Source organism: Seriola aureovittata, chromosome 19 (assembly GCF_021018895.1).
Source record: "Seriola aureovittata isolate HTS-2021-v1 ecotype China chromosome 19, ASM2101889v1, whole genome shotgun sequence".
NCBI classification, from domain to species: domain Eukaryota; kingdom Metazoa; phylum Chordata; class Actinopteri; order Carangiformes; family Carangidae; genus Seriola; species Seriola aureovittata.
Window position 1 is genome coordinate 1,519,492 of NC_079382.1, and position 72,089 is coordinate 1,591,580.

General features: G+C 40.5%; 2 protein-coding genes across 5 annotated transcripts; both read left to right on the forward strand.

The window, feature by feature from the left end:
* Positions 1-8,008: 8,008 nt before the first annotated feature.
* LOC130187205 (uncharacterized) lies at positions 8,009-14,791 on the forward strand. 2 transcript variants are annotated; one of them, XM_056404612.1, is made up of 4 exons: positions 8,009-8,086; positions 9,220-9,374; positions 11,153-11,428; positions 13,860-14,791. In XM_056404612.1, the coding sequence occupies exons 2-4, from the start codon at positions 9,245-9,247 to the stop codon at positions 14,573-14,575; spliced, it is 1,122 nt and encodes a 373-aa protein (XP_056260587.1). In that variant the 5' UTR covers positions 8,009-8,086; positions 9,220-9,244; the 3' UTR covers positions 14,576-14,791. The 2 variants fall into 2 exon arrangements, with proteins under 2 accessions (XP_056260587.1, XP_056260588.1); XM_056404613.1 differs by having other exon boundaries at positions 8,017-8,064.
* A 939-nt stretch (positions 14,792-15,730) lies between these two features.
* On the forward strand, positions 15,731-59,914 carry pex7 (peroxisomal biogenesis factor 7). 3 transcript variants are annotated; one of them, XM_056363567.1, is made up of 11 exons: positions 15,731-15,964; positions 17,084-17,255; positions 17,960-18,017; positions 18,179-18,329; positions 18,565-18,642; positions 18,740-18,848; positions 33,024-33,130; positions 33,658-33,771; positions 36,947-37,002; positions 48,151-48,250; positions 59,195-59,914. In XM_056363567.1, exons 2-11 carry the CDS (start codon positions 17,135-17,137, stop codon positions 59,276-59,278), a joined length of 978 nt encoding a protein of 325 aa, XP_056219542.1. In that variant the 5' UTR covers positions 15,731-15,964; positions 17,084-17,134; the 3' UTR covers positions 59,279-59,914. The 3 variants fall into 3 exon arrangements, with proteins under 3 accessions (XP_056219542.1, XP_056219540.1, XP_056219541.1); XM_056363565.1 differs by having other exon boundaries at positions 15,731-15,892; XM_056363566.1 differs by having other exon boundaries at positions 15,731-15,892; positions 17,087-17,255.
* Positions 59,915-72,089: the final 12,175 nt, after the last annotated feature.

A 72,089-nucleotide genomic window follows, 5' to 3' on the forward strand; every position in this document is an offset into this window, starting at 1 on the left:
GTATACGGCCGACTTTAAATACAACTCTGAGTCCTGCCACATCCAGAAATACTCGGATGATGCAGCTATTGTGGTGCGTATCAGGAATGGGCAGGAAGAGGAGTACAGGGATCTGATGATGGCCTGGACACCTCCAAGACCAAGGAGATGGTCATGGACTTTTGGAGGTCTAGCCCCACCCTTCAGCCAGTCAACATTCGAGGGAAAGACATTGAGGAGGTGCACACTTATAAATACCTAGGAGTGCACCTGGACAGTAAACTGGACTGGTCCCTGAACACAGATGCCATCTACCTGAAGGGGCAGAGCCGGTTCTTTTTCCTCAGGAGGCTCAGGTCCTTTGACGTCTGTAGTGAAATGCTGCACATGTTTTATCAGTCAGTGGTGGCCAGTGTAACTCTTTAATGCTGCAGTCTGCTGGGGCAGCAGCATGTCAGACATGAACACAAAGAGACTGGACAAGCTGGTCAAAAAGGCTGGGTCTGTGCTTGGCAGGAGTCTGGACTCACTCAGGACTGTTGTGGAGAGACGCATGCAATGTAAGATGGAGGCCATCTTGGACAATACCAACCATCCTCTCCACAGCATTCCTGCAGGACAGAGAAGCAGCTACAGCAGCAAACGTCTCAGCTCACTGCGCTGCAGAACAGAGAGGTTCAGGAGATCCTTTGTTCCCACTGCCATCAGACTGTAGAACACCTCAGCCAAAGCAAGTGGACTCATTTAATTGTTATTGTTTATTTATTATTAACTGTTATTATTATTACTGCTACCAATGAGCTACTGAACATATGAATTTACCCATATATATTTAATACAATTATATTTATTCTAACTTATTTTGTATTTTATGCCTATTGTATATTTGATTCTTCTTACTGTGTGCTGTAAGGTGTCCTTGAGTGCTTTGAAAGGTGCCTATAAATAAAATGTATTATTAGAATTAGTTAACATGAGCAAACCTTGCATCAAAAAACAATTAAAGGTACTAATTAGATATGAAATAGAATCCAGGAAGTCCAGACTGAAGTGTTTAAAGGTTTATCAGACACACTGTGCAGCGGTTTTAATATTGTGAGACTGAATTTTACAACTGTGGAAAGTAATCATGAGAAATCACTTTACCTTGAGTTGCGACAGGTGAACAGTAGAAACACAGTGTCGGCCATTTTTCAGTGTAATCTACCTGGAATTGGTCCTTGCATTACATATTTGACAGATCATCTCACATTTTAGCCAAAGCTTAGCCCGATTCAACCTTCACAGTGTTTTCATTAGAAACACTGATGTAAACAGAAACCTTCTTTACAACAAAGCTCCACAGGGAACCCTCAACTTATTGAGCAATTAATTAACTAATTGAGTAACTTAGCAACTTAGTCACTCCCAGCAAATCTGAAACTTTAAATGAAGCAGACAGGGTGAGAGGACTGGAAAAAAAACAATGGCGTTCCCTGTTGGCGTGAGTGAGAAGGAAGGATCAGACACACTGATGTCTTATCTTATAACACACACACACACACACACACACACACACACACACACAAGACAAGGGGTATGCAAGTCAGTGACATGCTGAAATGTTAACACAAACACATTCAACCTCCTATTCTATTTTGTCCCATTGGGGTTTCGATTTTCACTATAGAGCGTTTGTGTGTATGCGTTCAATATGCACACACACGCACGCACACACACACACACACACACACACACACACACACACACACACACACAAACTAAAAACATTACAACTACAATGGCCTTCGCTCTGAACCACTTCCCTCTGTTTTTGAAGGCGATCGGCACAACGATATGCGACCCCTACACACACACACACACACACACACACACACACACACACACACACACACACAGAGAGACAGATATGGCTCAAGCCCTCCACCCTTGTTAAGCAGTATCAAGATCAGGAAACATTGCTATGTTTCCCAACACACACACACACGCTCACACACATCCTCGACAGTCTGCATCCCCCCCCCCCACACACACACACACACACACACACACACACCCTTCCTTTCGTGCCTCTGTGGTGACTGAGGGGGAAAATCAGCCGAACTGAGTCACACACTGTTTTCATGGATCAATGTTGAGCTGACTGAACACACACATGCTCCAACACGTTCATACTGGGAACGGCCCAGTACAGCCACTGTCCTCAAGGAATTGGTCCTCAGAATTTACTGGGATTTTATTTTGAAGTCTTGAAATCTTGATAAAATCCTTATAAAGACATGTCACAGTAAAACACTCTGACTTGAATGAGGCTTGCTATTGGAAGACATATCTTATTTGTCAGGGTACGGTCCTGGGGTGCCAGTAGTCTGGGAATGTTGCTCAACAAAGTGCACTGCAGTGAAGCTCTTAACATTATTTTGAAAGTTACACCGCAGCAGGAAATTCCTGTTCCTGAAATTCCATTGCATGTAGCATTTAAAGATAGTTGTTCATAAGAATTTCGTATATCAAATACTTTCTTTCCTCATCGCTCATTTTTATTAGTTTTGTTTTTATTGTATTTCTTAGGGCAGGAATATTGTAAAGATATAATAATAAAATATGTTTTAAATCTGTGTTCAGTAAAAACAACACTAAAGATATTTCTTAAGCCATGCTATTGGAGTTGCTGTAGGGATAGTGATTCAGTCTGCTTTCCACTCTGGGTCAGACTGAAATATCTCATCATCTACTGGATGGACTGAGATGAAATGTTCTTCAGACATTCATGTTTCCAAAAGGATGAATCCTAATGACTTTGGTGATCCCCTTAATTTTCCTCTTGTACCACTGTGAGATTGACATTTGTAGTTTTGAGTGAAATAATTCATCAAGATGGACTGTGATGAAATTAGGTTCAGATGTTCATGTTCCCCTCAGGATGAACTGTAATAACCTTGAAATTAAAATTATAACGAAGCTCTGACACTTTAATTTATGACCAAATTCATGCAAAATCAATGACATTCCTAACATAGTGTGTGTTTATTGCTACTGCACAAATGTGCTAACTAATGTGCATGCTAACATGCTAAACTAAGCTATGTTAGCATCTCCCTTAAAGCCCCTCTGTGCCAAACTACAGCCTAACACAGCCGCTGACATGGCTTCAGACATTTTTTTAAAAAACGTTTTTCTGTTACTTTACACATTAGATGAAACATTTTTGTTGTTATTTTAGTTTGTGTCTGTGGCAATTTTCGTCTTTGTTTAAACCGACTAAAACATTGGCGGAGGACTGTTTGTGCTGGGAAGCTCCCAGGTGTGAACACTGAGGCGAGGGGCATTCGTGCCCTGGATAAATAAAATGTGGAGAAAAACAAGTTCAGCGCCAGTGAATGAGCAACCCTCCAGTTTATTCCCGAACAATGAGAGAGGAGGAGGACCATCTGAAACACCACAGAAGAAGGAGGGAAGTCGGAGAAAAGGAGGAAGAGAGTGAAGGACTTGCAGAAAGAAAGGCTGCCCGTCGTTTCGTGACTGCTGGTGATTTAGTGGTAATTAATCAAAGAGAGAGAGAGAGAGAGAGAGAGAGAGAGAGAGACCCATAGAGTGCCAGTGGCAGGGGGAAAGAGCTGTACGTGAGGGCAGTGTGAGGATGTTGAAGAAGCAGAAAGCGAGGAAGTGGTGCACGGTGGCTGGAGTGTGTTTGTGTGCGTCAGAGAGAGACAGAGAGAGAGAGAGAGTGTGTGAATGTGTGTGTGTGTGTGTGTGTGGTAGTCAATGGTGTTGATTCAGGCGACGCACGGCAAAACAGTGATTGTTTGGTCTCTGAAGTCAGATTCTCAGGCTCAGAGTCCTGAACAGCTTTAAATACACCCTGACCCACTGCTGGAAAGACTGGAAACTGGTTTACTGACTAGTTTACTGACTGGATTAAATGTCCTGGAAGAATATTAACAGCATATGCAGTCTAGTGCAAAAAACACAATTTTTGACTGGTTTATTTACTGGATTAATATATTCAGCTTTCAGAATAAAAACCAATAAACAAAAAATATTCCACAAAAATGCCATCACCTCCTTTGACCACCATGTTTGAGATATTGGTGTCGTCTTACTATATCAGCTGCTAAGCAAGCGATGCAGAGAGGCACCGCTCAGCTGGAACACACAGACTGAGAGTCTCACCTCTGCACAGCTGATCGGTCACATAATGAAGTGGGTGTAAATGCTGGATTGTCAGTTTCAGAAAGTGGTAGAAATGTTTGGATGCAGCGAGCCAGTTAATTTGTGGAGGGAGGTTGTTTAACCACCGGAAAGGCTGTTCTGATGGAGTACAGTATGTACTGCAGCTTAAAGAGGCTCTCAGACTGCGAGCGCTTATTGCTGCATCTGCCATGGCAGTGTTGGTGTTTTTGTGGGGTGTGTATTTTCAGCAGGCAGCAGGACATAACCCAATACAGCAGAGGTTAACATTGCATTTTTTAAAAAATATTCATATATTCATTTTTATTATGGAACCAGACCTACAGGCATTAACCAGAATATAGTAATATAATATAAAATGAAACAAATCAAATATCAAAATAATAAATCTCTTTGTTTGTTGCTTATCTTTTTCTGCAACCTGATTAGTGTCACCAACATACAGTTATGTAGTCACATGTATATACACACACACACACACACACAGTTTGACATATCCACTGTAAACTGTCATCTACCACATTCTCTGCGTTCCTCACGTTCCTTCCTGTTAATCTTTATGAGAGAGTTACACCAGACTGTGTGTATGAGTGTGTGTGTATCATGTGTGTATCATGTGCTCCTGAGTGTATGAATGTATTTGTGTGTGTGTGTGTGTGTGTGTGTAAAAATGTTATGTATGTGTATCCTGGCTTGTCTTTGTTGTACATTTTAATGTCTTTAATTAATACCTGTATTTCATAAGAAGATCTCACACTAGTGGACCCCCCCCCCCCACACACACACACACACACACACACACACACACACACACACACACACTGACGCTCCACCCTTTGTCTGTCCAGCCGATGTGAGATCAGTTTTACTGGTAGAAAATCAGATGGAGTCTTGTCCACTCAGCCTCTCTGATCTGTATCCGGATAAAAGTTTCCTGCCGTTCTCTCTGCTGGAGCGACATGGAGGCTTATTGCTATCATGTGAAATCTAACACAATTTAAAGCCCAATGGTGTGAATTTGTGACTTGAAAGGGGACCCCTGGAAAAAGACATGAAAAAGGCCCCGTCTGGACAGGAGAGCGACATCCAGACTGAAAATGTCTCAAAACAACAACAAACAACACTGCTGCATCACTTGTAGTGGTTCAGTGTCTCTAGGTGGTTGTTTTAGTCTCATTTTGTTTGTCTTGTGTCTCTTTGAGGTTGTTTTGTGTCTCTTTGAGGTTGTTTTGTGTCTCTTTGTGGTTGTCTTGTATCTCTTTTTGGTTGTTTTGTGTCTCTTTGTGGTTGTTTTGTGTCTCTTTGTGGTTGTTTTGTGTCTCTTTGTGGTTGTTTTGTGTCTCTTTGTGGTTGTTTTGTGTCTCTTTGAGGTTGTTTTGTGTCTCTTTGTGGTTGTTTTGTGTCTCTCTGAGGTCATCTTATGTCTCTTGTTGTTTGTTAATGACTCTTGTTGGAAAGTCGCTTACACAGATTTTAATATTAAGAAGTCAACTATCTATCACCTTCTTATTACAATACGGGGGGCCACCAGGGACCTGTGCCACCCCTCTGGCCCCACCCCGAAGTCAGGCTTGCTGTTTTCCCCAGTCTTTATGCTAAGCTAGGCTAAATGGCTACATGTATAGAAATGACAGTGGGGTCAATCGTCTTATCTAACGCGCCACCAGAAATTGAACAAGCGTTTTTCCCAAAAAGTTGAACTATTCCTTGAAGATAATTAGGAGTAAGTTGGAATCATTTTGTTTTCAGACAGTCCTCTGTTTATTCCTATTTAAATACAGCAGTAATCACTTTGGAAGAGATTGACTTCTAAAGTTTTGAGAAGATATACACTTTGCCTGTCACGAATAAATCACATTGTCACAATCATTTCATGGAAAGAGGTAAAAAATATTTTATTCCAACTTTATGAGCAACAGTGTATGATGAGAACTGTGTGTATGAGTGTGTGTCCAGACAGCAGAGAAGGGTGTGTGTAATTATATCTCTTCTGGCTAACTCTGACCCATTTCTCAGCCTTGTCTGCAACTGAGAGTGTGTCTGTGCGTACTGTATGTGTATGTGTGTGTGTGTGTGTGTGTGTGTGTAAGTCTGCTCCCACGTCCTGGTCACACCATTCCCAAGAACACCCTGGGGCGCTCACTTTACTGTCACACATACTCACACACACACACACACACACACACACACACACACACACACACACACACACACACAGAGCTGCAGCCGTCTGCTGACCACCCTCCACCACACTGTTGCATAACAAGAGAACAGAGGAAGAAAGAGGAGAGAAGAAACAAGAGATGGAGGAAAGAAGCAAAAGAAAGCGAGTCTGAGAAACAAAGAGAAAGAAATGTGATACGAACAAAGAGGAAACAGAGGAATAAAAAGACCATTTTCTGCTGATGTCATGCTTTAATCTGTGTTTGCATACTGTGCCTTTGCCACCTCAGCTCTCTTTTGTATAGTTGGTATGACAAACTTGAACTGGAAACACTGGTATTGTGCAGTAAACATAACAAAGCAGATTCTTTTCAGAATTCTTTCTCAGAAAAAAAGTTGAAATTTTTCAGTTCAAGTTTGTCACACTGACAAAAATGTACATCAGGCATTTTTTCAATAATAGAAATCACCTCTGCAGCCAGATGTTTGCTGCGGGAATGACAACTGCTGCGCTGACAGAAGGCCTTAAAGACATGTTTGACACTCTCAGCCTCTAACATGACGTCACCACCCCTTTGTCCACGTGTCTCTTCAGTCAGTGTGTCTGTGTGTTTTCAGGATTTCCTGCTGCTGCTCTGACCTCTGCAGGCTCTATTTTTAAAATTGGTTGACCTTTGACCCCTGCTGCTTTATTTAGGCTAGAAAACAGTCTGGGAAACTTAAAGGGATTTCCCGAACTTGCTGTGTGTCTGTGCATAAATTTAGACGTACATTTCAGCACTTTTCTGCCACTACAAAGTGTGAAATTCTCATGAGAACCTGCCTGAGTTTAAGATGCAAATACTGAAACTATAATACAGCTTCTGACGAGCGTCGTCTGTGTCTGTTTTAGAAAAGATGTTGAACTGGAGGAGAAGCTTTTAAACTTTTCAAAATTCAAGAATCATTTGGAAGTTTTCACAAATCTAGTCAAAAAATCAAAAATGTAAAAGTCTCTAATAAAACAGTTAAAATGTCTGTAATGCAGTATGCTGTACCACATATTTTTCTGGTAGTTTACTAGATGTTGACTGTGATTTTGAAAACCACAAACCAAACCATCGTGGGACTGATCTGCTAAGGGGAGCCGGGGGCTTAAATGAGGTGCTGGGCACCCATTTAACCCCCACTCTTGCCTCTCTCTCTGCAATTTGTACCCTTTTTCTGAGCTGAGATACTGAGAATTAAGGATATGGACGAAATTTACTAAATGAGGACTTTCTTAAAATGAGACTCTGACAAATGGGGGGCTTTCAAGACATGACTTCATCCCCCTTAAGGTTCCTAGAAGTGAACTTGCAAAATTTTATTTAAATTCACACAGTCTATTTGAGACACAGTAAACCTGGAGAGTTTTGGGGCGCTGGACTTAGAAGCAATAATCCAGCTCTGAAAGAAACCACCTGTGAGGAAGAATATAATATGATGTTAGCTGAAGACTTACACGAGCAGCATGGATCAGATTTTCTGTTTCTTTCTGTTTGAACATCTTGACACCTGATAGGTGAAGACAGAAGATACTTTCCCTGCATGGAAACCTCAAACATATTATTATTTAATCAGAGCTGAGTGCAGAGCTCAGGACTTTTTGGAGCAATGTCGCCTCCTAGAGGGAGCTTGTGAGACCTACAATAATCACTGTTCTTCGTGTTGACCATATGGAAAGCTGCTGCTAACACTGCACTGAGCAAGGTATTTACATATCCAGCTCCAGGTAGGTGACTGCCAAAGCTGCTGCCAACAGCTGTGTGTTTCATACACATTCCTATTGTTTAATCTAAGGTGTAACCAAACTAAAGTGTAGGACATTTGCATTAAGTTGAAGTTGTATGCTGCTTGTTGCCACTTTGCATCCTCATAGATGTAGTGCAGTTATTTCTGTTGAAAACGCATCCTGCTGCTTCTTGTGTCTTTGTAGCTGAGAGTATGGATAGGGGAGTTGCATGCAAATGTCCCTTGGCACTGGTCCACACCCAGAAGAAACAATACACAAACAAAAGCGCACAATTGCCCAACCGCCCAGTCAGCTGAATATGTAAATAATGCACTCAGTGGCTGAACGAAACGATCTGCCTCTTTGTTTCTGCTTTGTCTTCAAAGAATAAATCCATCATTTGAAGCGTTAATCCTGTCCATACTGAGCAGCAAAATCTGTATCACTGTAGATGAAGAAAGATATAACTTGAAAGAAAAGTACTACTGTAAATCAAAATTCAATTTTAAAGGAATAGTCAGACAATTTGGGTTAATAAGCTTATTTGCTGTCTTATGGAAAGTTAGAGAAAAGAGTTGATACCACGTTTTGCTGTTGTTTTGTTGGTCTTAGATTTTTGTTTTTGTACAGATTAACCAAATGAGACAAATATTTACATCAAAATTATGAGATTTGATCTGATTTTTTAGGTAAATAATCTTACTTGCTCAGCCAGTGTTATAAGATAGTAAGTTAGAATAATGAGAACTTAATATCTCTTTTACTCTCTTTTAATTATTGTCTCACTCATTTTTAACACTATGTTATTTATTTATTTATTTTATTTTTATCATTACTAACTTTGTTCTGTCTGTGTTACACTGAAACAAATGAGAATGCTTGAATAAAAGGTTGAGGGATTAATTAAATATTACTTACAAATATCACATGAAATAGTACTATGAAAAAATTATAAATAGGTAAAAACGAATTGAGGAAAAAACTGAAAAACATTGCGCACACTTTTATGCAAATGTGTTGTGACGCGCGGAACTGCAGCCAATAGGGTTTGTTTACATTCGCACCGGAAACGGAATCACACCGTTGTTGTTTTTTCCCCCCCCCCCCCTATTCCTCTCGCTCCGCTGCTTCAGGCAGGTACAGAAGTTTTGAACAAACATGGAGTACAAACTCATCATGGCGGTCTCCGGCTTCCCGAGTCTCTACGACACAAATTCACTGACCTACAGGGACCTGAACATGCGGAGCGACGCTTGGAGGCAGGTCGCGGAGATCGTCGGGGTTCCCGGTGAGTGGCTCAAGTTTTCCGCCGTTGAACATCAAACAGCAGCCGCTCGACGAACCGTGCGTTCACACAACTCACGTTAACGACACGGTGTTAATGTGACCGAGTGGCCAGGCTGAATTTAAACACTTTATCTATTGTTATTTCCATCAAATCCCTGTTGAAAAGATCAAAACAATAACTGTCCATGCCTAAATATGTTCCGACTGTCTGTGGCTTCCCAGCCCCGAGCTCATTGGTTCCTATTGAGGCGTATCTCAACAGTCATGTAATAAATGAAGGTTTCAATATTCACTTTGTGTTGACACTGTATTAAAGACGTGTTGATGGGGGATATAGTTGGTTTCTAATATTTTGTCTACCCCATTTATATCAGTGAGTGTAAGCTAAATATCAAAGAACAGATTTCAGTATAATGCAACACAACTTCAGCATCATAACAGCTCTGTAACACCGTTTTAATTAAAGAACTGAACATTATAACCAGGTCACTGGAGGTTTGTCAGGGACTGTTTTCAGGAAGCTTTGACCATTAATAGTGCTATGTATGAAATGTTTTTTTTCTAAACGTATTAATGATTATATGTTCAGATTCTATAATGTGTCATTTGAATTAAATTTTCACACTTCTAAAGGCAAATACTTTAACCTTGCAAACTTAACTACAGTATGAGTCAAATATTTCCGGATCTAAAAAAAATTAAACAAATCATTTGCAAACAAACAATAAAATGCAACAGAACTATGTAAAATAAACAAATGAATGTAATAAAAATATTTCAAATAGGTCAGGTAATAAACACTTAAAAACTAGATTAAAGGGGTTGAAGTTAAAATGTTTCTTTAAGGAATTTACAGACGTTGCATGTTGGATATTTCTGAGCAGGCTGTTCCACAGTTTTCGTTCATAATAAGAAAAGGCCTCTACACATTTCTTGGTCTTACCTGTTGATACTGTAGCGTTCAGTGACATAAGACAGCTGGTGGGTGTGTGTGTAGAGAGAGTCGACAAACTATGGAGGTGCAAAAATTCAGCACCTTGTACAACAGTAACAAAACTTTAAAATTTTATTCTAAAAGAGACGGAGCCGGATAAAAATCCAAGATAAATATTAAAAATACAATTTAAACATGGAACGAGTGAAAACTGTGTGAACACAAAGGCTTTTCACACTTCATTTGTTTGTAGGAGTAAAGAGAATTAGAGGATAGAGTGATAGCTGGCATCTCAATAAGAGAAAAAAAAATCTGTAAAATGTTGCATCTTTTCTTTGGCCTAGATAAAAATACATGTTCATGTAAATGCGACACAATCTATTGTTTTTATTTACAAGCAACAAAATTAAAGAAGACAATTTTTGAAATTGTTGGAAAATATTTATCGCACTCCAGTAAAGTTACACAAGAGATAATTATTTGAATAAAAATATCTTGGGTATGTGAGAAATGAAGTAGTTGAATTTGTGCCTTTACCTCAAACAAAGACACAGGCATTAAAAAGTCTAAAATAGTAGTTGTCACCTGCAGTAACTGTTATATACTGCTGCCTGTATGATATAAAATGTCATAATAACCATAGGCCATATCGTCTTATCCGGTTTTCATTGATGTCTTTCATACTTTAGCCAGTGTGACCATGAAAAGGAATTAATTATTGTTGAGATATGTTAGTAGGAAACATTTATTGCTGGTTTTCATTGGATCTGTTATAAAAAATATTGTCTGACAAAATGTGTTGTAGACTGTGTAGTCATGTAGATTGTGTTCTTCATGTTCTTCAGAGTCTGAATGCAGAAGGAAGTGGAAGACGCTGAGAGACCAACACAGGAGGGAAAGGCAGCGGGAGAAAGAGAGGCGCGAGAGTGGCATCGGCCTCTTTAACTACCGGCCGTGGAGATACTCATCCATTTTGTCCTTTTTGAACCCGTTCATCGATGCCAGAGCTGCAGGCACCAACGGCTGGGCTCTGGACCCGCAGCCCTCTCACTTCCATGCCTCCGAACTGGTGGGCTGCAGCACGACCACGGAGGTGCGGAGCGATGACGACGAGAATTATGGTTTGTAGAGGAGGATGTTTAATACATTTAAATAAGTTCTAAATCAAGCGTTGCCAAAGCAGGTTGTATAAAGATGAAGAATTATGAATAATAATCCTGATTATTTTAACGAAAACATTACAACACAGCTACTCAAAATTAAAACAAAAACGAACGGTTACGTTTATTTAGTTTCAGTCACATTCATAAAGGTCAAGGATTTCCAACAATTTATAATTTATGACTAATTTATAACTATACATATTCACATGAGTCCATCAACAGGAAACTAACTGGCAAAGTAATTTCATTCAGCAATAGTAATTAAGCAAAACCTTTAATGGTTTCAGCTTCTCACATGTGAATATCATCACATTTTTCTCTACGTTCTGACATTTGTATAGACTTCTGTTTTCTATAAGAACTTTATATAGAGGCAGTAATATGATTGATTCTGTGTTTTCAGTTTGAGTTTTTTCCCCAGAAAAAGTTAAATGCAGCTTTAAAAGCTGAGTAAATAACATCAACAGTTCATTATTTATCAGAATAATCACTAGTTTATTTTCTCACAAAATAAACTTATTGATGAATCACTTCAGAGTAAGAGTGAGAGCTTCACTTTCTCAGTAGTTTGTCAAACGATTATTACGTTTATTATGTTATTAAGAATTTATTAAGTTTATTAGAGGAGAAACATTGCATTGTTTCCTACAATGCAATGTTTATTCAGTCCCTCTGAACATTAAAAACTCAACATTACATCCTTGGTGATGAAGGGTTAAGACTGCATTAATAAAGAGGCAGCTGAGTTTTCAGTCATTGTTGATTTTTGCGCAAGCTTCACTTGGCTTTTCACTGTGTTTCGCTGTGGTGAGCTGTCGTTTTTGTGCAGCTCGACCGGAGGCACAATAGCTATTGTGCCTGTTTCTGTGCAAAGTAAAGAGACAGGACTTCACCGCTGCATCTGCAACAACAACAACAAACAAAAAAACGCCATTGTGTTCGACGCTCATTTCACACAGGGGGATTGGCTCTTAGGAATCAGACTGAATGTGAACCTGGGGCTAAAAACACTCAGAGATGTTTATGAGCTTCTTACGTGTCAAACAGGAAGGAGGGGGACGCCACTGTTTTACAAAACTCACACAGAGAATAAATTATGATGATGGTATTGTTTCTGTCAGCCGTGGCTTGAAATATCAAACAGTGGAAGAAATAGCAACATTGTTACATGGAGGATATCATGGTTAAAAAATCGTCATCTCTATTAGCCATGAGTTTTACTGGGAGAGCCAGGTGTAATTAATTAATAATTACCTCCAACATGTCTCTTAACCTCAGTGTCGTTAATGACGATCCCTCCTCAGATCGATGTTTAAAATGTGGCACTCATTCATACATGCCTTTTGGCAAAGACATGGCAACATTGAAAGGCAGATTTCTAGAACTTGTAATTATAAAGTGTCATTATCGCTAATGATCTGTCTCCTTCAAAATAAAACACTGGATTGGCAGCCTTTTTTTTCATTAGTCTTTAAGAAACTCATATTGCAAAAACAATAAGGAAGCACCTGCACTTCGAAAATGGAAAACATTGATGAAATAGTACTCGCATGTCTTGGTTGTCATCCGTGTGCATGTGGTGTATATACTGTATGTATCTGTATGAGGGGGGTGGAAATGGAGTATTACCTGTGCTAACAACCGTATGTGACGATAATTGAACTACTAAAACAGGATCAAATCAAAGATACAATTATGTAATATGTTGAAATTTGTTGAAACATTGTTTTCAGACCCTTAGTCACTGAAATAAAAAAATTAATAAAAAAACAGGGGAAAAAAAGTACATCCCTCCTTCCATTGAGCCTGAGTGTCTCAGACCGGAGGCTCTGGCAGTTTCTGACTGTTGTCCTCTAGATCAGCAGAGATAAAGATGTTGTTTCCGGAGCTGAGAAAGTTGAAATGTCTTTACTCCCAGTTCTAAAAGTATCACTCTGAGAAGTTTTTTATTTCCTGGTTTGAGACACTTGATAAATATGGGCCCAGATCTCTTTTTTTCATAAATAATGACGATAATAATAATGATCTTTATTTATAGAGCACTTTTCAAAATCCATGTTATAAAGTGTTTGACAAAGGCAACAAAATAAAATAGATGAGACATAAAATCAATAGGAAGAAAAACAGATAAAGTAATTAGATGTGTAAAAAACCAATACAGGGTAATTTTAAGAGAAATAAAAACACCTTAAGGGAAAGTAAAATCTTGGAATAGACGAACGACCTTAGAATAAGTTCTCAAATGTTAAAACATAAGAAAATAACAGCAGCCGAAGACACATTAGATTACATTACACTGTAACGATAATCAGTTCTCTGGGTCTGTGGTTGTGCTGCATCACAGCTGTTTGATGAAAACGAAATGTGATTGTTTTCTCTGTCTTTTCAGGCATCGCTGTAGCAGACGCAACAACAACAACAACAACATCGTCGTCGTCGTCGTCCTACTCAGAGTTCATCCAGAGGAAGCGGCCGTCACCTGCCAACGGAGACACCACCAGATTTAAAGAAGCAAAGACTGAGGAGACCTCAGACACAGTCGCCACAGACGACAGCGTGCAAACACAAGGCCAGCATGTTCACATGAAGGAACTGTTTGAGATGATGATGCATTCAGTTACAACTTTGGCTACGTCCTTAGCCTCTTCACACTCTTCCTCACAGTCCTCGGATCAGCCGACACCCCCTGCGCTCCTGCAGCCTGACCTGCTGTTGCTCCAGCAACGACAGGCCCACTGCAGCCCGCCGCCGCCCAGCGCCACATCGAGGCTGAATCAGCTGAAAACAGAGGAGCAGGAAGTTGTAATGAGGGAGTTTTTAGACCAAACGGACGACGATGACGTGGAGGAGTTCAGCGAGTCTCCCAGACTCCCTCAAGCCAAGAGGAAGAGCAGCGACAGCCTGCTTGAGGAGTACCTGAGGAGGATGGAGACGAGGGATGCTCAGAGAAACCTGGATCTGGATCAGAGAGACGATGTTACCCTCTTCCTGTTGAGCTTGGCTCCCGCCATGAGAAGACTTTCCGCAGAGAAGCAGTCGTGGATCAGAACCAAAATACAGCAGCTTCTTCACGAGGCAGAGTTCGGTGCCGCAAATTTCCAGTGATCTCAAACTTTTTTCTGCAGCGTGGATCATGTTCTCGAGGACTTCAATAACATTTCAATTCACCAACAGATTAAATTCATTTAATCTCCTTTTATAATACGTTAGATGACGTTCTCCTTTCCTGTGTTTTTGTGCTGTTTTTGATAAAATCTTGTAACAGTTATTTCTGTTTATATATATATATATATATGAATTATTAAAGTGAAGTAAACATGGCTTCAGGGTTTTTTTTTTTACATGTGAAAACTACACGATTACATGATTAATATGTGAAATCATGTAGGAGAGATATCAAATGCCTACATTGGAGCTGCGGAAATTAATTGATTAATTGATTAGCTGATTGAGAGGAAATTAATTGCCAACTATTCTGATAATCATTTGTAATCATTTGTAATTTTTCAACCAAGAAAAGCCAAAACATTTCACCATTCCAGCTTCTGGAATCACAGGAAGTAAGATGTGATGATATCATCTTGAACTCAGAATTGATTGATTAATCAAGACTATGATCAGCAATTGAATTGATGGTGAAAATGATCAATAGTTGCAGCCCATCTCTATGTCCTTTACACCAACTCATTCCAACAAACATTTAAATTACATATAAGTAAAAGTAACTTTTAAGAGCAACTCTGGAGTGATTATGTCTGCTCAGCAAAGTCATAGCCAATCAGAGTTATTCATTGACCCTGATCTGCCATACTTCCTACATAAGGAAAACTAAATCTACAGTTTAGTCAGTGGTTTGTACAGAACATATAGAATTATTATTATTTAAAAAGTTATCTGCAGGAAAATAAACAGGAAATGAACAATAAGACAATGTATAATGTATAAATATTTAAACAGATGAAATATCAGGAAATTGTCTGGAATGGATAAGTCTGCTGTTAATGTCAGTGTCATTTATTGTGGTTGTTTGTTTGCGTCTTGTAAATTACATTAAAAAAAAAAACTAAACTAACAAAATAAAACAGAAAAAGTGGTGTAACTTTCTAACAAATGTTGAAATCCAAACAAAAGACTTAACTACTCTGGTGCTAATTCCGCTGCTTCAGCTCATGTATTAGAAACACCGCCCTCTCGCGCCGTCTCTGCAGAATTACAAAACACACGGGTTTAATCCGGGCAAGCGGGTCACGTGATGAAAACACGGAAGCGGTGACGGACAGCGGGCTCGGTAAACAGCGCGAGGCGGAGAGGAGCAGCTGCTGGGCCGGTGAAACATCCTCCTCGGGTGGATTTATTAACGGTTTACAGATGTTTCAACATGGCGACGCGACGTTAGACTCAGAAACTGCTTGTGTTTTATCTGTGAGTACCGCGGCCAGGCAGCGACGGTTGGCCGGTTCACTTAGTCATGTCACCGACTGCAGTATCCATTCGGTCCGTTTCTAAGTTATAATTTCACCTCTGCAATACTTTGGTTTATAAAAGGAGATATAAATATCATAAAGAACAGACCAAGCATTTATTCTGTTTGTAAAGATTTCACCGCTTTCCCCGCAACTAGACCACATCAGACCAGGTCCAGACCAGGAACCACTATATCTAGACTTGTCAAATCTGGACTAGATTTCCTGGAGAGTGTAGAGACTGTTTAAAATACAGTGCACATGTATTAAACTTTATTCGGGAAAACCAAAAGGAGTGAATTAACAGTTTTTTTTTTCCCAACTAAACCACATCAGACCAGGTCCAGACCTTAGACCACTTTATCTAGACTTGTCAAATCTGGATCTGATTGACTGACTGACTGTTTACAACATGGTTTCACACATGAAACTTTATTATTTTGTTGAAAAAACAAAAAAAGGAGCGATTTTTCTCCTATTTTCCCCAACAAGACCACATCAGACCATGTTCAGACCAAAAACCACTAAATCTAAACTCGTTAAATCTGCATTAAATTAACGGTGACTGTGTTTTAAACACAATTGCAGATTTAAGAAACATTTATTCTATTTGGAAAGATAGGAAAAAGGGTAATATTAGTCATTTTTTCCCCACTAGACCCAAGCAGACCAGATCCAGGTCCAAAGACCACTATATATATTAATCAAATCTGGATCATATTAACGCAGAAAAGCTGACGACTGTCTCAAATGTGTAAAACATTTATTCTATTTATAAAAGAAAGGGAAACTTCAGCTTCGTCATATTTTGGTTTTTGCCTCTTCGTCACTTCATTTTAACCACAGAAGAAGTGAAAAAATAAAACTCACACTTTCCTCCATTGTCAACCTCAAAATCAGTTCTTTTCCATATTTTCGGCACATTAATCATCATGCAAGTCGATACTGAGTTTAGTTTTTATTACAAAGAGCCAAAGTGAAACTTTGACTCTATAAAATTCCCAGTAATTAAATTTTTTAAGTTCTTGATGGGTCCTTGGTCAGAGCTTTTAAATGGTACAAATATGTTCATTTAACTATGTGATTTTCTTTGGCCTCACCCTCCACAACACCTTCCATTCTAACACCTTGGTGTCCCTGGTGTTTCCAGCAGGGGGCCCGGTGGGGCTACAGGTAGCTGCTACCGCTGCTGCTGCTGCTGATGATGATGATGATGATGAAGGTGTTTCGCAGTCCGGCCCGCCATGGCTACGCTGTGGAAGTGTCTCCGTTCATCCCTAACAGAGTGGCCTGCGCTGCCTCCCAGCACTATGGACTAGCTGGTCAGTACACTTGCTCGTACTAGTTCACACACACACATACACTGTAGACAAACACACATACAGGGTTAAAGGACAAACCTGAGTAAATTCCTACAGGTCCCGAGGGCTTGACTATATGATGTGAATGATATTCTGTGACCGTCACAATCACCAAACCTCAACCCAACAACAAGTCTGTAGTGTTTTAAAATGACAAGTCAGCACTATCTGCTACCTCCGTCTCTAGGAAGTCCATGAGGACGAGGACTTCTTGCAGCATGGTGAATGAGGGGGCTGCTGAATTCAAACTTGGCAGAGAGAGAGCCTGGAAGTGACTTGCAATTTTCAAATACCTGAAACAGAAATACCACAAAAGTTAATAACTTCTAACTTTCTGCATAGTCTCTCGACTGGACTGCAGGTCCAAGGTCCATCTCCTTCTACCTTAGGCCTTAGGTAAAAGGTTCAGGAAGAAATTCTTTAGCATCGGAGCTTCAATGAATTTGACCATGGAGGAACTGTTCACCAAAATGGAACCAGCTTCTCTGCTTTGAACCCTAAACCTATGGGAGATTTTGGAGTGATATGTTCTCCACCATCATCTGTCAGTGATGAGCAGCACTGAAGCTGTTTCCAACACCTTTTCTTTCATTTGTCACTTGCGAGTTATAGTTTTGAAAAATATGATGAAATGAACCTTAAATATGCTTTGTGCATATTTGCAGGCTGTGGCACACTCCTGGTCCTGGATGACACGGAGACAGGGGTTTCTGTAGTGAGAAGGTAATCGTTCTTTCTTTCTTTCTTTCTTACTTTCTTTAGGGTCAGAGTTCAGTGTAGAGTTTCCATATATGTGAGTCAATAGAATAATGCAGATGTGTGTGTGTGTGTGTGTGTGTGTGTGTGTGTGTGTGTGTGTGTGTGTGTGTGTGTGTGTGTGTCAGCTGGGAGTGGAGTGACGGTCTGTTCGACGTGGCATGGAGTGAAACCAATGAACATGTCTTGGTTGCCGGGGGCGGAGACGGCAGCCTGCAGCTGTGGGACGTAGCCAATCACAGTGCTCCGCTGAGGGTGGCCAAAGAACACACACAAGAGGTACTACACTCACACACATACACACACACACACACACACACACACACACACACACACACACACACACACACACTTGTTGACAAAAGGATAAACTTTTGTATTTCATAAAGATGCTTTATTTGACTCCTGCTTGTGCATTTGTGTGTGTGTGTGTGTGTGTGTGTGTGTGTGTGTGTGTGTGTGTGTGTGTCTGGGATGGGTGTGTGTCTGGGATGGGATGGGATGGTGTGTGAAGGTCTACGCTGTGGACTGGAATCAGACCAGAGGAGAGAACCTCATCGTCTCTGGATCGTGGGATCACACGGCTAAAGTGGTGAGACGGGTTTGTTTTTCTTCTTCTTTTTCTAAATCTTTGTCTTTCTCTGCTCTCCTCTGACAGACATGTGTTTGGGTTTTTTTTTTCCCTCCAGTGGGATCCCACTCTCAGCCACTCGCTGAATACACTCAGAGGTCACGAAGGGGTCATCTACAGCACCATTTGGTCTCCTCACATCCCAGGATGCTTTGCTTCAGCCTCAGGTGAGCCCTCGCACAGTCAGTAGAGTTGAGTTAGTTCAAGTGTAGTATAGTATAGTGAACGATTAACAGCAATTCACTATATTGTGTGCTTTTAAATAACATGAAGAAGATAAGAGGCAGTAAAAAATTAGATTCCTTAAACATGGAGCCTGACGAGCAGCATTGCACTGGTCACACAAATTGAGATATTGTTTTTGAGCGAGACACTGAAACAGATTTCTCCAGATATGTTTGGTGTGAGTTTGATGAATGCTAGCACAGTCTCCCCACAAGGTGGCAGTGTTGCAGTGTTATTCTGGCAGTTGTCTGTTGTGTGTTGAGTTTTCATGTGACGCTGTAGAGATTTTGAAAGAGATGTTCAGGGTCTGTCAGTGGCTTAACGTTTGGATTCAGCGTCACGAAGAGTTGTGATGATGCATTTGCAGTTTAAAGAGGATGTAGAGGTGGGAGGAGGCACATGGGGGGTGGTCACATGTTTCAGTTTGTTCTGAGTCTGTCACAACTTCTTCATTATCCAAATATTTGTAGATGCAGTGATGAGTAAGTCTCCTCTCAGTAAACACTTGTATCTAACTTAAGGGTTACCGTTTCCTGCAGAGCTCCCCGTGTTTGACAGTTCACTTTTTAAAAACTCAGCTGAGAGACTTAGGGACTTGTAAAATGTCTTCACATTATCCGGTAAAATTAAAAAAAACAAAAAAACAGCACGTCAGTGGTAAAGAAGTAGAAAGTTGGCCTGTGAGTGGTGATGCTGTAGCTCCTCCTCTCGAGGAAGTGAGTTTTAGATATCAGTCATTCAGAAGATCATTAAGTCAATCAGTTTGGACCCGGAGGGAGAGCTGGGATTATCTTATCCGTCTGCGTGGGCACGTACGCCGGCTTTATCAAAGGGTGGAGCCGAGCCAGTGATGGATGCGTGTTTCGTCAGCTCTCTGATCAGATTGTGGACCAGCTGGAATCAAATCTTACGGCAGCTGTCTTTAGCTCAGTTTGAGTTAAACTTGTTGGCTAATGAGTTTGGGTTAATTGGTTTGTGAGAGTGAGCGGGAAATCTCTGATGAGCTTTCATAACCAGGGAGATGCTAAGCCCCTGTTGCCCAGGGGTATTTCACATGTTTCACAGCAGCAGGATTTTTTTTTTCTCAGACGTCATTGATGAAACTTGTGCACACATTTTATTTAAACATTCATACTTAGTTTGTTTCTGCAACCTCAAATCTTTTCATTCACAAGCTTAAAATGTTGTTTTCCCTTACTTGAGAACGTAGATGTTTTAGATCCCAGTCCAAAATTCAGTTTACAATGATTTCAGTGAGAGTGTTTGAAAGTTTTGCTTACATCTGATGAAAATCAATTTCTAGTTCATTTTCTGACCATCAACTAATGATTTTATCACATTATTGTAGTTTCTCAAATGATAAATTATGAAACAGACTCTTTGAATGCTTCAAAAAGTCGTAGATTTTGATGTTTTTTAATCCAAACAGACTTTACCAAAACAAAATATGCAATAATATCAGTAAATATCAATAAAAGTATGACACACTTGTTCAAAATGCCAGTGTATCACAGCAAAACTGATGTAAATAAAGATTTAGTTGAATTCAAAGAGTATTTTAATGCAGAACTCAGAGGTTAGTTGTTCTTTGTTGAGTTTCAGCCCAGTGACACAGAGCTCGTTGGATCTGCGAGCTTCGGTTAATCCTCCAGTGCGCCTCTGGAACTCTGCTAACCTCTGTAGCTAAGTGATTTACTGAGCACCACCCTCCATAATAAAACCATTTCTGTCCACATTAAGCTGTTACAGCTGCTTTACCTCCACGTTCACATCTGATCTGACGCATCAACCTGCCAACAGCTACACCCACACACACACACACACACACACACTGCTGCGAACACAAATCTTACACATCTTATTTTATCACAAGCTACCTGATCCAAAGACTGAAGGTCCTGATACACAACTATTAGGTTGATCACCTTAAATTATTTAAGTTTAGCTGGAGAATGAAACTGACGTTACTTAGAGAACAGACGTCTCACTCTGTAAAGTGATGTTACAGAGTTACGTTTTGTTCTGTCACCAAATTACAGAATTAACGTGGATTAGCGACAGCTGATATGACCTGCCACAGGACACGTTTGTCATTTTAACAAGTCGATGCCTGAATGCTCTCTGCACTGATGTTTGCTGATTAAAAGAGAGGAGAGTGAAATGATTTACTGTTAACATTGGGAGAGATTCCGTGTTTTTTCTCAGCCTGGACCTGGTCTGAATTCAGAATTGGTGTGCCCAAGTAATTTTTCACGTTGACACACCCCCATTTTCACTCATATGTGCGATGAGATGCCCAGCTGTCATGGAGGAGAACAGTGCTGCAACATTAGCAGGCTGAGTTGGAAGTAAAGAAAGGATCTTCATTTGATTGGGTTTATTTTTAGCCATTATTACTCCTTTAAAATATCCCTGGAGCGGCCCTACATCGATTCAAGCTGTTCTATCTGACGCACACGTTAAACGTTCAAGTGTGAGGACACTTATTGATTCATTAGTAATATTGTTGAACAACAGGCATTTACAAAAAGTCTAATGTCTGAGAATAACCTGGAAGTGAGAGGAGAGCTGTTTTTCTTTTGCTCAGTTGATGAGTGGTTTCCTGCGGCAGCCTGGGGTGAAGGTGAGGATCTCTGCTCTGGATTCTGACCTGCAGCTACAGTGATTCAAACCAAGAATAAACGGCCCTCTGTTTATCTCTCTCTGTGTGTCCGTGCCACCTGCTTCAGTACAGTCCACTCCAGCCGTTACTTTACTTTCATCCTAAAGGCTCACTCAACTTTCCTCAACAAAACTGTCCTTCAGTCCGGATGCGAAGTGACGGGTCAGTTGTAGGTGATGTCGAAATACTGCGTACGGACCTGCTACAGTTTAGCTGTGGTGATGGGACGCTACTTGAATCAGTGGCCTCTTCACAAAAACAAAAACAACAACACAACAAAGACAGATCTCGACTCCAAACCCTCTGTTCACTGAAAACACAGCAATTACACGGCAGTCGTCAGTAATGAGCTCAGGCAGAATAACATCATACGTTACTAGGAAGTAACTCCAGTTATAAAAGTACATGCGCAGCTCACTGTTTTTCTGTTTCTCAAAATAAATGAATGTAAACATAGTCAATGTGGGCAATGAAATCAAACTGTCAAACCATAAAATTAAAGTATAAATCAAAACCTAAGCTGGACTCTCTTTAACTCCCTGTGTTGACTATAAATCCAGTTCAAGTGCTACAAGAGGGTTGAAATGTCAGATAATGTTAATGAAAGAGTAAAACCAGTTGAAGTGTCGGTTCAGTGCAGGAGCTAAAAGCAATTGAAGAGTAAGAGTTGGAGGTTTTAAGCACTGAATGGAGTTGAAGTGTAAGCAGTGATAGGACTTGAGGTATTGGCTGAAGTGTAAGTGCTGAAAGCAGCTGAAGTGTCACATGAAATGTATGTATTACAAGACGCCTGAAATGTCATATGAAGATCGAGTCATTTAGTAAATATCAGTTGAAGTGTCAGTTGAAGTGAAAGGAATCGAGGTGTTGGCTGAAAGCAGCTGAAGTGTAACATAAAGCTTATGTGTTACAAGAAATCTGAAATGTTAGGAGAGTTAAAGTCATTTAATTAATTATCAGTTGAAGTGTCAGCTGGAGCAGTTGAACAGTAAGAAATGAATGAAGTGAAAGGACTTCTTTTTAGGGCTTTTAAAGAAGCAAACCCCCAGTGTTGCTCACTACAACAGACCATATTTATTTGTGATCGCAGTATTATTATATTATCATGACCCGATTCCACTGAAGTTTGATGAATTATTCTGTGTCCAGCTGTATGTGTGACTGAGCCTTGACTCTGACTATCTATTCCCCCAGCAGCAGCAGCACTGTGCATGAATGTTTGTGTATGTATGTGTATGTTTTGCCAGAGACTAAGTGTTCACCAGCCAAATTATGTTTTTGCACGACAATGAACCACGCACATTCATTCTGTTAATTATATGTGTGTTTGTTTGTGTTTGCTCCATGAAAGCAGGTAGTGTCTGGTTAAATAATTGATAGCAGGTGTCCATCAGAGTCAAAAGTTCATCGCCAAACACACACACATGCTGTCACATTTGTGTTGTTGTTCACTTCACTGAGCATCAGCGGTGTGAGTAACACCCTGGCCTCAGGGAAACTTTGACAAAGCATGAACTGAGTTCTGAGACTCAATATGTTAGCTTGGTCAGGAAAGACACATGTTAATAGCAGGTGTAAATGCATGCAGAATCCATCTATATCAGATCAGCCTGGAACAACCACAGTCTGCACAGTGTGACCACATGAGTCATGCTAACTCTTATGAAACTTGCTGCTAACTTATATTAGCTATTTGTAAGTTTTGCTATTGCTACATAGCCAGTGTTAGCATTAACAGCTGTTTACAGCTTTGCCAAGAGCTTCACCGATCATTGTGTTTACAGGACAAAGCGGTTGTAATACATCCTCTGAGGAGTGCTAATTCTTTAGGGCAGACTGGACGCTACAGTGACTCGGTATTGGAAAGTGACGAGCTAACTTCAGTAGAAGAAGAGAAGTGGGCTGCTTTCCACTGTTGGAGACAGCTCTTACTGAGTAAAGGACTGACGCTTGATGTCGATTGCAACGTTTCTTTCTAAACAGCTGTTAATGCTAACGTTGGCTACGTAGCAATAGCAAGACTTACATATAGCTCCTTTATGCAAACCCAGTAAAAGCTACAGGTGGTAGTGGTGAACACATGTTAATTCAATGTGTAAATGGGGACCAGCAGTCTTGGAAAGTAAGTGGAGGATCTCATGAATTCTCTCTCTGTCACACTTAAATACACACACACACACACACACACACACACACACACACTTGAGCAGGGGGCCGCTCTCTTCAGGGCTGCTGCTGATAGAGGGGTCCTGTCTCACATCAGAGTGTTGCTGCAGGCCTGGTCACAGCTGTAATGAGAGGAAGGCAGCGATCAATAGAAAGAGAGGGAGACAGAGAGAGAGAGAGAGAGAGAGAGAGAGAGAGAGAGAGAGAAGGTCCTGTTATAACATGACTTGAGAGATTTTCTGAATCAATAAGTCGTGATAATTTGCTAACACACATGAACGGATTTACTCTCCACAGTCGTTTCACTTCAGATGAGAACGGAGAGAAGGTGTTAGTGCGGGAGAAAAACAACCGAGATGTTGCTGTCTGCCCATTCTTACTGTCAATATCACAGTTTCTCTTTCTTTTTTTTTCTTTTTCCACTGAATGACACCGGTAGCATCAGTTGTGCCGCATGAACCAGCCTTAAGAGCTGATCATTTATCACAGTGAACTGGTCATGAAGTGCTCATGTTTCATTTAGTCTTTTCGTTCATCAGATTTTAACATTTGGTGGCAGCTGTTGCAGCATTATTGTATTTACCAGAGAGAGAAAGGAAGTTGTCAACAAAGTTTGCACCAATGTGAAAAAAGCCATTAATAGCGCAATGATTTTTTTTTAGAGGTAATAAACCTTTTTCACAGCTGACATGTCATAGCAGGAGATTGTTTCGATTCCATTTCATTTCACAAAGTCCAGAGCTGATGATTCAGCTACATCACATAATGTAAATGCCAATGTTTGAATAGATCCTGGTTTGCTTTCTTCTACATTGGACCAGTGAACAGCACTGTTTCTTGAGTATGAAATAGTTTGAAGTAAAGTAAATGCATTTCCCAGTTATAAAACTGTGGACCAGGGACGAAACCGTCACCACTTTCAAGGGTGCGTCGTTCTTCATATTTTAAAGAATAAATGCCACATATGGACTGTCAGTAGCAGATGATTCAGGACAGACAGATACCCACTGTGATGGTCACTGTGAGCACAGACAGGACAGAAACCGAGCGTCTGCTCACTCATTCATCCGATTCCCTGTTTGAGTCGACAGGACGTCGGCCTGACATCTGCACACAGCTGGTGTTCGCGTCCTGGCATGGACAGACTGAATAAAGCAGAATCCAGCAGAACTGTTCACTCCGCTTCCACCGCCTCACTTCTCATAGTCTGAGATAACATCTCCACAGCAAATACCAAACTGAGCTCGGATCAGTCTGCAGAGGATTTTTTTTTTCAATGTTTCTCTCTGTTAGATGTGATATCTAGATTCACAACCAGATATCAAGAGTCAGCTGACTATCCCGAGTCCTGTAAGCTGGGACAGGTCCGCACCGCCTGGAAATATTCATGTCACAGTAGGCCCGGAGGATTCATCTAAATTTATTTTCAATTACGATGTTGTCTTCCAACGATTATGAAAATAAGATAAAACAAATATTGTGCCGCATTCTGCTTCACAACGTGATACAAAAACCAACCCCCCCATCCGAGTTACGTTCCGTGTACGTTAGCAACACGCATCATCTTGAGCAGTTTGCCAGTTCAGAGACTTTCGATATAGTCAGGAGAGACCATGCCCTGTTCGGCTGCTGTATATTTAACTTATATTGTGTATAACCAGAAAAACTACACTGAAACGCTTTTTGTTTTTAAATCATTTTTTTTTATTATATGTTTTTTGTTGAACTGTATTTAAAGTTCAAGAAAGTCCACTGTTAAAAATTCAATAAATGCATAGTGTTTCCAGAGTCAGAGCAAATACTTGTGATCTCAATATTGATCAAATTGATCGTGATTATGATTTTTGCCATAATTGAGCAGGCCTACATCACAGTTTACAGGGCTGTCGTGACTCAAGGCGGCTCATGCAGCTGCTGTCATCTCCATTAGTGTTTAACCTAAAATAACCTTTCTCTGCTCGTTGTAATAACTGGATCTCCTCAAAGCAGATATTTTCCACATCATGCAGCCGTAACCGAGCCACTTACAAGTAAACACACACACACGTTTGTGGAGAAAAGGTACAAATGTAGAGATCCATATCGGGATTTAAAGGGATCAATAGTGGTATATCAATATTGGCAAATCGATTTGTTTCATTCAGCCGTAGCAGTTGATATTATTCATAGTGGCTGCATTTCATTTAGTTTCCCCCAGACCCACGGCTCTGTGCATGATGGCTTATTGGGAAACTTGGCGCTGAGCCATTGTTGATGTTATTAGATTCATCTGGCTTCTCCTGCTATGACAGACGCCCGAGGTGACAAAGGTCCGTAAGTCTTAGATTTTTCATATGAGTCAGTTGTGTAAATGATGCAATCAGCCAATGCACAGAGCAATAGATGCACAGAAAAGCCTGAGGAGGAAACTGTTTGATAGAAATTTAACAAAATGTGGCGTAGGGAGTTTGATCTTTCGAATTTTAGGTTGGTCGTGCTCAGTTTTGTCTTTGAAGTCATTCCAATTTCCACCTTAGTTGGCAGGATTAAGAACACCTCCCTGTAACACAGCCAGGAAAATGGTAACACAGAAACTGTGTGAGGTTAAGTTGGATGAGATGTTTACAGCGATGCAGGAAATAACAGCTCTCGGATTGAAATATTTCTTCACTCATTTTCAAAAAAGTTCACTTCTCCTAGCAACTGCTGCTGCTCCTGTGTCAGCTGACTGTGGCGGCAGGGACAGGTTTGTTCTGGCTTGAACATGATGTAGCAACAGATGAGTGAACAGTTAGTAAACTCCCATGTTGAAGTCTCAGTTACCAACCTCCGTGGGGGTCGCTGTGACTAATTTACATAATAACTGGAAAGGCATACAGGCCATGAGGGAGAGAGAAAGGAGAGAGAGAGACTGCATCGCACAGAAATCATGTTAGAACTTTTTTTTATTGCTCTGACATTATTTTACTGAAACTAAAACATGACATAGCCCACAGTGGTGCGAACTGCGTAAGCGATGTGTTACTCTGGTGGGTCTTATGGATGAGCGGATGGATGGATGGATGATAATGAGATGTCAAACAGCACTAGCTAGCATTAGCGTACGGTGGAGAATTGCTGCCTTATCTCCGCGTGGAGGCTTCCCCTCCGGTGGCATTTAGCGTTTAGCATGAGAGGCTAGTGCCAGTGTCTGACTTTGAAGAGAGAGAAAGTGAGGAACAGAGCGGGGAGAGGGAGGAAGTGGGAGATACGGGGAAAGCAGGGGGCAGATGGCGTCTCATTCCGATAAGCTTATCGGGGTTTCCCATGCTCCTCTCTGCCTCTCCTCCTCACATCTTCTCATGTTTCTCCTCCTCTTCTTCTGTCTCCTCTCATCATGCCCCCCCCCTCCCAAGTTTGGTTCTGTGCCACACAAGGTTCCCACCTCCAACATCATCAGGAGAGGAGAATATATATATATGTTTGTGTGTGTGTGTGTGTGTGTGATTGAGTGAGTGTTAAGCTTCAATCTTCCCTCCAGATCTCTTCCAGTGTCATTTGTGGTGCCAGCTCGTCTTGCTCTCAGCTCTGCAACAAATCAGAGCTTCAGTAAACAACAACAAAGCTCTTTCCTCCTCTGACTTTCCTTTCCTTTCCTTTCCTTTCCTTTCCTTTCCTTGACTTTCTCTGACTTTCCTTTCCTTGTCTTTCTCTGACTTTCCTTTCCTTTCCTTTCCTTTCCTTTCCTTTCCTTTCCTTTCCTTTGTCTGACTTTCCTTTCCTTTCCTTTCCTTTCCTGTCCCATCCTTTCTCTGACTTTCCTTTCCTTTCCTTTCCTGTCCCATCCTTTCTCTGACTTTCCTTTCCTTTCCTTTCCTTTCCTTTCCTTTCCTTTCCTTTCCTTTCCTTTCCTTTCCTGGCCTTTCCTTTCTCTGACTTTCCTTTCCTTTCCTTCCCTTCCCTTCCCTTTCCTGGCTGATGTAGTTAAATTAATGTGGTCTATATCTCAACTTTCTTGATCTAATTTAGAGCTGAATCGTAGTAAAATTACTTTTTGACTGAACAGTGAGCTGTATATTGAAACTCTGTTGGATGAACAACAGAATTAACAATAAATGAAAGATCTGTTAAACAGCAAAAACTATTTTTAAGATGCATTTTCCCCAGTTACAGTTAAGATATAAATGCTTCCATTTCCGGAAGATGTACTTGTAATCTTTATTCTTGCCACAAGAGGATGTCCAGTTCAGTAGACGATGACTGCAGAACTTCACTGGTCAGGACGGATCGATATGAGCCAATCAGTGAAGTGTTTTTCATCTCAGAGACTCAACTCTCAGTGTCTATGTACCCACTCATCTTTTCATACATTTTCTGATTTCTTTGGGATATTAATCCTTGAAAACATTTAGTTTTTAGTGTCTTTTTCTGCTGCAGATTTGATGCATTCTGTCATACTCATTAAACAGATGCATACTTATTGTCATACTTATGAACCAGATGAAGACAACTGGAGTCACTTGTCATTTGTGTTGTGTTGTGTTGTGTGTGTTTGGAAGGTGCTTCTCTTACCCGCATTGCAAATGCATTTAAGAGAGGAGTGTGCAAACAGAGGGGGGGCAGGCTAGCAGAGGCTGATTGTGTATTCAGCAGGATTTACTAAGGTCTTGGAATTTGCACAATTGTGGGAAAGTTTAATGTCGGCTTATCTAAGTTAAAAAGTGATTTTTAGGAGGGCCGGGTTGTGCCGAAGGTACCGCACATGACATAAGTAGCGGAGATGGGATTCTAACGGGACTGACAAGAGCATAATAACCCTGTAAATGTTTTAGTCTGACGTCAAAGAGAAGAAGAAGAAGTAGAAGGCAGACACGGTAAACAGTAACAACAAGAAGTGTGGGTACAGCAACAGGTCTGCTGCAATTTTTTGGAAAGAAAGCACGCCAACAATGGTTGTGTTTGAGGAGGATCATCATGGACCTTCACAGAGCAAAGCCCTCAGGCTTATCTAAGCTCCATATCTGGACACAGTGTAACACCGTGTCACAGCTTCTATGAAAAGTAATCAGAATAAAAGAAGCACAATGTCCTCATGTCTCCATCCTCTTTATTCAGGCCTGCGATACTGTACCAGTGATCATGGTGTCATACATAAGCTTCGGAGGAGGCTGATCTCACTGTCAGCGCCCAATGTAAACAGTCATGTAAATCTGTGTGGATGCAGCTCTTTTGCTTTTTTTGATTTAATTTTTCAAATTCGAAGCCTTTTCGCTTCAGTCACCCACACGCCCGCTCTGATCACATTCAGCCTCGACTCTGGAAATTTACTGAGACGAGAAAACTGTTTTTAAATACCAATGCATGAAGAGGGAGAGGAATACCTCCCCCCCACCAGGGATAGATTCACTGCAGGAGATGCCATTGAATACAGGAACTAGTTCAACATTGAAAGGGGGATAAAAAAGGTTCTTTTTAATCACATGAACCTTTCCGGAATCAGGAACCTTTTCGGAATCAGGAACCTTTTCGGAACCTGCATTTAAGGGTTGTTTGGAAATCGGCCATTTTTTGGGCATCACCTTTCCGTAATCTTTTCCAGCAGAGGATCTTGTTTGAATTTTTTAGATGCATTTTAGCTAGTTCTGGAAAAAATGTAAGATGCGCAGGTAATCTTACTCTTCTCAACAGTAACTATATCAGCGTTTGTGCTGCTGTCATAGTAGGTACAGGGCTGTAGATGACGACTGCAGCACTCGATTGGTCGGAACGGATCAATATGAGCCAATCAGTGAAGTGTTCTCCTCTCATTGCTTAACTCACAGAGTCATATCTAGTGTTCAGCAGGCAGGGTCAATATTTCATATCACAACGGTGGACAACTTTTTTGAAGGAGGCGTAGCTGGGTGAGAGGTGCTGTTGAGAAACCTGAGATAGAGTTTCAGCAATATCTTTAAAATCTACATCAAATCTGCTTCTAGAATCAGAATCCTGGAGCATACGTCATCTAACTCCAAGATCCTTAATCACTCTGTTGTTAGAGCCTCTCTTCTGATTGGCTGACTGTTTTTTGAGTGATCCAATAAAAATATAGCAGATTTCAGGAAAATACTCAGGGAAACCAAGTTCTGCAAGGTTGGATGGTGGGTCCAGGTGGGCGGGGCTTGGGACATGACTGCTTTGTTGTGACATCACAAAGTTCCAGAAGTCCTGACGGCTGGTTTTAAGGCTCAGTTCCTGAATGTGTGTGCATTTCTCTGTGAACTGAGGCTTTGATTCTTTCATAGTATTAATATAGAACCTAGAGCTGATCTATAATCAAACTACACATGGACAGAGACCTTTAGACTGTATGGAGTGGTTGTGGTGATAGAAAAACATTTAGTTCCCAAGGAGAGTACCACACAGTAAGAGTAACATACATAACCTTTAGCTCACGGTAAGTTAATAGTTGCTTAAAGTGCTGTATTAGCAACAACTGCTGCTATAATAGCTAGCTTAGTTAGCAGCAAACTGATTATATTAAAACTAAAAAATATCAACGCTAATGAAACAGCCGTGATAAAACCTGTTTTCCCCCAAAACAAGAACAAAACAAACCAAAACGAAGCAGAAAGTATGACTTAATATAAAAAAAATATTTAAAAAAACAGAACTAATGAGCCCTGTAATGTTTCATGTGTCAGGATGAGTTCACTGGCCGTCACACATCGGTAAGAAAGTGGCTCCATATGGGAGGTGTGTGTGTGTGTGTGTGTGTGTGTGTGTGTGTGTGTGTGTGCGTGTGCGCGTGTGTGCTTGCGCGTGCATTAGCTGAACCTGCTGATGCAGCATAGATACCAGGTGTAATAGAGTGAGACCCTTTTACAGAAGTCAGCCTTTAATGCACTGCAGAACGAACACACACACACACACACACACATTTATGCAGAGCCAGATGCTCTTTGTTGCTGCAGCAAAAGAAAGGCAATGTTAAACTGTGTTGCTGTTGTTAACAGAGACACGCACACGTACACAACTGCTCACACACAGACACACACACACACACACACACACACACACACACTGCGTAGTTGGCCCGTTTCCACTTGCTGATGCTGGAGGAGCCTCCACGCATGGCTGAAAGTGGATTGTGCGAAGAGGGGAAGTGAAGGGAGGGGAGGGGATAAATAAAAAGAGGGTTATGAAAGAATCGGTAAAGAGCAGGGTGATGTGTGTGGAAGACTGACGCTGGGAGGGAGTGAAGAGGGTGAGGAGGCAGCGGTGAACTGGAGGAGAGGATTAATCTGCTGGTCAGTAAACATGAGGTGAAGCCAGGAAGAAGTCTCCTCCAGTGTTCTCTTTAATCCGTTCCCTCCAACAGTCAGGATTTGTTTCGAGCTGTTTATTTAAACTGTGCGGGCTTCCCTCCCTCTCGCCGAGCTCCGGCCAGTTTACCTCTCCTGTCAGCCTCCAAGGGACTTTAGGTGGCCCTGTTTCAGAAGAGGCACTTCAGAGTCCCAGTCATATAATCCTATTTGGCAATTGCATTTAGTTTGTGGTTTCCAGATGGCGACTTGGAGGTCTCATCCCTCCTCCTTGTTCTTTGGATCGAACAAACATTATCACTAAAATTCCACTTATAGCTTTGCCAAAAAGAAAATGTTGCGACTCTAACTTATGTTCCTGAGTCATATACTCAATCATCAGTTTGTAAGTTACACCAAGCCAAAAGTAAAATGATAAAATACAGTTCAATGCAACAGCCCTGGAATAAAATCCACCTCGATGAATGTAGGGGAGGTAAGGCAAAATTATTTTTATCACAATCATTCTTTCATATCGGTTGATATGAGTATGTGAAGATATAATTAAAGTCAGTATGAGCTGCAAACAGAAAAATATATTTAAATAAATAAATCCTAGAAATCTTTAATCTTGCTTGTATAAATCCTTCATTGATCCTTAGTTCATCATTAAGCCCAACCAATTATTTTGACAGGATTTTGTCTTTCCTGTTTTTAGCAATAAAGTTAGACTTGATACTAAGATGGGGTGTGATTGTCTGTAACTTTCTAAAACAGAAAATCTGACAATTGCACCCAATTTATTGTTGAAATTTTCTCTCAAGCTCGATTTTTTTTTTTTTTTTTTCACACACGTACAGTCAAATATGAGATGTCTCAAAGTGTGCATAAGTATCCTCATTTTAAGGGAGTCATTGCGGTGGGATCCAGTCAGGAAGAGGCTGTGGTCAAGTTTCTATCCAAATGCAGAACAAATGAAGTCAATAAAAGAGCTCCATTCAAACCTGAAGCACGGAAAACATGACTGCAATATGTAGTTTATGTTTGTTTTTTTAATCTATATTCTTCCACCTCGGCAAGAATAAAAACCCTTTTTGTGATATTCTGACCTTTTTTTTTTATTTCTGTTGTTTCCACTGAAGTTTATTAAATGCCCAAATGGAAATTTGCATAAAAACAGGTCTTTCAACTCTAGTTCGTGCGAAGCACACTGAACCCGTCGCTGTGACTTCGGCTTAAAGGAGGTAAAAGTGCAGTTTGACTAAAGCACTCAGAACCTGCTGCTGTGAAACGAATGTGGAAGTAAAGGGAGGAGAGCAGAGTGTAAAGGTGCTGCTTGATGACTGTCGCAGTGTGTTGGCAGACCATCAGCCTCTGCCCGGTAAAACCACACACACACATGCACACACCCACACACACACACACCCACACACACACACACACACACACACACACACACACTCTCTCTGTCTGTTGGGTTGATGCCATAATGAAGTGGTCTCTGAAATGAGTGGTTCAAAATAAAAGACTAGATTATATTGGAACACACACACACACACACACACACAAAACATTGGCGACCATGTTCCCCTCAATTAACCTCTTTTTTTCTTTCTGGGTCTCTTCTCTGTTACATCCCTTCGCTCTCTCTCTCTCTCTCTCTCCTCTCTCTCTCTCTCTCGTAAATTCAAATTGTGGGATTCAATTTTTCGATATTCAAATATCTTTCTCTCCGTCCGTCTTAGAGACGATACAGTGTGGACATTTTCCCACCGGGTTACAACTCATGACATCACTGGTGTTGAAAAGGCGTGTGTCAGCTCAGTATCTGTAGATCAGAAGTACGACCTCCACGTGTTGCCACCTTCATCAGACAAAGTTTGTACATCAATGTTATCAAATCCTCTGCCATTGTCTCGTCTGCTCCTCTTCCCACACAGCCTCATTCTTTACAGCTGAAGGGCTCATGAGCAGGACGCTGCAGCCTGCAGTATGTTGCACTGGGCATTCTGGGTAAATCTCCTGTGTCCATCTCTGTTTGCTCACAGGTGATGGGACGCTCAGAGTGTGGGATTTGAAGGCTGCCGTGTGTCGATTGGCCATCCCAGCGCACAAGGCTGAGATCCTCAGCTGTGATTGGTGCAAATATGATCAGGTAAGTGCTATTATGTTTTCATGTGGTCAATTTTAAAACGGAGCGTACCTTAAGTCTTAATACATCTATCTCAGGTGCACATAACCAGCTTGACTTTGGATTAAAATTCATTGAGCTTTATACAGTTTATTTTGCACGTGTCTGAATTTAGTCAGTATTTAACAAACTTCATTTATCAACTGCCAACTTTGAGGTAAAAATGCATTTGAATCAACTCTGTATACATTCAATTGGTTGTAATCTATTTGTATTTAGCGAAAAATATATTTTAGCAGCTTTATTCAACCTTAAACTCAATTCTGGGTTAAAATACAGGTAATTAGCAGAATTTTAGTGTAAAATACATTTACCCAGCCATATGACCATATACTTTACAATACAGTTAACCAGTGTTTTTCTACATAAAAGCTCTATTCTGATCTTTATTTGCATTTTTAAAGAGCTTTATTTCTGTTGAAATGCAGGTTACAATTCTTATAAACAGCTGTTAAGCACATTTGACATAAGTCATTGTTGTTTGTGTGTAGAACATTGTGGCCACAGGCTCAGTGGACTGCAGTGTGTGTGTGTGGGACCTGAGGAACGTACGACAGCCTGTCAATCAGCTTCAAGGCCATACCTATGCCATCCGCAGAGTCAAGGTACACACACAAAAACACACACACACACACACACACACACACACACACACACATGGCCTGGCTTGTGTTTCTGACCACATGCTCTGTCAAATGTGGTGTAACAACACTGTGTTATAACAGCTGAGAGCAAAGTGTGTGTGTGTGTGTGTGCGTGGCAGAGATGCAGTGCTGGGCCTGACAGCATCAAAACACCCACTTAAATGGACCTAATAAGACCACACACACACACACACACACACACACACACACACACACACACACACACACCCACACATATTAGAAATGTGTGGGTTTGTGTGTGAGAGAACAGACAGCTGCAGAGGAGTCCCCGAACACATCCCAGTTATTCAGATTAGGCACACGTCACCTCACATACACACATACGTCATGGATACACATAGATACACACACACACACACACACTTGAGTTCATCCAATTGAGGAACTGTTTTTCTCAAGCCGGGTTTTTTCAGGACAGGTGACACCAATCGATCTAGAGAACTCAGTCTAAAACTCAGTGTGTGCGTGTGTGTGTGTGTCAGTGTTTGCAAATTTGTCGGCTAGTATCGATTTGCTGGAGGGGGCAGAGAGGAGGTGAAAGGATTCATGATCAGCAGAAGAAGAGAGAAGAGATAAAAATAAACTGGGAGTCAGACACTTTCGATCCGGCTCTGTCAAGGTTTTTCTAACGTGGACGGTGTGTTTGTTGTTGTGGTCATCAACGTTAACAGTCATTAGACAGTCAGTCATAGATTTACCCAAACTGTTGTAAACATAACAACTGTGACTTGTACTTATATAATATTCTGTGTGTCAGTGAAGGAGTCTGAGGAAATAACCCTGATCATCTCATTTATCACAGAGCCTGCATTATGAACTGAAGGTGTGGATTTAATGGCACATGCTATCCAATTGCATTATGGGAAATGTAGTATCCAGTGCTTATCAGATTCTCTTTATTTAAGATGTGTCTCCTTTGAGTTCCAAACTTTTCATAAGTGCAGCACTAAATGGTTGGAGTATTTTTTTTTTATTACATGACAGTCAGTAACTTGGTATTTCTATTAGCTGGATAAAAAGAAACAATAAAACACATTTGTCACAATGTTAATGTGCAGGTTAATCATCCAGTAATTATTTTTCTTATCAGCAAAGAACTTCAGTATAAGATAATTATAGTTACATTAATAAATTGGTCTAAAATAGGTTTCAGGTCATTTAGACCAGTGGTTCTCACTTTTCACATAAAGGACCCTAAACTGACCCAAAGTAGACCATGGTTCCACCATATTATAAGGTTTTTTTCTTTTTTACGACACAAAGGGTTTGAAACCCATGACCAAAATAGTCATACATTCTCCATCTTTTACTTTTATGGATTGATTCATAGTGGAAATAAATCATTATCCTTTTTGCTGGGGACCCCCAGGAACCCCCTCATGAACCCCTGGGGGTCCCTGGACCCTACTTTGAGAACCACCATTATACAGTGTCCCCCAGAAGGGCAGTGATAAATTTAGTTTGTATTGTTGGCTACTTAAAAGAAAGTCATTATCTTTTTTTTTTTTCTAAACTTCCAAATTTCTATCTAGATTTTGTCTTTAAAAGTCCAGTATCAGTCCAGATATAAAGATAAATCTGTAGAACAAAAACAACCTACAAGGAATTCGCTGTTTCTATTCAGTGTTTCTCAGTTGATAAAATTCTACTTCACATAGTTTGAAAGGAGACAAGACAGAGTTACAAAAAAGAAGCAAACTATGTGAAAACCAAGTTTCAACCTCTGAGGCTGAAAGATGAAGCCAACACTGAAGAACAAAAACCTGCCGTTCCTCTAATGACCACTAGAGTCTGGCTCCAACAGTGAGTTAATCCCCATAGACTCCCATGTTAAAATGTCCAACTTTACAGCAGAAATAAACATGTTTACAGCCTGGTACAAAAACAGTTTTGGTCTCTAGAGCTAATTTCCTCCTTCATGACACCTGTTTATATAACTCACCTGTCCACATTTTATTAAGGCTTAAAGTTATGGATAATTGAGGGCGTGGCCTCTTTGACTGATGGATGGGTGAGCGTATGCTTGTTATATATCAGCATTCACCGAAGTCGCAGCTCCACACACGCCCCTCCTCTTTGTCCATTTCTGGATTAGCTGGGAGTTAGGGGCGGAGTCAGACACTGCCAAGATGGCAACGGAGGAGCAGCTCAATCCGAGCTTCAGAACCGCTCTTCAGAAACCTGTGGGTGACGTCACAGAGGCTACGTCCATTACAGTCTATGGTGAAAATATCAGATGAGAAATATTGATGATAAAGTGTGTTGAACTGTCTCTGAGATCAGCTTGTTCTACATCATCACAGCTGCTCACAGTCTTTAGTCTGTATTTGCTGTTTTTGCTTTGGTAACAAGTGACTTGCTGATGATGCTAATGAAGCATCTGTTATTTGAACTGAGACACAGAAAGAAAGAGAAAAAGAGAAAGAGAGAAAGAGAGAGAGAGAGGCAGAGAGTCAGTTTGAATGTACCTGATGAGAAAAGTGAGATCGTCAGGAGCAGAGAGGAGGAACAAATGAGCGAATAAATGAATTTCAGCGCGCTTAGCCGCCAGTCAGTGAAATGTCTCTCTGCGGCGTTATTATTTAACTCTGATGGAGAAAATGTCACATTTTTTACAGCTTTTTATAAGATGAGGGACAATCTCTGGCTGCTGCTCCACAAGATCAAAAAAAGCTTAGAACACATAAAAATGTGAAGGATAGAATCGACTGTAAACTGCTGGTCTTCTGCCTTGCCACTTGTATTTTGAAGGAGTAACTTCCTTTCTTGTGTCTTCTGACTTTAGCATTGCTGTGATATACCCCTCGGCAATGCTGACTGTTAGCCAGCTGGTGGTCCCTAAATTGTCGCCTCAGGATGCCATTACTTCACTCTATCTTTACTTAGAAAATAAATGCCTGCTGCTATATTGTTGTTTAAAATCTAATTTACAGAACCTTTAAAGTAATTGAAACAAATTAGGAGCCAAAGTGTCTAAACTTCTCTATCACACCTTCAGTTTAAATCCACCCCTGAACATGAACCAGCTTGTTTCTCTCTTTGGGAATGTGTGTTTATATAAAATCATTGATCATTGTATCATTTCCTGACTGAGTTTTTATTACCTCTCCTGCAGTTTTCTCCATTCAGTAAGACGGTGTTGGCATCCTGCTCGTACGACTTCACTGTCAGGTACAATGTCATCTTCCTTCTTCTTCTCCTTCTTCTTCTTCTAACCCTTGTTCACAAACACAAACAGAGCGGCTGAAGCAGGAAACCCTGTGGATCTTATTCAAACATCTCTCAAAAGAAAAGAAAAATCAAGACGACACACTTAAAGAAACAATCCTGATATTGATTTTCATCCAGTGTAGTGACACTTAGATGACTTAGATGCCTCTAACATGTTTCATTCATGAGACCTATAAAAGTGTTTCTCTGTGATCTCACACACAAGTTCGACTCTTCGACACCAACTTTTCTAGAGGTTAAAAGACTTAAGTGGTGGATGTAGTGTCGTATTTTCTGCTTACACTCCTTTTCTTTCAATTACCAACCAAAGTGGATGGATGGTGTCATCCCTTAAGTAGTAATGGGTAAGGACACCGTGATAATGTGTGATAAAGTGAACTGGTGTGTGAGATAGAGAGAGAGAGAGAGAGAGAGAGAGAGAGAGAGAGAGAGAGAGAGAGAGAGAGAGCGGGAGGAAGAGATGGGAGACGAGATGAGCTCTTCCTCTGTTGAGCTGCAGAGGCTGACTTAATAAAATCAGTAATTTCAAGGAAGACCGCTTTTGTGTTTCTTAGGAGAATATGCTGCCTCTTAATCTTATCCCTTCTCCTACTCTGTGTGTCTTCTTCTCTCTGACCATCTCAGCGGTAGTTTTATTTTCCTAGATTTAACACAAAGTCAGTCCTGTTCTGTAAAACTGCTGATGAATACGTCTGTCAACAGATTTACAGATGGGATCAGATGGACACATAGAGGCAGGGTGGCTAACGGTCCTCAAACAAAACTAAAACAATAAGTTCATTAATCGATCAGAAAGTAAATCAACAAATATTTTGGTAGTTGATTAGTCATTTAAGTCATTTAGCAATTGAAAGCACCGAACATCCATCGTTTTGTCTGAATGTCGCTAAATGGTTCAATTCAACTTCTACTGTTGTCGATGAGACACTAAATAAAAGATGGAGGGATGATTGGTGACAAGGTAAAATATCGATGGTGATGAGGCGTTGGATATATCAAACGATGTGGACAGAAAGAGAGAGCGAGAGAAGGAGAGAGGGGGATAAAATGCCAAAGGGAGAGAAGGAAGACTGAAAGACAAATGTGGTGAGTGCTGGCTCTGTGCCAAAGCTTGTGTTTTATTGATCCAGGCTTTCGTTGGCTCAAATACTCTATGCTGAGTACTGATTTCATTATACAAACACACACACACACTCACACACACAAGCACACACACACACACTGGAAAATCACCACCTGCCAGATTCTTTCAGACTTTTACCTGAGGCTGCTTCGATACCTTTTGAAGGAATGAAAACAGCATCTGTGGAGATGATTCTCAGAAACGCATAAGTAATGTACCAAACAACATTTATTTTTTGTTTTTCCGGGAAGACGAAGAAGAAGAATCCTGGCAGCTGCTAACAAAGTGAAAAGACTGGCATAAAAAGAAAACATAATAAATCTTAAATCCTTCGTTTGCAAAAAGGGAAGTTTGCTGAATACAAATGTTTCAGCATCAGTGACACAGTTCCACATTCACACCCTTTACCTGTCCAGCACGGAACAGTTAAAGGTCCATATTGTAGGAAGGTAGATGTCCATGTGTTGTTAAAGCAGGTCTAGGTTTTATATTAACACTGTGAAAGTATCAAAGCCTCAGTCCACAGAGAAATGCACACAGCCTGTATTCAGAAACTGAGCCTTAAAACCAGCCGTCAGGACTTCTAACTAACTTTGTGATGTCACAACAAAGCTTTCACCGCCCTCAGCCATGCCCCAAGCCCCGCCCACCTGGACCCACCATCCAACTATGCAGGTTTCTCTGAAATCTGCTGTATTTTTGTTGGATCACTCAGAAAGTCAATCAGAAGAGAAGCTGAGAAGAGAGGCTCAGAGCCTCCTCTCTTCTGATTGGCTCAGTGACCTGTTGTTACTGGAGCTCCAGACAGAAGCCTGAGAGAGGAGATGTAAAACTACACTGAGATGGTTTTTGGTTCTTAAAACCACAAATATATCTTCTTATGGATCAACACTTCAAATAAAACACAGGAGAAGTGTAAAAAAAGGGACCTTCAAATTTCTTTAACCTGAGGCCACTGCTTCACCACTAATGTACAGACATGTCCGGAGCTTTTTAGCCTTTTTAAGCTCATAGTTGTGGTTTTACATCACATTTTCTGTCTGGTTCAGCCTCAGCACAAGCTCTGATAAAGCCCCTATCCACCAGCTGGTGAACATAGCGGAGCATTGAGCAGCTATAATGCAAGATATCTCCCTCAGGAGCTGGTGGAGACCAAACACAGAGCTAAAAGAAAGGGAATACTGGATACAAACACCACTCCACATTTTGAAGTTGCTCTGTAACTGCTGGATGTAAAAGTATTTGTGAACACATTGGCTATAACAACTTCATAAGGCCTCTCTGACACCCACATGGACGCTGTATCTTTAATTTAATCTGTACTCTCAGTCTTCTCCTTTATTAGCTTGCCTGCTGCCCATCCTCTGAGATAATCCTTAATCCATTCATTACTGCTGTGATAAAACCGTTTTCATTGGGTTTACTTCATCAGATGTTATCTTAATAAAACATAATGAATGGGATTGAGGCAGGACCACAAATTACCCACTGGTGTTGCATGTGTTTGTGCTTTTATTCCATAGACATATCACGTCTGTTTGCTTTGTGTTGAATAATCAAAACACACAGCTCGTCAAGGTAATTATCACCTATTCTTAACTTGTGTCCAGCCTCAGATCGTGTGTGTGTGTGTGTGTGTGCGTGTGTGTGTAAGTGGTCATACAAGTGTAGCATCGATCAGGACTGACTGCAGGAGGCTCTAATCACCTCATTAACAGGGGACTCGTTAACCATTAGTCTCTTCTTCGTCTGTTGATCAGCAGCCCCCCTGCAGTGCTTTACTTTTGTTGATGTTTGTTTCATTATGATGAAAAAAAAGAATTGTTGTCCTGGTGCTGAAACTATTTATCAATGAATCAATCAGTAGATCAAAAGAAAATTAGTCATCAACTTTTCTGATACGATGTCCGTGTTTTTAAGTCACTTTGAAGCAAAATTTCTAAACATGGTCTGAGATTCTATTGTATGAAGGTGCAGGTCTGCAGGTCGGACGTCACCATTTTTATTATTTTCTGCCATTTTATAGAGAAAATGATAAATCGTGTCATGGATGAAATGATCAATATGACCATTAATCAAAATAATCTTTAGTTGCAGTCCTAGAATCGTATATCATGTGAGATAAATCCTTTTAAATACATGAATGTGGAGCTTTCATGTTGATTTACGGTAAGAGTAGCGTATATTTTATTTTCTACCTCACCTGAAACAAAGACCAGCTCCACCAACTCTGTAATATATCATTAACAGAGAAGTTTGACATTTTGAGAAATATGATTTGCTTTGTTAGCGGAGTTTGATGCAAAGATTGACACCGGTCTCATGTCTGTGCTGTAAACATGAAGCTAACAGCAGCGGGTGGTTAACTTAAGCTTAACACAAAGACAGCAGCCTGGCTCTGGTTTAAGGTAATAGCATCCACCAGCACCTTTACAGTAATAAACATGTTATATCTTCTAAAACTGAAATGCACAATGCAACGCTAGCTGTTTTCCCCTGTTTCAAGTCTTTTTGCTAAGCTAAGCTAAGCTAACCACATGCTGGCTGTAGTGTCATATTAACTGTACAGACATCAGTGTGGTAAAAATTCTCTAACTCTCTGCAAATTAATGTTTCCCCAAATGTAGAAGGAATATTTCCACAAATGCCTCACATTTTATATTATGTAATATATTATTGTTTAGGCATCTAACCTACTTGATTTAAATGAATCCTGTTGTTTTGTTATGAGATCTTGTTTTAACTCTTGAATTTTACCTAAGTGCCACTAAAACATTCTGAAACGTAGCTGTCAATCATCCAGATTATTAGACGTGAAGGTGTATTCAATCTGAGTGTCCTCACATCCACCTGTTGGTGTTCAGCTCATTCCACTGTGTAAACTCAGTGTGTCCACACACACACACACACACACACACACACACAAACACCTGCTTGTATAGGCCTTCCTGTGTGTTTAGGACGCTGGTTGTGACACATAAAAATACTGATCTATTCCACCTACGCACACACAGAGAACAACACATGAATACACACATACAGTTCACTCATATGCAAATAGATCCGAGGGCACACTCCTCTGTAGTCACATATGAATGTACATGTACACACAGAGCTCTATTAATTCTTTTTCATCCCTCGTTTCCGTTCACCAACCCCCCCTCCTCCCTTTCTCTCCTCTGCCTGTTTATTCACTTGTAGTCTTGAATCTCAGTGTCAAGTGGAGCATGCTGGGAGCTTTGATGATTTAACTGACAGAGCCTCTGTGACTGGGAGGCACAATATGTTGGATTCTGTTAGTTTAAAAGAAAATGTTTGACTTTTATTATCATACATTCACCAGAGTGTGAAGCTGAGCACATTTATTTTCAAATGGAGTTTGATAAATTACCAGCCCTCCCACAATCCTTAGTTTTTTTTCCAGAGAAACTGACATTCAATGAACTGGTAAATTTAATAATTAGTGGCACACAAAGCCATCAAATAAGACAGCAATCCTCTAAATTTAATCCAATAATGACAAAGTTGAGACTTTTTTTAATCTGGATCTGCATCCAAATACAAGACCAGTGTCTAAAAGAACCTCTTACCTTCACTAGACATGGACCGAGAGAACTGCAGTTCCTCCTCAGACCTGAGGCTGCATCGATTCAAACGTATTCAGAGGGGAAGCAGGTTGTGTGAGCTGTGTTCTGGGTGAAGTTTGAAAGTGATTCCCATTTTCTTTTGTAATGCACAAACTATAATGGTATAAGAGAGTTAATTCTCCGTGAAAACGGCTTGGCAAAACCCTGAAAACTAGAGTGGCTGTTTGATTCTGTTGCATTTGCGTTTATTAACTTTGTCTGAAAAGCCTGGAGAAGAAAGCGGGATGGATTATTCAATTAGAATTTATTGTGATTTCTGCAGCACTATATGGTTAAAGTTTTTATATGATTAATGTTGCAAACATTGATGATCTGAAGATTTAATTGTTGCTTTGATTCCCTCTGTTATGTGGGAATGTGAACGCACTCTTTATTTTGTCATTGTTTCTCTCTGATCATGCACTTATTTAAAACCCAGTCGGAATCAGTGTTTCATGTGAAACTGAGACTCTGAGCTCATGTTAGACGTCTCATGTTTGCTTTAGATAACATGTTCTCCCCTCATCTGCTGCGCAACAGCCTGTGTGTGTGTGTGTGTGTGTGTGTGTGTGTGTGTTTGTGTGACTCAACATTAGTTTCCTCTTTGAATTAAAGGCATCAGTGACATCAGTTCATGAGAAGAGTAAATCACCCTCTTCACATTTCTTTGTATCTTACACATTGGCTTTTATTTGAGTCCTTTTCTCTCTTCCTGCTGTGACTTCATGAGTTTCGTGTTAATACTGAGACACACACACAAAAAGCTGACAGGTGAATGGAGGGTTCCACAGAATGAAACACAATAGAGGCTAAATAATTATCTACTATGGAAACTGCGGACAAAAGACGGTGCAAGCCTCATTTATACAAATAACATGGTGTATTTGTCTAACTGGGACCGTCATCTGGTCTTACACACACACACACACACACACACACACACACACACACACACACGCATTCACGTCATCTAAACCCTAAACCTGTAATCTGAATCACACGTGAATCTGATACTTGCGTCCTCACAGTTCAGAGAAACACTGACGCCTTTGAAAAAAAGAGTCTTTCATCTAGAACTGCAATTATTGATTATTGTCATTATCATTTTCATAATGACATTCATATCATTATTAATCTGCTCTCTCTTTTATCGATTAATCGTTTTGTCTGTGTTTTGTCTGTCAATGATAATTTCACAGAGGTGAAATTAGTGATGAATATAAATGTCTTGTTTTGTTAGACCAACAGTCCAAAACCCAAAGTTATTCAGTTTGTATTCAATGATATTAAACAGAGAAGAGGATGAAATTCTCAAATTTCCCCTTTTTTTTTCTCTCTGGCCCTGATCCGAGTCTTTAAATGTTGTGTATCTGCAGATTCCAATACTTATATTTACATAGCAGGAGAATCTACACAATGCTGATTAAATCTGGGACACCTTATTATTCTCGAGCTACTTGATCCAAATATTTCAAATTATCAAGATGATCAGTTTAAGTAATTGATATAAATGAAATGAAGTGATACAGCTGAGGAGAAGCTGTATCACTGTTGAAACTACAGTCCATGCACTGTTGTACAGCAGTGTTACAGAGTGGAAGCTCTCCTGTCATGGATGATCTTTGGCTACAGACACCAGCTGCACAGAGTCAAGCTTAATGTTGTTCTGTACTCACGGTTATTTAGCAAGAACAGCTGATGTGACCTGCTGCTGGTGACTTTTGTCAATTTACCTGGAGGAAAGTGACTGTCAGCAACGCCTAAAATGTTTTAATGCTAATCAGTTAGAGTGGGAGCTGAGGAAATCTCTGTATTTTTTCAACCTGGACATCAAAATTCCGAGCTGTACCGCTGCGCCCGAATGAGTTTTCACTTTCGCAGGCTGTAATTTTCACTCGTATATGCAGAGGAAGGTTCATAGTGGGCTTGTCATAGAACAGAGCAGCTCTGCAAGTGGATCGGCACTTGATCTTTCAGCCAATACTGATGCATTAAGATATGCACAGATCAGCCCCGACACCGATCTTTAGAATGAGCTTCTCTCTCAGCTAATCGATCGACTCATGAATCATTTCATCTCAACTTTCCACCATGTCTCTGCGCAGCAGTGTTTTTCCAAACTTGGTGCTCATGAAACAATTTTCCTAGCAGTAAATAATAATTAAAAAAAAACCTAAACTCTGCTTCTACTCCCGCTGCATCTCCTCACATTGTTGGAGCCTAAAAAGCCGACTCACCAGAGCCGACAGTAAATCACTGCTGTTGCTGGTTTTATGAAGCCAATGGAGGCTGCAGTGGCTCTTAGCAGCAGGAATATTACTCCTGCCTCTTAATGCACTGAATGGGACCACTGTGACGGAAATGCATTCATTTCACTTGAGATTTTTTTATTGCCACTGCACTTCATTCTGCTGCAGACGTGTTGCTCTGCGCTGTGGCTGACGAATGTGTTTCACTTCATGTGTATATTTGTGCATGAGCGAGCACATGAACCCCATTTAGATACTTGAAATTACACAGAATAGAGATATTAGTGAGATTAGATTTTGATGGTTACACTCTGGTCCTCTTTCACTCTCTTCAAGTCGAACATTAATGTTGCTTTTGCAGTTTATTTCCCGTTCTAACAAGACTGAAAGCACAGACACACTAGTGTCTCTTTCAGGCATTAATGCTCAGTATAAAAAAAAAAAACGACATTATTGGAAGGAGAGAAAACTAACTTTATCTAACATTATTGTTAGATGAGGCTCAACCTCGGTGTGCTTCTAACAGAGTGCCTGTGCGATCATGTAACAGCCTCTGACACCACATCGCTAATGTGGAATTCGGGGGGGGGGGGTGTAGGAGATAACAAACACCTGGACAGTCATATCTACTTCAGGTGTGTGCAGGTGTGAACGTAAGAGAGATTTGACCTTGATGACTAAAGCCTGAAATGCCCACCTTCATCTCACAAACTCAGTTTCAGCTGACCCGACTGAAAAAGCTCAACAGTTATTACAAGTATTATCATGAAATTCTGAGCAAGCGTTCATGGCTCCCAGATGATGGATCCTAAAGACTTTAATATCCCTCAGACTTTTGTTGTTACGCTACTACAAGGTTTACTTTTGTAGTTTTGAGTGAAATGCTTCAAAATGGATTGTAATGAAATTTGCCGCACACATCCAGCCATGCCTGATAATAGGATATAATACGTTTGGTGAACATTTCATCTGGCGCTATGATTGGGTCAACACTTTTAACTTATTCAATATTTTATTTAAAAAAAACTAGCAAAACTAATGACGTTCCCATCAACCTCGTCTACTTTGTGTTTATTGATAATCAGCCAATGTTAGCATGCTAGCATGCTAAACACACTCAGTGAGTTTTTGACCTCTAAACTCCAGACAGTATCAGCTTTACTGCATCTCACGGTTTTCCTCAGTAGGTAGGTAGCTCAGCGACTGGAGCTCCATACTGTCATGTGATGACAACAAAGTCCTTACAGGCGAGTCTGGCCACTCGGCAGCCATCTTGGCGACAACCCCAGGCAGTTATTTTGGGATAACGACCAGGCTCCCATCTCAACGATTGGGGAGAGCTATAACTTCACTTTCAATGGTCACCGGGAGATAAAGAGAGCATGTAAAAACTTAGTGACTTTGCCACAAAATGAGGTTTAAAATGCTTTTTTTTTCCCCACAGGTTTTTGCTTGATATGTTTCCTGTTCAGCTGATATAAAGCGGATATTTGGCTAATTGGGGGGAGGGGCAGGACATGTGTCATACAACTGCAATCTTTGGTGTTACAGACTTTTTCTATTCAGGATTCTTCAAGTGCTTTGTCTGTCTCTTGTCTCAACTTAGCAAACTCCATTCACTGAGCAACACCATGAGATTCAGTCCAACCACATTCACAATATTTTGATTGTTAGTTTTGGACATGAAATGAAGCAGGATTCTAAAACAGATTTTGTTGGATAGTTTAGACATTTGACTCTTTCACGACAGTCGCTTCTTTTTTTCAGATTGAAATGCAGAGGCGAAGTGCATTCAGTCAGACATGTAGAAGAAAGGTTCACGGTGATGTCGCAGTGAAAATACACTACACTTCAATGTCAATCACCTCATATCACATGCTTTAAATGAAGTCACTTAAACAGTGTGAAAAAGCTGTTCTGCTACTAAATCCTGGTTTTCTTTCTGCTCTTATGCAACAACCTGACTCCCCCATGGAAGTAAATGAGGTTTAATTATGTCAAAGTGCTGCTGCATTTTGTTGCATCTCTAAAGTGTGTAGCTCCTGTTCAGCTTTCTGAGAGAACGTCTGTTTTTTACTTCCAACAGTTGGAGTTATCAATCAGTGCTAAAGTCCAGGAAACAAACTCACTCTGCTCATTAGGACTAAACCTTAATCAGTCTGTACTGCAGAACTGTACAACACACACACACTCACACACACACACATTCACACACACACACTCACACGCATGGACGTATATGTATACATAGGGGAAAGTGAGTGTGAGCAGTGATTTACACTAACAACTCACTCAATATATAATATCTTTCAATGCCTGACTCTCCCCAGACACCCATCTTTCATTTTTGTGTGTGTGTGTGTGTGTGTGTGTGTGTGTGTGTGTGTGTGTGTGTGTGTGTGTGTGTGTGTGTGTGTGTGTGTGTGTGTGTGTGTGTGTGTGTGTGTGTGTGTGTTGCAGCTCCTGTATTAATACAGGCCTAATGGAGCCCAATGGGAGCTGCAGTGTTCCCTCTGAAAATGATTTAATTACATTTGCAAAGTGGATGAGTCTGGAGGGAGTGTTTGCTGCGTCAGGGCTTTGGGCCTCACACACACACACACACACACACACACACACACCCAAACGTCACTCTGTCAAGACCAGGGAGAGAAACAGTCTTTCAATTAGTCTGATTGGCTGCTGCTCTCCGAGGTCTGGAGCCAGTGTTTTATTGTCCCTCTCTTTCTTTCTTTCCACTTCTCATCCCTCTCAGACTCTTGCTGTCCGTTCTCTCTCACTTTTCTTCTCTTTGTCATTTGTTTTTCATAATCTTATTCTGTAGATCGCTGTCTCCTTTACATCCTTTCCTCTTCATGTCTTTGAAGCTATTTCTCCCTCCGTCTCTCTTCTTCCCTCTTACTCATCTTCCTCCTGTTTTTTCTGTATTAAATCCTTCTCATGCATAACTCATTACTGATGATTATTGACAGTAATGAATAAATTAGTTTGGGGGCCATGACCAGGTGTATGCTTCTTGTCTGTTTAAACCCTTTCCTTTTCCCACAGCATCATTACTATTGAGATGGTTCGTCCTCTTGGGAGCCTGAATGTTGATGAAATATCTTTTAAGTAAATTCGTTAGCTGCATAGTCATTTTGGCTTGAGGGTGGCAACAAAGCGAAGGTTTTGGTGAGCAAAGGCTTGCAGATTAATCACAATCCTCTGGGTACCATGCATATCTATCAATCAATCAATCAATCAATCACTTTATTTGTCCCCAGTGGGGCAATTGGGTATATGTGGATATGTGCATAAAAACACAGGGCACATCAATACAGCACAAAGACCATATAATAAAGAACTACAAGATAATAAAAACAGAACAGAAACAGTACGTTCTTAGACAGTAAGTAGGAGCAGCAACATTATAATTTAGCCATTAGTTTTCAAGATACAAAATATCACTGGACCAAATGTTGCACGGACAGATGTACAAACTGAGCAACCAACCCTGCTGTTGGACAAGGCAGTCAACGTCGGACATTTCTGTAAACACCAGATTACATTCAGTGACGTTTTTTTCTACATCCTGTGCCAATATTTTTTGAATTCGGGCTTTCTACAACACATCGTTCCCATAGTGTGGTTCTGGTTATAGAAAGATCATGGTTATGGCACATGAACTGTGGTTAACATTATGTAACTCCACTACTTTCTAAAGTTTGGGAAACACTGGGATCAGTCAAAAAAGGGTCAACAATAACTGCAGGACACGAATTTCATTTAGTTTCAGGAATTGTCTAAAATTGACATAAATCATTGGATAATAGGCAGCAGCAGCGTTGCCCCCCAAGGTGATTCAGTTGTGTAAAATATTCAGTGCCGTTCAGCTCTCACTGTGCCATTTGTCTTTATTTTATAGTTGTAGATATTAGATTTGTTGTTCTTCCTTTAGATGATGCGGTGATGCACTGATTACAAAAAGTCAACATCGAAGAGTCTATATTTTTCTTTTTCTGTAATATAGATCTTTACTTTCCCATGTGACCATTTGGAAAAGCTGATAGTTAAATGGAAGTTACATATTTGTCTGTGTTTGGTTGTGTAGGTTCTGGGATTACAGCAGGAACCCGTCTCTTCTGGACACTGTGGAACATCACTCAGAGTTCGTCTGTGGATTAGACTTCAACCTGCACGTCCCCAACCAGGTAACACACACACACACACACACACACACTGTCGTGTCGTTCAAACATGCTGCAGTTTTTAGGACCATCCCTCCCTTCCTGTACTTACCTCTTTGTCTTTTTTTGCAAGTGTGTGTGTGTGTGTGTGTGTGAACATCGAATCACTGTGTCCACACATCTGGTTTCTACCTGTGTGAGTTTTTGCTGCAATTGTTGAAATGGGGGCCATCCATCAATCTGTCTGCACATGAGCAGACTGAGGGACACACACACACACACACACACACACACATTCTAACACAGGGCTGTTAGGGATCTGTGTGTTCGAATGTGTCCAAGTAAAGAAGCAGTGAATTGAAAAGGCCACTCATGTCTAATTGAGTTTTTCTGTTAATTCAGACGGGCGCTGTGCCTCTCAGGCCACACACACCCTCCCCTCAAGTAAATCCAAAGCCAAGTGGTGAAATGACATCCAGCTGTTCAGCTTGAGATCAGAGTTTAAATGCGTGGGAAATAGTGACAAAAACCATCCGAAGAATGAAGTCTTCATTGGGTTATCACTCATACAAAGTTGCATCATTTCAAACTCTTGCACTCAGAGTGAATCAACCAAAGTATTGTTAGCTAAATGCCAAAACAATTCTTAAAATGCCTCAGGCATTTTAATGTTAATGTTAATGCTCCTCTAAAGTGTGTGGTCAGATAAAAATGCAAGAGTGGCTTTGCATGTTTTAGCCCATTAACTACAGATGGTGCAGACATCGCTGCTCACCATTTTTCCAAACCATGCCATTAGTTTGGAGATTGATTTTCTACCTTCCAGGCAGCTGTTGGATTCTCTACATTTCGGTAACATTTTGAAAATGAACTTGCAGAGCGAAAGTCCTCCATGAGTCTCTGACATCCAAGATAAGGAGCCGAACCAGAAACTTTTCAATGGAAGAAACAACCAAAGTCATGTTTTCCTCTTCACACAATCTATAGTTGCTAATGTTTGTCTTATTGAGGTCAAGAGGTCAGTATTAGAAAAACACTGGGATTCATCTTCCTGTGAATATCCAGGGAAAAGTGAAACGGTGCTGCTGGAGAAAAGGTTTCAGAATATCAATCAGGGTGCTTGTTTGTCTCTGGATCCAAGTCTGTGATTAACTAATCAACTGAAATGATTGGTTCTACTTTGGTGGAGTGAAAATGATACCAAAGGGTATTTGTGGTTTTATCTGAAGCAAGTCGCAGGTTGTTTATTATGGCATACAGAGAGGCTCCCCAAGTGGCTACAAGATCAGTCGGATGGCTCGTGAGATGTGCGTTAACAAGATAGTGTGCAAGAAGAGCATGTGCTTCACAGATTGTATATTTTTTCTAACTTTAGAACTTTAAAATCCATCAAACAATCTGGGAAGAGTAGATCAATCTCCAGTGATCTCAGCTGATTGATGAGCTAAAACTTGCAAAAACACTGTTATGATCCATTAGATTATAGTCCAGGGCTTCTGTGTAGCACCTGAATACCTTATTCAGGACCTAGGGCTGGGCGATACGGCCAAAACTGTTATCACGATGAAAATGTCCATATCAGTCGATATCGATATTTATCACGATAAATACCACAACGTTATTTCTTTCAGGTTTAAAGGCTGATTTTTGCTCGAGTGAAAGTTGAAGAAACCAGACAGTCGACTGAGGTTTTAAACTATTCCTTTTAGTCAGAACATGACAAACACTTGCCAAACAGCAGAAGATTTAAAAACTGTGAGGTACAAACATTCAAAATATGATAAAATATGTATCGTCCTCCGAGCTGCGTTGTGCTTTTTCTGCGGTGTCGGATCATTGCGACCCCCAGGAACCCCTTTAAGGACCCTGAGGGTCTCCAGACCCTACTTTAAGAACCACTGCTTTAAATCACAGCAGAAATTACTGAAATTTGTTTTTTTTTTTTTTTTGAAATGTACAAACCAAGGAAATATGCTGGGAGGACTGGAACCATCTGCGGTGCTGAAGTTTTGGATCATAGTCGTATCAACATTAATATCAACAAATCCAATGAATGTCCCCTGTTAACCAGTGCTGTGTGTGTCACAGCCTGATATATCTTCTCCCTCTGAGCTTTAGAGCTCCATTGCATTTCCATTTCCAAACACTATTAAAAATTAAAAATGAATTTAGACTCAGTCGCACAGACACACCGTTCTGCTGCCCCAATACTCACTAGAGAACCAAATGTGGATTAATCCGCCACTGAATATAGTCCCCTCCAGTTTGTTTGTACAGACTTATATCTTCAGTGTGAAGCAGTTGGCTTGCAGCTGAGATTCACAGACAGGGTAGGACAGTCAGTGTTGAGAGACGAACTAATATACAACTGTTGAAGATTTGAGTTGCCTCTACATTAACCTGTCTGCCTCTACTTGACACAACCTGATTTTCTCAGCATCCAGCTTTATCAGATTTTTCACTTGGAGCCAAAAATAGCTCTCTGGAAAATCAGATTGAGCACTTTTCCAGGACACAGACAATGACAAGGTGGACGTGCGTACGTGATATCGCCTGGAGCTTGAACCCACAGTGTCACGGTAAACAGGCAGTTTCCCTCAGCAGCCAATCACAGAGGGCGAGCTGTCCCGGCTGCCAAGTTCCCATTCTCAGTCTGACAGGCTGTGTGTGTGTGTGTGTGTGTGTGTGTGTGTGTGTGTGTGTGTGTGTGTAATACAGTTGCAAATAATGAGCTGTGTTGTCAGTGTTTGAGAGTGTGTGAGTGTGTGTGTGAGTGTGTGTGAGGAGAAACAACAGTAATGAGCTGTATTGTTAGTTGTGCTGTTATCAGACATGTCATTACAGGAAACAAGCTGTAAAATAACACACTCACACAAATAGCTGCGACAGTGTTGAGGACCCTCACACTGACATCACAGACCAGATCTCCCCTCTGTTTTCACTCTTTCTCCATCTTTGTTCTCCTCTTTCTCTCTCCGGTTGATTGTTTTTTTCCACCTCTCTATTTTTGGTCCACATGTAGTTTCCTGAGGGAATCTCCGCCTCTGAATCACATCGAAAAACAGCAGATATATTCCTCCTTCACAGTTTAAATATCTAATAAAGGGAATTCCCAGTGATATTAGAGTAATAATAAAAAATCATCTAATTTGAATAGAATAATTCATCATCCATCATATTATTAGGAAGAATGCAAATGTTGAATTTAAGTAAATGTTTGGTTTATATTCACTTGGATTGTGTTTATTTTAATCTATAAAGATACTACACATATGGTGAAGTGTTAAATAAAGGGAAAAGCCAAAAACAAACAAACACATAAATACAAAACAAAGTTGCAGTGCAAAATTTCAGATATTTGAACTAAAAAACATGACGTCAAATTCAGTGGCTCTGTTTAATCAAAAGTCATGTTTTTACTTATTTTTACATTATCGTGTTGGAAATGTTTGCAATCAAGTCGTATGGTAAGTAAATTCAAAATGAATTAAAGCATGTCATCAAATTATATTGCTACACAGCTGTAGCAGAGACCAGTGTTGAGTGTTACCTGGTCCTCCCAGCCCAGTGGGGATGTTCTGAAACGCAGCACAGCTCACATGAACTTTGGGGATGTGGGAATACAGAACATTCTTTCTTAAATATCTTTTGATTTCCCATTGAACTCCAGTGTGTGTGTGTGTGTGTGTGTGTGTGTATGTGTCAGTGTGTGTGTGTCATTAACAGCTGTGATCTACTGTCTCTTCCTCATCACTGTGATTGTCTGACTCACCTCCTTGTTCTCCATGGAGACCACTGACCAGTACATGCATTTCTGTGTGTGTGTGTGTGTGTGTGTGTGTGTGTGTGTGTCAGTGTGTGTGTCATTAACAGCTGTGATCTACTGTCTCTTCCTCATCACTGTGATTGTCTGACTCACCTCCTTGTTCTCCATGGAGACCACTGACCAGTACATGCATTTCTGTGTGTGTGTGTGTGTGTGTGTGTGTGTGTGTGTGTGTGTGTGTGTGTGCGTGTGCGTGTGCGTGTGTGCATGCCGTCTCCGTTGACTAGAAGGAGGAGCACCACATGGTGTCTTGTTACTGTAATCATGATTTTTTAGAATCAGTGTTTCAGCCCTCAGACATTTCTCAAATTAAAAGGTGAAAATAATTAAGGTCCGTGGGCCACAACATCATTTTTCTAATAAAGACAATAGAGGACAAAACATAGAAAGATAAAGTGTTATTATTTTGATATATGAACAAAGCATCAGCAAAACATAACCTTAGTGATGCATAACAAAAAATGAATTTTGCTTTTGTAGATATGCCTTTCTTAAATGTGTCAAACCTTCACTTTATCAAACCCGTCACCATCATCAAGCTGGCAGCTATTCAGCAGTCGAGAAAATGGATGGATGTGTGTTTTTGAAACAGTTAAACTGTAACGTAATTTTTAAAGAATCGACCATTCTCAGCCACGTTCTTGAGAGCATCTTCATTGTTAAATGTAGTAGCACCAAGTTTGAAAATTCAGAACATTAAAAAGCGTTTTTTAATGCGGTGCGGGTGCTGAGTGTCCAGCTGCACAGAGCTAACACACAGTAAAGGATCTGAAGGGAAATGTTGTGCTGCATTAGTTTTTGTGTTGTGAGAACTTACAGTGAACTGGCGCATCGTTTCCATAAACATGGCTGCCTGTTTAGCGATCCAGACGTCAGGCTAATCTGCTGTGATGAACTCAGTGATGCTACATCATCTGTCCCACTGTGAGATATCAGACTTTCTCTCCTCCTCTTCTTCCTGCACTTCTTGATCTGTCTCTACTCTAACTTCGTCTCCGTCCTTACTTACCCCAGTTTCTCTTCTTCCTCTCGTCTTTACACCCTTTCTGCTTTAATTTCTTCCTCTGATATCAGCGCTAACTTGCTCTTATCTCCTCTCTTCTAATCACTTCTTGTTCTAATCACTTGCTCCCCTCCCCTTTTCTCTCTCTCTCTCTCTCTCTCTCTTCCTCTCTTCCTCTCTCTCTCTCTCTCTCTCTCTCTCCCCCTCTCTCTCTCTCTCTCTCTCACACGCACGCACGCACACACACACACACACACACACAGACTCGCTCACTGGTGTGGTCTCTGGTCTTATCCAGGCATAGAAGTGGCTGATGGATCGCCCCTCTTTATAGCACTGCAGGCCAAACCACACACACACTTACACACTGGGCATAGAAGACCTTTGCCTTTGCCTTGTGTGTGTGTGTGTGTGTGTGTGTGTGTGTGTGTGTGTGTGTGTGTGTGTGTGTGTGTGTGTTAGACAGAGATAGGATGAGGTGATAAATCATACACGAATGCAGGATGACAACCATTCACAGGTCTGTAGGTTGGTTATTTTTTATTTTATTTTAAAAAATCCTCATGACTGCTACAGTTACAGCAGTGGAGGTACAGTGATACATGAAGTACATGAAACAATCTCTGCACCAAAACTGCTTGGTTATGTTGTTATGTAGGAAAAGCTCAGTATTTGGGTTAAAACAAACCCTTTCACAATGTTACCACGTGTTAGAAATCCTCTCTGCTAGAGCTTCTCCATGTGACTCACTGAAGTTGTTATGGACACCTAGGAGCAAATAGCACTGTTGGCTACAGACATTTAGGTGTAAAAAACACTGTTGGCTACAGACACCTGGGTGTAAATAGCAGTGTTAGATATATGCACCTAGGTGTAAATAGCATTGTTGGTAAAGAACACCTGGATGTAAATAGTAGTGTTGAATACAGACACATGGGTGCTAATACCATTGTTGGCTACAGGCACCTGGATGTAAATAGCGTTGTTGGTAAAGGACACCTGGGTGCAAACAGAATTGTTGGCTATGGACACCTGGATGTAAATAACATCTGCCTTGAATTATTTTATCTAGTTTTGGATCTGATTTACTTGCATTATCTGTTTTTATTGTAAAGCATTTTTTAACTCTCTCGTTGAAAGATGCCATATTAATATTAGTATAAAAGTTTGATTATTATTATTATTATTATTATGATTAAAGCCAAACAATTAGAAACCAACATAGTTCTGCTGCCTACTCCAGCTGACGACTTCTTTTTAACATTGTTAACGGGGACGTGTCCCGGAGCTGCCACTTAACACTGTTACCATGACAATTCAGCAGTGATAAAGAATGTATTGTTCTGTATGACTGCTCTCCCGTATGACTACATATCTGCCATGAGCTTATTAGTGTTTTAATTATTTTTGCTTCATTCATCTTTTTCTCATTATTTGAAATAAAAAAAGACACTGAAGAAGACACCGTCCATTGGTCAGACTTTGAACTTCCTGTCTCGCTTTTATACTCCCTTTAGTCTTACAGCCTTTTTTCATCGTATTCCCCCTCCTTTCCGCTGCTCCTCCCTTCCTTGTTACGCATCTCGTCGTTTCTCTCTCCCACTTTATAACCCTCTCTCTCTGTCTTTGTGCTTTGCTGCAATCTTGGCCGGTGTGCGTGGCTTTCCATTATGGTCGGCTGTTCAAGTTAATTAAAGAAGGGCATTCCTCTTCACAATGGCTGACTCACTGCACAACTACTTTGCTTACTCATGCCCTGAAAGGCCGTTTAGCTTGTTCACTTACTGATTCAAAGATCCCATCAGGAGCACAAAGTGAGTAGGAGGGAAGCCCGATGGCCGGGGGGGGGGGGGTGATAGTGTGATGATGCTGACATTTGTGTACAGACCAAACACACAGTGTAAAGCAGAAGTGGCCAAACATGTGTCATAGAGAGCCAACAATCTCCAACGAAAAAACATCCCAGAGCTCATCGATGAAATCACCTGCTGAGGTGATCGGTTGGAAGGAAAACCTGCAGACTGTTGGCTGCCCATGGCAAATGGTTGATGATTGCACGATTGTTTTTGTAAAGTTACAAAGTCCTAACGTGAGAAAGGTGTAGAGAGAAGGTTTCAGATGCTGTTCAATGATCCCACAGGCACTTCATCTCAAGCTCCTCGACCTCTCTAGCCCTCAGAGCTCAGTCTCCATTTTTTTTTTAGAGACTTTCCTGCCAAGAAAAAAGCAGCATCAGTCATTTCAGCAAATGCTAATCTAAACAGCATATGTTTAGATTGGAGTGACAAAGCCATCTATCTGCAGGAGGAATTATGACGTGAGGTTGTTTTAGAGCCTTAAAGTCCAAACTGGACGAGATGTCAGTAGATTTTGTGCCTAAACCTTATTAATCTATTATTAATATATTTAATAACCTGATGTCAGAGCAGGAAACACTTATTTTGTCATTCAAAAGGGTAAATGGTATATTCCATCATTTAATTCGAAGGAGTTGTCATCACTTAGTGTTTGTCAGAGTCAATGATCAGATTAAAAAATGGAGGACATTTCGGAGAGTTTTGGTCTGTGAATCAGTTCTCACCCAAGAGCCACAATCTAAAACAACAACAACCACTTTAGACCCTTGGAGGCAGGGAAGCTCAGTGAGGGTCCAATTGCTTCCCCACTTTTCTCTGATGCTGCTGCTGCTAAATTTTGACCATTTTAAACTTTTCTTGCTGTGTCATGGTGATGAGTTTGACACAGGATCAGTAGCAGCGGCTGCAGTTTCCTGTCTTTAAAGTCCATCACTACATTTGCTGAATACACCATGTCATTGAATACTTTTACCCCCATTTGATGAAAGGGACCAGCGTACTCTTGAACTGTTTGTCAGATTGTTTGAAGACAATTACCAACACCAACAATCCAACATTCACCTCACGCAGCGATTGACCAGGTGTGTGGAGGTGAGAAAGAAATTGTGATCTTGGTTGATACAAACAACACTGACTTGACTTGGAGAAGCAACCACAGCCATAAGAGTGCATCAGCAGCTCATGTCAACAAACTGCAATATGCAACATGAGATCGTTTCCTCTGCTGTTAATCTCGACACTGCATAAGCATGTGAGCAGCCTGTAGGACTTTATTGCCAATGTACCTGCAATATAGAGTCATCAATCATTTGTGAAACATCTGTGATCTGTGCATTAGCATTGCTCTAAATTGCTTTTTGTGAAACGGTTCAACAGCTCTCTGATAGATGTTGTTCCAGCATGAATAAAACATCATTTTGAATCTTTCAATGTCTTTTTAACATTTTGGTTGAGTGCAGCCACTGTGTCACAGCCCATGGCATTGTGGGTGTTAAGCCTTTTATAATTCACCCGTACAAAAATTCAGCAGTAAACAGGTCCGTATAACAGCAGCCACCAAATATGACAGGTCAGAATAAACTGTGACAGATTTTTAACACACCCCGTCCATCACAGTGATGGATTATAATTAATTACAGCACCCCTGCTGACGTCTTGATACATTTCTACTGACAGAGCTGACTACTTGTTTCTGATTGGCTGAGCTGAATGCAAGATTTAAGGACCTTCACACCCAAAGTGAAACCAACTAAGTAGGAAAAACCTGAGGAATGGCAGTAAGGACCAGGATTTGTCCTGCTTTAGATCTAAACCCTCAATCATGTATTTACAACACCCCCCCAGCCCCCACCCCCACCCCCGGTCAGCAGGCAGCAGCTGTCCCCTCTTCTTTACTGTTCAACCAAACACAAGGCTGGTTCTAACACCTGTGAGGATGTGTATAATCAATAACTGTGGAAGTGAAGTGGAGCCGGCGTTTTATTTTGAAAGCTGTGAGCAAAGGCTGCCGGTTTGGGTTCTGCAGCCAGGAGAGATAACAGGGGTGTAGTGTGTCATTCAGATGATAGCCACGTCCTGCCTGATTATACAGTAAAGAGAAGGAGGTGGAGACACAGCTGGAATTTCTCCTATGCCGTTTTGTCTGAAGCATCTCAGTGCAGAGAGTGAAGAGCTTCACATATTTGGGAATATTGAGTTTTACCTGCTGAGGAAGATTTATTATCAATTTTACTCCAGGTTCTTCAGTTGAACGACTTTAATTGGCTTTACATTTTTCCATTTGCTTATATTATTGTTGTTTTGCAATTGTGATACCTGTTTATTACTAAATAATCTGCAGATAATTTTCACCAATTAATTGTTTAAATGTTTAAATCAATCACATTCTCCTGAAGCCAAACATAAGACTGAAAATCACTTGTTCTGTCTCTACCTGTGTGTGCACTGAAGGCTTCTGGGGAACAATTATACTCAACAATTAGAGGTAAAAACACTCAAACTGAGATAAAAGGTTTAGGAACATATGGACTGAATGTTCTCTACCGTCAATTATCAACATAAAAACAATCTGCAGGGAAAAAATATCAGAAACCTCCGAACTGAACTGAAGACCTAGTAATGGAAGGTAAAGTGTGTGTGTGTGTGTGTGTGTGTGTGTGTGTGTGTGTGTCACACTGGAATACTGCAGCCAGACAGAGGAAAAAAGAAAAGTTGAAAAGAGAGCGACAATCGACAATCTGACATTTACACCCACTTCAGTCAGTGACTGGTCAGATGGAGGCGGACGTGAGGAAGAAAACAGGGTTTCAACTTCTCTCTCAACAACTGTTTCTGTCACTTTTCATTTAACAATGGAGTGTAACGCCCTGAATGTCTTCCAGGAAAGAGAGTCTAACAATGCCCATATTTAAACAGTATTGGGTCTCCACCCTCTCTATGACGACCGTTTTTTTCAGCCTTCAGTACAATTGTTCAGAACAACAACACACACCTTCGATTTCTGATATTGGTGGACAACACATCTTATGAAGTAGGTCTAGACAGGAATGTGGCAGTGGTGCGTCTGTGGCGTCCGATGGAACAGATGTATCTCTATTTTAATCAAGCTGTCTCAGTCTAACGCAGGAGGTGTGACGTTTGACGTTTCATGCTATACGTGTGTAAACGATGGTCCAAAGATGTTCATTCTTTTTTGTGTGTAACTACAGTGATTGTGTGTTGACATCTGAGCGGATGCTAACTCTGACCACATCCTCTGTAGACACAGATGGAGGACTGAATCTGCTGCTGTAGTCTGCTAACATGCTGCTAATGCTACGCATCCTGTTCAGACATTGTTTAAAAGTCTAACGCCATGCTAGCAACTCTTTGAGGCCATAGTAATGCACAGTGCTGCTTTCAGCTAAATGCTAAAAGCAGCATCAGTGTTTTTGCCCAGTTGCAAGAGAGTTTATTTATTTATTATCTTTATTAATGTATTGATGGTGTTTTTTCAAACATGTATTAATCTCTACCTGTCACATTTGGGTATGTATTGTATGTCGTTTATGCTCCTGAAAAAGTCATTTTATAGAAATGTACCTATTCAATGTGAAAAGATGTAAGGGTACACTGATGTGTCACAGTATCGAGTGTCTAATCTTTTACTCCTTTTTATGATATCTGAAGCTGTTATATTGATAAAAAAAATTTATGTTTGTTCATTGTCACCCTCTATTGCACATGGGATGATGCGATTGGTTGGCACTAAAACGTTGCGGTGTGCTGGATTTTTTAATTGCTACTTCAGATTCCTTCCTATGCACCTGCCACTAAATAGATGTGAGAAGTGTTCTTCTGTTTGGAAACATCATCATTCTCAAAATGACAATGCTAAAATAGCTAACTAGCATTAAAAACAATGTTTAAATGTCAGAGAATCACCAAAGTCAGTTGGATTGATCCTCCGATGAGCATGGATGTCTGAACCAAACTATTGAATGGATTGACACGAAACTGATATATTTAAGTTTGGACAAAGTGATGGACAAACCAACAGACTGACGATGCCATGTCTGAAGCCACAACTCTAGCACTGCCAAATCATATTGTTTCTTTGGCTCGGTGCTGGTCCTTCATCAGGAGATTAGGAACCTCTGGTTTAATCAGCTGATTCTTTCAACACCACCTGAAGCAGCGGTGTTGCTGGCGCTGCAGTATTGCTCTTTACTGTCTGACTGTGACGTACTCTGAACACCCAAACCTCACCTTGTCTCTAACTGTATGTGTCGTGTTGTTTGCAGGTGGTGGACTGTTCCTGGGATGAGACAGTGAAGATCTACACACCGGCCTGCCTGACAGCTGCAGCTCACAGTACAGCACCCTAGAACACACATTTGTCCCTCTATACTTGTGAGGACCCTCATTGACATAATGCAATCCCTATAGCCACTAAACCAAACCAAGTCTTAACCTTCAACCAGCCATCTGAAGTTGTGAGGACCAGCCAAAACCCCCTTAGTCCTCACATAGATGGCAATACAAGCCCAAACACACACACACACACACACACACACATACATGTTTATCAACAGCAGGCTTTGGGAAATGTACTTTCATTTCATTTCCACACTGAAATAATTCAACAATGTTTTATCGCAAACCCTGAGAAGCCAGACACATGTTGGTAGAGAGGTGATAAAGTGAGTGTGTGTGTTTCTGTGAAAACGGAAAATACGTTTCTCTACTTTCTAATAAAATGCTTTTTTTTTTATTCTGACGAAGAGAATAAAATGAATTTACTGTAAGAGCTGGAATTTAATTTGATCAGTAACATTTATGTAAATCAATAATTTGTTATTGTTATTGTTGCTCAGTGGTGATGCAGCTGTCACCTGAAATTCTTGTGATATCAGCAAATATAGTCTCAGATCAGTTTAATTTAATAGATTCTAATCATCATGTTTTGGGTCTGATTTTCAAGTGATGATGACTTCACTGCGAATAAATGATGTAAATCAGGAGTGTGATGCAGGATATCCATGTCACTACTGTGTGTTCTCCTTCTTTATCTCAGTCACACTGGAGAACAAATGTCAACTGAGACTAATTCCAATATGTAAATATCATCAGTTTAGATATTGATGACGTGTATGTGCAGTGCCTTCAATAAAAGAATACGAATGTCGCACGAGGACATTGATAACATGAAAACAAAGAAATATGGAGCATTTTTCATCATCTTATCAGTTAATATTTTTAAAAAGCATTAAATTATTTCCTTTAAGCTTCAGTCTGTTGATATTCTGCGTTTTTCCTGTTGTCAACAAATCTCATGAAAAGACCAAAACCAACAAAGTGAGAGTTCATAATTTCTCTACTCTGTCCTCAGCTCTAAGACCACTGGTTCCTCCTGAAGACACAAACACCTCACCACTATATAGTTTCATTTTTAAAAACAGCTGCTCACTGCAGTTTATGATGATGATGATGATGATGGTTGACACTGCAGCCAATCACAGATCTCCAGCTGATGATGTGTGAAGAGTTCCTCTCTGCAGGGAAAAAAGAAACCGGCCTCGCTTTCACTGCGAATATAAAAAACCATGAAGACAGATTCTCTACGCCGCTCCTCCTCTTCCTCTTCCTCCTCCTTTCCTCCAACCGTTTCATTTCTCCTCTCGTTTTATCTCCTTCCTGTCAACATCTTCAGTCGTTTGCTCAGGTCCTCTAATCGTTCTCCAGACTCCCTCCTTCCCTGGCTTTAATCATCCACTCCTCTTTTGTTCTTCTCTCCTTTTAGCCTTTGCATCTCGTTTCTCCTTCACTTCCGTCTTTTAATGTTCCTTCTTACCTTTTTTTCTTTCTTCATCTGTTTTCTTCTCTTTCCTGTTTCCATTCTTTCATTTCCTTCTCTTACTTCCTTCCATTTCCTTTCCTTTCCTTCCTTTTATTTTTATCCTTTTCAAGTCTCTTCCATTCCTGTCCTTTCCTTTTCTCTCCCTTTTTTCTGTCTTTCTTCATCTTCTCCTTTCTCTTCATTTCCTGTTTAGTTTCCTTCGTTCCCTTCCTCTTTTAGGCTATATATTCATCTTCTTTCTTCTCTGTTCTCCCTCCCCCTTTCCTCTCTCCTCCCCCTCAGACTCCAGAGAATTTAAATGACTCTGCACCAATCAGGCTGCTTTGCAAAATATTTTGCAGCTTGTTTCTTAACATAATTTAATATAATTGCTGTTGAGTTCATTGCTGCCATCAGTCGAAGACTCCGGCCGAAAGAAAACATTATGATTGTGAGACTGAGGGAATTCATATTTTTAAAGGAATTTTTAGATTAAGATTAAATGTCTCTGTCCCTGAAGGTTTATGTAACAGCGTGATGTGGGTGAACAGTTGACATTTTTTTTCATCACAAACTGAATTAAAGCAAGACTATATAACTTTTGAGCAGCGGCCTCTGCAGCCGTAAGTGTAATTACAAGATGCTAGTGCATTAGCCCCACGAAGCTAACAACCCGTGCAGAAAACAAAGCCGATCAATCGCTCCGGCAACAAACACAAAATCATCATCTCAGTACAGAAAAGCAATGACACTGTCCGCTCATATCAAGTCAGCATTCAGCTGATCTGATCCAAACCCACAGCTGATGTGTGCTAACATGTAGACGCTAGACGCTCGTCTCTACGCCTCCGCCATGATGTCCGCACCAGGGGCGGAGCCAGACATTTTTAGACAGTCGGGGCTTAGCCCAAACTTAAGGGGCAAAAAAATAAACCCACCATGTTTTGCATGGAGCCCAAAGGCTCCACAAGTTGTGAGGCGACGTATCGCTGGTGATATTTAGCTAGCAGCTAAAAGAGCTCCATTGATTTGCCAGTTCAGTCAGAGAGACTGAAGGAAATGACACCAAGATTAAGTTATATTATAAACTTTATTAAAGATTTAGAGTAGCATTTCACCTTTTCACCCCTGTCCAGTTAATCATGTTGTTGTTTCCCCCATGTTCCTTATAATTTAATATTTATATGTGCATTTATTGTTGATAGTTAAATTGTTGATAGCACTGAAACAAATTATGAATACTTGTAATACAAACTTTTTTTTTTTTTTTACCTATAAAAATATGAAAGCAAGGGGGGGGGGTACTGCATGACACATGGGTGTCAGGCTGCAGCAGCATGAGGAAGGGACGATGACATCATCACAAAGGCAGAATCAGAAAATAAGGCTTTTTGCCAGGTAGGTTTTTACTTACAAGATATTTGGCTTGGTGTTTGGTGCAGTATACAATAAACATATTAACAGGAAATAGCAATAAAAAGGTCAAATACTGCAACAGTAAAAAAGATAAAATACATTAGATATACATATAAAGAAAATAAAACAATGAAAAATACTATAACTATGTACAAACTTACTGTAACTATGTGACTAAACTCCTGCTGAGCAGGATGTGCAGAAGATGACAGTACAGACGATATGTGTTCTGTGCAGGGTTAATACTCCGAGGTGTTACTGTAATGTGGTCCAACACGGGACGATCAGGACTAGTTGGTTAGCATGCTCATTTCAGTAGATATCTCTGAAATACTATAGATGGAGGTCTTGGTAATGACATCATCACTGTAGCTCCTTCACATACTATTGATAGTGTTAGTTCATTTTTGAACATTTTAATCTAAAATTCTGGCCAGATCTTACACATTACACCTTTAAGGAAAATATCTGAGGCTGGAGCCCCATAAGCCACCCCACCCCCCCACTCCGACTGTGGCCCGCACTGAGAATACAGAGCTAGCTTCTTCTCAGAGCCAGCTGAACACCCATAGTTGCTGGTGTGTGATGTTGAGCTGTAAAGTGATGCACACCTCTCTCAGGAGTCAGTGTACCATCAAAATGAATGTGAAGCTGTTAATTTAAAGGTAAAATAGTTGCATAATGTTGCTTTAATTTTAGGTCAAGGTAACTGTTTCTTAGAGGATAGTATATTAAGTATATTAGTATATTAAGGCTTCGGGTGTCATGGTTTGCTATGGCAGACACTTTTTGTAAGTTTTGTTTTGGACTTTTTGTACTTCCTGTTTTATTTTGTAATTGGTTTCCTTGTGTCAGTGTTTTTGCTTCCTGTCTTGGTCTTGTGTCTGTGGTGATTGTCTGCCCCGCCCTAATGTGTTTCACCTGTGTGCAGTCACCCTTGCCTCCTGTGTCTATATAGTCTTTGTGCTTCCCTTTGTCTGTGTCGGTTCGTCTGTTTAGTTCTGGGTTTGTTCACGTCGTCTGTTCATGTTATTCTGGTTAATAAACCTGTCTGCACCGTTCCCAAAGTGTCGGCTGCATTTGGGTCCTACTTACCACTAAACCCTTGACATCGGGAAATAATGATAATACTAATACTAATAAAAGTGATGATAATAATGAACTTTATAACCTGAAAAAGAATGCTCTCTTCCCAATGTCTAATCTCCTTCATCTATCAGTTTAGTGTGAAGGGAACGTTTCGTTCAGAGCATCCGGCCTTTTTCACAGCAGATGTTTTGACTTGACACAACAGGAAAAGCACAGCTGTCACTAATAACAACAACGACACTGTGGTGTCATCCAGTGTGACAGTGAGTCAGTACGAACAACAGCAGGAGCCTGAAGCAGCTAAATGGAACTCAGTCATTGTTCATTTTATTATCTACACCTGTGCACAAACAAGCCTCTGAAAGCTTTTCAACTTAACTTAAAACTTCAAAAATACAATTTGCAGAAATCATTTTAAACATGCTGTGGCGAGAAGTGGTGGCCTTATAATTCTCCTACAAATACTTGTCTTGTCTTGGGTTTAGGAACATCTAGCAGAGGTAGAAAAACACCAGAATTTTCCTTCAATCAAATAATTCATCACTATTGAGTGTAACATATATATATATATTTATTTTTTTTTTTTTTACCTATAAAAATATGAAAGCAAGGGGGGGGGGTACTGCATGACACATGGGTGTCAGGCTGCAGCAGCATGAGGAAGGGATGATGACATCATCACAAAGGCAGAATCAGAAAATAAGGCTTTTTGCCAGGTAGGTTTTTACTTACAAGATATTTGGCTTGGTGTTTGGTGCAGTATACAATAAACATATTAACAGGAAATAGCAATAAAAAGGTAAAATACTGCAACAGTAAAAAAGATAAAATACATTAGATATACATATAAAGAAAATAAAACAATGAAAAATACTATAACTATGTACAAACTTACTGTAACTATGTGACTAAACTCCTGCTGAGCAGGATGTGCAGAAGATGACAGTGGTCCAACACGGGACGATCAGGGCTAGTTGGTTAGCATGCTCATTTCAGTAGATATCTCTGAAAATACTAAAGATGGAGGTCTTGGTAATGACATCATCACTGTAGCTCCTTCACATACTATTGATAGTGTTAGTTCATTTTTGAACATTTTAATCTAAAATCCTGGCCAGATCTTACACATTACACCTTTAAGGAAAATATCTGAGGCTGGAGCCCCATAAGCCACCCCCCCCCCCCCCCCCCCCCACTCCGACTGTGGCCCGCACTGAGAATACAGAGCTAGCTTCTTCTCAGAGCCAGCTGAACACCCATAGTTGCTGGTGTGTGACGTTGAGCTGTAAAGTGATGCACACCTCTCTCAGGAGTCAGTGTACCATCAAAATGAATGTGAAGCTGTTAATTTAAAGGTAAAATAGTTACATAATGTTGCTTTAATTTTAGGTCAAGGTAACTGTTTCTTAGAGGATAGTATATTAAGGATATTAGTATATTAAGGCTTCGGGTGTCATGGTTTGCTATGGCAGACACTTTTTGTAAGTTTTGTTTTGGACTTTTTGTACTTCCTGTTTTATTTTGTAATTGGTTTCCTTGTGTCAGTGTTTTTGCTTCCTGTCTTGGTCTTGTGTCTGTGGTGATTGTCTGCCCCGCCCTAATGTGTTTCACCTGTGTGCAGTCACCCTTGCCTCCTGTGTCTATATAGTCCTTGTGCTTCCCTTTGTCTGTGTCGGTTCGTCTGTTTAGTTCTGGGTTTGTTCACGTCGTCTGTTCATGTTATTCTGGTTAATAAACCTGTCTGCACCGTTCCCAAAGTGTCGGCTGCATTTGGGTCCTACTTACCACTAAACCCTTGACATCGGGAAATAATGATAATACTAATACTAATAAAAGTGATGATAATAATGAACTTTATAACCTGAAAAAGAATGCTCTCTTCCCAATGTCTAATCTCCTTCATCTATCAGTTTAGTGTGAAGGGAACGTTTCGTTCAGAGCATCCGGCCTTTTTCACAGCAGATGTTTTGACTTGACACAACAGGAAAAGCACAGCTGTCACTAATAACAACAACGACACTGTGGTGTCATCCAGTGTGACAGTGAGTCAGTACGAACAACAGCAGGAGCCTGAAGCAGCTAAATGGAACTCAGTCATTGTTCATTTTATTATCTACACCTGTGCACAAACAAGCCTCTGAAAGCTTTTCAACTTAACTTAAAACTTCAAAAATACAATTTGCAGAAATCATTTTAAACATGCTGTGGCGAGAAGTGGTGGCCTTATAATTCTCCTACCAACACTTGTCTTGTCTTGGGTTTAGGAACATCTAGCAGAGGTAGAAAAACACCAGAATTTTCCTTCAATCAAATAATTCATCACTATTGAGTGTAACATATATATATATATTTATTTTTTTTTTTTTTGTTATTTTAAAAAGTTCAGATAGTTTTCTAATAATCATGAAACAACTGAAAGTAAACATTTTTTGCAGTGTGTTCCCGTTTATCATGCACACTTTTGCAAACTAATCCACCATTACACAAGTTTGGTCTTTCTTGTTTTGTAGAAATGCATCATAAATCAGTTTTCAACAGCCCAAATTAAATAAGATTTCAGCAGGTTTCAGTGACAGAACATCATCTCCAAACATGAGGAATCCAAACTGGAAAAGTTTTCCTACAAAACAACAACAAGAGTGCTGCAGGGATGATGTGTTTTTGTAGTCCAACCCAGAAGTTAACATCGCCCTGGTTCCTTTGTATTAGCTTTTGGATTCCTGCAGAAAATAAACTCTGTGACAAACAAAAGATTATGACACTTACGCAAACACCACTTTATGATGTTTGAAGCCTAAATACAATCGTCAGAAGTAAAAAGCTAATGTTAGGCTATAAAGTAACTACACCACGGTCACATGACTTCACCGTCTCCTCAACTAAACTTCAACTTGTAGTTTGATTCAGCTCTGACCTCTTCTACAGAAGCCTTTCCTCTGACAGAGTTAGTGACAGTTTGTATTTAAACTAAGCCAGGCTGTGAAGGTGGACTGGTGAGTTCATCAGTTTTCATGTTCAACATGATGATGTTTAACGTCCCCGACAACCTCTGTGGTCTCATTTACACACTCGTTAATAACCGGCCTTTTTTAACAGACGTGAAAGCTTCAAGAATCAGGACTGGAGTATTTACTGATGAATTTCATGTCGTAGAATAAAAGGTAAAAATGTCTTGAGCTTGTATGAAACACAGACTTGATTTCAGTCATTCAGTAATAATTAATTGCCTTGTTTTAGGACTCATTCCTGCAGCACACACATATATAGATATATATAGATATATATATATATATATATATATGTATATATATAAATAAAGCAGCAGCATGTTGGAATGTGGCACATACATGCACTTTTCTCTGGCTGCACTATAATATTTTCTCATTCCCTCACTATGATTGTGTGTTACATATTAATTTGGAAATCCACATTAAAATGGATTCAAGCCTGCTCCATTTTGTGTCTTAAGTTAAATTACTCAGCCTAATCTATATTACCTATAGTTTGTGGAATAATGGATGCAGGCACTGGGTGTTTTTTTTTTCTTTTTTTTAACTCGTCCCTGCAGAGAACAGTCTGGGTCTAAATCCTCGGCCTGGTCTTAATCTCCTCGTGTTTGAAAGCGTCTCGGTCCTCTTCTGTCTCTGTGTGTTAATTGGAAGCTAATGGTCTGTGCTCGATAAGGGCGGATCCTCCTCCCTCGTGGCCTGGAAACTGATTTTCTGATGAAATATTTCAATTAAAATATTGTCCGAGCCATTTCCACGCCTGTTATGAGCGATGGTGATGTCTCTGTTTTTCTGATAAGAAGGAGGAAGAGGAAGAGGGAGAGGGAGAGGGAGGTGGAAGAAGAGAAGAGATCTCCAGCTCAGCATCGTGAAGGCAAACATCTAAACATTTAACTCACAGAGAGAAAAGCTGCAGCAGGTTCAAGCACGCATTCACATGTGGCCGTAATAAGTTATATATACATATATGACCAATATCGTCCTGAAGATGAATTACCAATCCTTCTCCTGGTGTGGAGGCTGAATCTGAAGCAAGAATCTTATCAGTGAGGTAAATAAAGATAAGGCAACAGATCGTTGGCTTTACTGCTACTATTTTCTGCACTACTGCCCTCACTGCCACTGTGCAGAGGTTTGTCAATTTATACACGTGAGCGGGACTTTCAGTGCAGTGAACCAGAAATTGAATGCTATCGGCAGTGTGTCTGGGTAAAGGCCTGTGGTGTTGTATCGGTGTGTTCTGGGACCTGACGGTGGCTCCAGGAGCTGAACTGTTTTCCTGTCAAATTCATTTTAAGGTTTTGCTTCGCTGGAAAATAAAAATGAAAATGTTCTGGACATTTAGACAGATTCAATTTCAAAGATCTGTCTCTGAAATTTCACCAGTACAGGTGGTGAATTAGTTTAGTTTGCGGCACAGCACTAAACAGTCCACATCCACAGAGCAGCGTCGACAGTTCTCATTGGAAGAAATGACAGTCCGGTCTGTGGAAGCCACCCCACCCATACCCAGCCCCCCCACCCTCATGGGACAACAATCTATTAACAACTGTGTGTGACCGAGGCTACGTCCACACTACTATGCTTTATTTTTTAAAATTCATCACTGTTGTGATGTTTTCACCAGACGTCAGATGCATAAAACTCTGTGTAGATTCATGACTAAAACTATGTGAACACAAAAAAAACCAGGAATATTCAGACGCATTCTTCTCATCAGAAATATAAAGCCGTGCATTTGCATGGTTCTGCTTTATAAATCTCACTCATTGAGAAATCGGTCGCATGTACACGAGCCTCGTTTCCACTCCCACAATTAGCCATAGATGGATGTAGACACTCCTTTAATCCGTCCGTCTTGGATAAAAACACAGTCTCCTCCACAAGTGGTCAGACACAAGAGAAGAAAGACGAGAAAAGATGCCAATTTCACCCATTGTGATATTGAGGCTCTGACAGATGGAAGGTAAAAAACATGCATCAGTTTACTTTAGTAAAGTCCTGTTTTACTCTGAACTTCATTTATTAGGACTAGAGTCTTAATGAGGCTCCGACACTTTGATTAGTAAATATTCAAATAGTATCAAACAGTTACAGAATGACTCACAATAAATAATAAGGATATTAAACGATGCTGAAGGAAACATTGGGCTTCATTCACCAACCATTCTTAAGAAGAAATTTCTTTCATCAATGTTTTCTTATTTGGGATTTGTTCTTAGGTAAGAACAGAATCTAAACACACTCTTACGCACATTTGACATGTTTGAGCAAAATAAGTGGTTATTGTGTTTTCTTCTGTTCTACAGTCATATAATATAATTTTACTTAAATTACAATAATATTTTTCTCATTTGTAATATTAAAAAAAAAAAAAACTTCTTGTTTGTTGTTATTTTACAAAGCATTATGGTCTTTTAAAATAAATGAACGCTACATTAGTGCGGCTGCACTTCCTGCAGCAGTACCTCCACCTCAGAACTACTGAAGCTCCTTTTGCGTTTTGATTCCTGAGCTCCGTCTTTAAATTTTGGTTTTGGCATTTTCTTAATTTTCCCTTACGGTATCTCTTTGTGACTTCTGTCTGTCTGTGTCAGTCTCATGCCCTTTAAAGGGCATTTTCGGGTGTTTACCTCTGCTAATTAGGGCAAAACTGGCACACACTTTCAATTTACTTTATTTATCTTAATTTATTGTTAAGAACACAGGTGCGCAGAATTCTGCAGGTTTAGAACAAGTTCATGAATCTGTTTTCTTAAGAAGAACTTAAGAAAGAATTTAAGAAAGTACTTCAGAAGATATTGGTGAATGAGGCCCAATGAGCACAAACAATTATTTCTGTTTGTTATTGCTTATAATGATGATAATGAATGAAGCTCCGTGAAGTTGATCATTTTATTTTATGTTAAGTCAAGTGTCTCTTATATTGTATTTGTAACATGGATCACTCTGGAAAACTGCGTGTACACATGGTCAAGGAAGTGTGTGAGGTGACACAGTCTGTGTTTATAAAGACCAGTTCATGTGCAGGAAATGGCGTACGCATCCGGCCCCTGGGTTCCACCCGACTCTGGAGTTTTCGGAGCCCTAAAACAGAGACTTTTGAGAGACGATGCCGGACGTGTTTTGGTTTGTGAACTGCAAGTTGTGTTGTATCTGGACGGACAGAAACTGAGACCTTTGTAAACAATGACACAGACGCTCCCTGATTGGTTCTTATCAGCCTCGGCTAGCAGCCGTTAATGCAACATAATCACAGCGTTTCTGACCATGTGGGTTTTTGCCAGCAGCTGTTCTTCAGTTAAATTTCACATTTTAACACGACAACTTTCTTTGTTGTTCCTCGTTCGTAGTGATGTCATGTGATGTGCGTTTTCAGGTGTGGTAGACGGAGATCGTTTCTGACACGGAGCTATAACACTCGTCTGAATGGAAATCATTTTTGTTATAAAACGCCACTTTAAAATGAAACGTGGACATAGTGTAACCTCTGGCCTTTGTGCAGTTGGTCTCTCAGAACAAGACTTTTGAAGATGTGACTTTGGGTCCTGGAAAAATTGTGTCCGACTTTTATAAACTATTTGATTAATTGAGAGGAAAATGATTGATTTATCCAATTATTCCTGTAAACAAACTCCATTCCTCCTCATGTTCTGTGTTGATGTGAACTGACTTGTACTGAATGTTCTCAGCTGCCTCTCTGTGCTAATGTGCTTTTACAGGATCTGTTGATGACTTAATCTTGTATCTGTTGATTTTCTGATTTATTTCATCATATAAATCCTTTATCTGTCACGCCCATGAAACAGATTTTACCTGAACTAATTTGAATTGGGGGTGGGGGGGCACACACACACACACACGCTCAGGGAGGTGACGACAAGTGATACAGGAAAAAAAAACAACCATATTTTCATGCACACATGTGGTGGTTGTGCATTTTGCTGTAGTCAATGTGATTCAGGATGAAATTCTGTTTTCATTTCCACCTGCTCAGACCTGTAGTCAGTCGCTTCACCACTTTGATCCGGACAGAAATATTTCCATTTTCCATTTTCTACCGCTTATCCTCTAGTAGGGTCGCGGGGGGGCTGAAAAGATGCTGGGATAGGTCCCAGCATCTTTTCGGGCGAGAGGCGGGGTACGCCCTGGACAGGTCGCCAGTCCATCGCAGGGCAAACACATAGAGACAGACAACCATTCACACTCACAGCCACACCTATGGTCAATGTAGAGTATCCAATTAGCCTAGTCCCCATCTGTCTTTGGACTGTGGGAGGAAGCCGGAGGACCCGGAGAGAACCCACACTTGGGAGAACATGCAAACTCCACACAGAAAGATCCCACGTCCGAGCCGGGACTCGAACCCGGAACCTTCTTGCTGTGAGGCGACAGCGCTAACCACTGCACCACCGTGCAACAGAAATATTTAAAATTGTTAAATAGATTGCTTTGAAATTTTGTCCAGATGTTCATGGTTCCCAGATGATGAATCCTACTGACTTTGCTGATCCTCTGACTTTCCCTCTAGCGCCACCATGAGGCTGATGTGTGTGGTTTTGCAGGCATGTGTGGAAACGTGGGCATTAAACTTTTTGGCCTCATAGCTGCTAGTGAGAGAGAGAAAGAGAGAGAGGAGGCTCTGATCCTCTCTTCTGATTGGCTATTTTCCAACAGTGATTTTTAACACTGTATTATAAGCAGTGATCATTAAACAGATGCTCAGATTCATCCTCCCTGGAGATTTTAAAGCGTTACCATAATTGTGTTTTGGTCTGAGCTGGACTCAGTCTTCACACAAACCTGTACAGTATACATTGTTTGAAACCTTCCATCTGTGCAAAGCATCTTAGGATCCTCATGTCACTTCCACACAAAATGCCCGTCCACAGGGCCTTACATTCACTTCTTTGTGCCATAAAACACGTTGCTGAGGTAGAAAAAACTGATTTGTGTTTGTGTAACTTTGGTTCAATATCTCTTAACTTCATTCTGACTCTTTGTTTGTAAAATTTAAAGAGTTACCTTTCAGACCAAACCAGGTTTAAGAGTTTAATCAAAAGGGTTAAAGAACAGCAACCTTTTCATTTTGCTTACAGCTTGTGCCTTTTTTTTTGCAGATTGTGTCATTGTTTGATCTCTCTGATCTTAATCAGGTTTTATTCAAGGCTTGAGTATTCAGATTTTATTTAATGCATCCTAACCCCCCCCCCCCCCCCCTTCAGTTCTGTAAGTTTAAGGTCATTTATATATTTTTTTTTGCCTTTTAAACAGACGCAAAAGACCGTGAACTGCTCTAACTGGCTTACGCTGTACAAATAAAAGTTGGATGAATGAACCTCAATGACACAATACCCACCTCCACCCCCCTGCTCGCTCTCTCTCTCTCTCTCTCTCTCTCTCTCCCTCCCCCTCCCTCCCTCGGGTGCACAGCCAAGAGGCGCTGCGGCAAAATGTCATATTTCACTGGCAGCTCTCAGAGGACGACCTCCCCTCTACTGTACACGCTCCTGTACATCTGCTGCGCTCCTGTCGTACTGTTCTGCTGCAGCTTTCATTCCAGGGGATTCACTTCTTCTCCTCTTTTATTCCCTCTGATAGTTCCTGGGAGGGATTCTCTCTCTCTCTCTCTCTCCTTGAAACAGAAGCGCAAAGAAAAAAAGTCAGTGATGAAGTCTTGAATGTGTGAGTGGAAACTAACAAAACAAGAAAAATGACTGAGGTTTTGAATGTTTTTATTTACAGCTGGGGAAAAGGAGTCCTGGACTGAAAAGAAAAAGAAAAGCGACGAGTCAGCAGAACCGAAGCAAAAATCTGTTTCCTCTTCAGATTTCATTTTTCTTTTTC

Coding starts and splice junctions, on each gene's coding strand:
- LOC130187205 (XM_056404612.1), top strand. CDS start 9,245: ATGGAGTACAAACTCATCATGGCGGTCTCCGGCTTCCCGAGTCTCTAC. Junction 9,375..11,152: donor GGAGATCGTCGGGGTTCCCG/GTGAGTGGCTCA, acceptor CATGTTCTTCAG/AGTCTGAATGCAGAAGGAAG. Junction 11,429..13,859: donor CGATGACGACGAGAATTATG/GTTTGTAGAGGA, acceptor CTGTCTTTTCAG/GCATCGCTGTAGCAGACGCA.
- pex7 (XM_056363567.1), top strand. CDS start 17,135: ATGATGATGATGATGATGAAGGTGTTTCGCAGTCCGGCCCGCCATGGC. Junction 17,256..17,959: donor CCAGCACTATGGACTAGCTG/GTCAGTACACTT, acceptor GCATATTTGCAG/GCTGTGGCACACTCCTGGTC. Junction 48,251..59,194: donor ACCTGCACGTCCCCAACCAG/GTAACACACACA, acceptor TGTTGTTTGCAG/GTGGTGGACTGTTCCTGGGA.